Here is a 72,089-nt window from a genome sequence, read left to right as displayed (position 1 = left end):
CACTTCTCCTGTGGCTTTACTTGTGCTAAAATAAGTCTTACACTTTCCCTTGTCTTTATAAGAGCATTCAGTCTCTTCCCTAGCTACTCAAACATCTCAACAATCATACATTAAATACTATATCTTATATTAATCTTTTTGGCTGTAATATTAGTGCTAATTGAAAAAACATTAGGATATCTGCTATATTCTACCAATTAGTCATCAGATGATCCTTTTATGGATGATGTAGTCTTACTTATATATGTTGAGCAGCTTTGTGTTATGCAGAATGAAAGAGAGCAACTATTATATGAATGCATGCTATTATGCTAATGACAAATGTAGTTAGTTTGAAATTCCCAATTGTACAAACTGATTTTTAGCGTTTTAATTTTAAATTTAAGTCATGCTGGATATGTTAGTTAAGGGTCAAAATCACACAACTGCAATACTTAAGGGTCAAAATCGCACAATTGCAATATTTTGAGGGTCAAAATTACAATTAAACCTAAAGTTTAACTATAAATTGTTTTCAGGGGGATACAACTTGAAACACAAATTACTAGCTGTCATCTACCTATAGTGGAAGCTATGAAGAAACGACTTAATAAATAGAGTGGTCGAAATTTATCATTTGGCGGAAGAGCTACACTCATTAATTCGGTACTCTCTAGTCTCCCATTATATTTTTTCTCTTTTTTCAAGGTACCGGTGTGTGTGTTACAAGAATTGATTAGTATCCAAAGGAGATTTCTTTGGGGAGGATGTTCTGATATTAAGAAGATTTGTTGGGTTAGTTGGGACACAATTTGCCTCCCAAAAGATAAAGATGGTTTGGGTATAAAGAATCTAAATTATTTCAACCAAGCTTTACTTTGTAAATAGAAGTGGAGAGGTTTGTGTGATCATAATACTTTATGGACCAAACTTTTAGAGCATAGATATGGGAGTTTGGCTGATAATTTTTTGCACTCTAATCTTAGCAATGTCAAAGGTCAATCTTTGTGGTGGCGTGATATTATGAAGATTGGCGTGATATTATCTCATGTGCTCTTTAATTGCTCTTTTTCTCAAAAGTTGTGGAAGCGGATTTTTAAATGAATGAATGTGGATTTCATCTTTTTTGATGACGGGTGGAAACATTTTTCCTCTTTTGGAGCTTTATTGAAAAATAAGAAATATGAAAAAGCTCGCCACGTTATTTGGTTGGCCACCACTTGGTGTATATGGCGTGCGCGTAACAATGTGGTTTTTAGAGGAGAAGCTATTAATTGGAAAGCCTTAGAAGACAAGATTATTTATATTTCATGGTTTTGGTTTATAGGTAAAATAGCTAGTAAGTCTTCTTGTGTTTTTTCAGATTGGTGTAAGGATCCATTAAAATGCATTATTAGCATGTAATGGTTGCTATAAGAATTGTAAGGGTTGAGTACTCTTGTACTCCTTATAATTCAATTTTTGTTTATCAAAAAAAAAAAAAAACTAGCTGTCATCTACTTTCTTTCTTTTTTTTAGTATTCAACGGTGCCGAAGCCCAAAAAAGAAATTACAAAGTAACTAGTCGGGGTAGAAACAACCCTACAATCATCAACATAAACATGAGCCACCTGTGGAGGAGGGGACACAAAGAAAACAACACCATTGTGACCTTCACTATCCATATTTGCAAGCACGTCGCACATCAATTAGCTTCTCTAAACACATGTATAATTCTAACCTCCCAATTCAAATCTAGCAAGCTTCTAACTCTCTACAAAATTGCAGTCCACACTATTCCTTTTGTTTGCAGTTTTCAAATTATGAACCATAACCTGAGAATAAATTTGAATCTCAACCTTCTCTACTTGTCTTCTCCTTGCTAGTTGTAGCCCTTCATATACCCCCCATAATTCTGTCATATATGCAGAGGTATGTCCTATGAACTTCGCAAATCCTTCAATCCAATTACCCTCCACATCCCGCTTGCTGCGTACCAGACTTTGCTGCACCATCAGTGTTAAGTGCACACCATCCATACGGCGGAGCTTTCCACGCCACCAGCACTTGAGTCTTCCTCCCCCGCTGCACCTGGTTCTCTAACACAGTACTATCTTCATATGCTTTAACATACTCCAGCACTACCACCCATGGTTTCATTGGACTCACAAAATTGTCATCATGAATTCGCTTATCTCGCCAACCGCTGCCTGGTTAAAAGCCTTGCCTGCTTCATTCTTTCTTTTTTTGAATCTACTTTTTTACTATCAGAATGAAACCCATTGTTAGACAAGACAATACGATAATAGATTCAAAACAGAATATGCTTACAAGTTGGTATAATATTTTCGAATCTCATCACACATTCAAAATAGAAATTAAATGTGTTTTACAAACAAGCATACTCTAATGTATACAAGTATGGCTATTCTAAATGAGATGTCTTTCTTCTTCCACTTTGCTTGTTGTCTAGGCATAACACAACAATAGAAGACATTCTGCCGTACCAAGCAGTCGAGGAGAATATGTTTCTGCAGAACAGTTCACATAATAAGCTTGTGCACTAAGAAATAAGTGTAAACCAGAAGGCTTCAATAATCATTACTAGAACTGGATAGTTCCCACGATGAGCTTATGCCTTAAGCAATAGCAGTGCACACCAAAAGGCTTTGATAATTAGTACTAGAATTTGATGATATATATGTCTGTTAAAATAAGTCTACTACAGCTTGTGAAACCAACACCAAGATACCGCAATGAGTGATCCATCCTGCAAATTTGAATTAAAAACTAGCAGCTCCCAATGCTAAATCACTTATACTACAAAATCAACAATTAGACAAGCTTTAAAGAGATAATGTTCCAACAAATTTAAGTAACAGCGGAAGGATACCACAGTAATAGAACATTCCAACAAATTTATGGAGCCCCACCACAAGCACCTGTTAATACATCTATACAAGCAATGCAGGCCCCGTTTGTTACAGATTTTTTTTCAAAAAAATCACTTTTTTTTTATTTTACGTGTTTGTTTCAGATTTTTCAAAAATCATTTTTTCTTCAAAATGAAAAGTTATAACTTTCTTCAAAATCTATTTTTTTAAAACCAATTTCTAAAAAAATAGATTTTTGTTATCGTAAACAAACGAAAAATAACTTTAGATTTTTGAAAAATCCGTAAAAAAAAATCATTTTTTTAAAGCTTAAACAAACATGCCCGCAATCACCCCTATAAGTCAAAATTCAAAAAATAAATAGAGGTTACCGTGTTGAAATTCTAAAGAAATGCACCTAAGATTTGATATGTCATGTTAAAAACATTAGTAATATCCAAAATTATTTATAAACGCTGCCACTCAGCAAGACCTTTCACGATAAGAGTTTGATTTTGAGTGAAATGTTTCGTTTTGGTGATGATGAGATGGGATATTGGGAAAAAAGCGATTGGGATTTGATGAGATGGAACTGTTCGTGAGTCACAGCAGAGACGGTTGACTTCTTCTTCGAAGTTTTGAGTCATTTCCGTTGGTGTCGTCGACAACATGCTTTGTCGTCGACATTACATTATATATATATATATATATATATATATATATATATATATATATATATATATATATATGAGGATGAATCAAATTACACCGGTGTACCATTTGAGTAATATTACACCGCTCAGTAACGCTTCAACGAATACAAATTTTACAAAATCCACCGTCAGATTGAAAGTTTATATCATGTATATCATCTATGCTAAGTTTTATAGAAATTTAAAATCGTTGGATTTTGTAAAATATGTATTCGTTAATATATATATATATATGGGAGGGATCAAATTATACCGGTGTAACATTTGAGTAATGTTACACCGCTCAATAACGCTTTAACGAATATAAATTTTACAAAATCCATCGTTGGATTGAAATTTTATATCATTTAGATCATCCATGACCAATTTTACAAAAATCTAAAATCGTTTGATATGTTATTGAGACCGATCAAGATTAACGCTTTAATTTATGTGTTTTTATTGAATACCGTTAAGTTTGATCAATCTCAATAACATATCAAATGATTTTAGATTTTTATAGAATTGAACATGAATGATCTATATGATATAAACTTTCAATCCAACGATGGATTTTGTGAAATTTGTATTCGTTGAAGCGTTATTAAGCAGTGTAACACTACTCAAATGTTACACCGGTGTAATTTGATCCCTCCCCATATATATATATATATATATATATATATATATATATATATATATATATATATATATATATATATATATATATATATATATATATATATATAGGGTCAGGGGTTCAACCCCAATCATCTCACTTATTCACCTTAAGGATAGAGTTTCTAGCCCAAAGACTACTTGACAAAATAATAAATAATAATAACCAGACATTTTTTGTTTACATCTTTACATGAAACTTATTTTAAAAAAAACACAAAAATATATATAAATTAAATTCAATACAAAAAGTCATACTTCAAATTATTATATTTTATTTTTCCTAATAAACTTATTTTACTTTTTTTTTTGTTATTACGTTATGGTCATATGGTTTAACAAGTGTGATTGGGTATTGTTTGGTGGTTAAAGTGTTATTTTGGATAATTTTGACCCTATCGTATGGTCATTTTGGTTAGAAATAGGTTGCGAGATTACTCAAGTTTATAAACAAGGACAATTCTCTAACCTTATAAGCCGTTTTTATATAGTTGAATTAAGCATAAAGGCTGAATTGGAAAAAGTCGACCTTCGGTTACCTTCTCTTCACATCATAATTCACTAAAATTAGTTGATAAACAAAAATAAAGGATAACAGATTAAAAGTGTGATAAAAATTAACCGTTGAATTAATTTATAGGTTAGCTTATTGTGGTTGTCAATCAGGCCCTATACTAGCAAGCAGTGGATTTCTCACCATAACTATAATGGTCACTGGCGTGATGCAGAAAGACACCAAAAGAGTAATAGTAATAATAAAAGGACCAAAAGAAAGAAAGAAAGAAAGAAAGAAAGAAAGAAAGAAAGAAAGAAAGAAAGAAAATCTCACTAATTAAGCTAAAAATGAAAAAGTAGATTCCAAAGGTAATAATGTTACAGTTAAAATGGCCCAACCATGCACTCAAGGATTCCTTATGTTTATATACTGTTGTCCTCCAACAAGGCAACAACACCACATCCAACGTGTCTTCTAAGTTGTCTGAATTGGATTACCTATGTGGCCAGAAAACATAGCATTCCACATCTTAAACTCACACACCAAGCATAACTCCACACTTCTCTTGTTGCTTTACTTGTGCTAAAACATGTCTTATACTTTCCCTTGTCTTTATATAAAGAGCACTGAGTCTCTTCCTAAGATACTCAAACATCTCAACAATCATACATTAATTACTATATATCTTAAATATAATTAATTCTTCTCTGCTAGAAACAATATTTGGCTCTTAAAAAAATGTCATTTGTTTCAAGAGTTATTGCTTCATGGTGCCAGAAGCATGGAAATGATGAAGGTGCTGTTTTGTATGACTATCCTCTTGCAGTTTGCAATGAAGGAGACGACGACGATGATGGTGGTTATGATTATGCTCCAGCAGCATAAACTCATTATCTGTCTGATTGATTTTGGCTACTACTTCAACTAGCTAATTAGTCTACTACACTTAACTAGTTAATGACTCTCTTCTTGTTTTTGGTTGTAACAATATTAGTGCTAATTGAAAAAACATTAGGATATCTGCTATACTCTAATAGCCTATTAGTCATCGGATGATCCTTTTATGGATGATGTAGTCTTACTTATATATGTTGCGCAGCTTTGTGTTATGCAGAATGAAAGAGCAACTATATATGAATAATGCATGCTATTATGCTAATAACAAATGTAGTTAGTTTGAAATTCCCAAGTAATGATTTCATTTGCTCTCACGTGTATAAACTGATTTTTAGTGTTTTATTTTAAATAAAAGTCATGCTGGATATGTTAGTTAAGCGCCGATTTAATAGTTATAATACCTGAGGAATATTGGAAAATCTATCACACCACAAAAGAAAAAACATAAAGGGTCAAAATTGCAATACCTGAGGGTTAAAATCAAACCTAAAGTTTAACATAAATTGTTTTCAGGGGTAAACACAAATTACTAGCAGTCATCTACTTTCTTTTTTTCTTTTTTTTTTGGTTTTCAACGGAGCCAAAGCCCAAAAAAGAAATTACACAAAGTAACGTTGGGGGTAGAAACACCCCCTACAATCATCAACATAAACTCGAGCCACCTGTGGAGGAGAGGGACTCGAAGAAAACAATACTACCATTGTGACCTTGACTACCCATATTAGTAAGCACGTCCGCACATCGATTAGCTTCTCTTAACACATGTATAATTCTAACCTACCAATTCAAATCTAGCAAGCTTCTAACTCTCTTCAAAATTGCACAGTCCACACTATTCCTTTTGTTTGCACTTTTCAAATTATGAACCAGAACCTGAGAATCAATTTGAATCTCAACCTTCTCTACTTGTCTTCTCCTTGCTAGTTGTAGCCATTCATATACCCACATAATTCTGTCATATATGCAGAGGTATGTCCTATGAACTTCGCAAATCCTTCAATCCAATTACCCTCCGCATCCTGCTTGCTGCGTACCAGACTTTGCTGCACCATCAGTGTTAAGTGCACACCATCCATACGGCGGAGCTTTCCACGCCACAAGCACTTGAGTCTTCCTCCCCGCTGCACCTGGTGCTCTAACACAGTACTATCTTCATATGCTTTAACATACTCCAGCACTACCACCCATGGTTTCGTTGGACTGACAAAATTGTCATCACTATTCCCAGCCAACCTCACTATTCCGACCCAACTGATCAGAAGATAACATGCTGTTGACTAAATAGCTTCCCAGCCAACCTCACTATTCCGACCCAACTGAGAAGATAAATTCAAGCCAATCCATTCTTTAAGTTGAGTATTGAAAAACTTATCTCTTGCATTAATATGAAGATGCTGCCACGTATGTACTGCAATCGGGCAATCTCTGATCACATGAAGGATTGACTCTTCAAATTGATAACAATTATCACAATAAGGTTCTCCAAGCTTCAATCTCGCCAGCCACTGCCTGGTTAGAAGCCTTGCGTGCTTCATTCTTTCTTTTTTTGAATCTACTTTCTTACTATCAGAATGAAACACATTGTTAGACTAGACAATATGATAATAGATTCAAAATATAACATGCTTACAAGTTAGTATAATATTTTCGAATCTCATCGCACATTCAAAATAGAAATCACTACTACAAAAACGAGTTTTAATAGCGCCCATTTAATAGCGCTTTATTAAAAGGCGCTATTAAAACTTAATCCGGAGCCCTTATGATAGCGCTTTTACAAAAAGCGTTATTAAAGCCTTGAACCAAAGTACACTATAATAGCGCTTTGCTGCAAACCGCTATTAAAGCCACAAAGGCGGAACTCAATAGTAGCGCTTTTGAAATTACGCTATTAAAGCTTATAGCCTATAATAGCACTTTTTACAAAAACGTTATAGTAAAGGAAATTAATAAATAAAAACCTGTGGTGGGCGGGTATCGAACCTTTGACCTGCTTATAATAATAAAAGTAAAAATAAATGAATAAAAACAGAGAAAATTTCACACGCTTCCTGCAATTTCAAAACCACTTCCCAACAAAGGTTGAACTCAAACCCTAGAAACGAAATCAATCTTCTTCTAGCTTCTTCAAACAATTCCCAGTAAACATTGAACTCAACCCCTAGAATTGAAATCGATCGTCTTCTAGCTTCAAACCCAAAGGAATCGAACTTAGAGAGAAATCGTTCCTCTGTAATCAAACTCACAACAAACAGAACTCGAAGTTAGAGCAATCGTTCCTCTTCTCCAATCACAATTGTTTCGGGCAATAGATATCCTTCTCACATTACTGTCAATCCTAGCTAATATCCAAGAACCCAGAAACCACTGTGAACCCTAACCCATAACCCATAAATCTCTTCTCTCCAAGAACTTTAATCCAATTACCCACTACTTTCACTGTCAGAAGTTGTACTCGTTCGTCACCGTTCATCGCTGTCCGTCGCCATGCTCTCACAACTCAAACTGTCGTCATTAAGGTATGCTTAGGGATAAGTTACAGTATATGTTGCACTATAGCTCATATTATAGAAGTTTGAAAAAATTGAATTTGCAAAATTGATTTAAATTAGAAGGCTATATCATCTATTTATCAAGGATACAACAGAGTATAAGAGAATGGTCAAGCTACAGGCAAAGCAGTACCCCTTATTCTCTAGTACTACTATCAGCTTAATTAAGAAACTATTCTTAGTGTGGTAGATGTTTGCTGGTTCCTTCTGTTGTTTTTGATTTATAGGTGAGAATGGAATAGGGATTAGAGAGCTTGTAGGATCCTGTTTTTAGTGAAGATGCTAAATATTACTTACAACATTTGATATCTAAGCTATCTCCATTATGAAATCATGAAATCTGCTATTTTGTTGTTAACCATTGCAGCTTTTCTTTTGTGTTAGAGTTATTTAATGGTGTCTTATTCTCATAATAATTATACTTGGCAGTTTAATGTGGCTTGATCTTTAACATTTCTAATATTTAAGATGATATAGGGCCAAGAATGGACTTTTGTGCAGGCTAAATCTGAAACTGTGCAGAATGTGTGTGACATAGTCAAGAAACAATTGTCCCTGCTAGAATATTCAAATGTTACCGGAGAGTCTAAATTTACTACACTTGTGAATTTAGTTATCTACTGGTATTTCATTATCTCATTTTTCTAATGTTCTGAATATTATTATCTCCTTTAAAATGAACTAAAATGTAGTTATTAGTATGAAAAAAGGGAATAGTCTCCTATATATATTTGACAAAAGTGAAGTTACTTATCTCTTGATAAATTCATGTGCTTGCAGTACCCTTTAAATCATATTTAATAATTTTTATTTTTTTAAATTCTTCTACTTTAAGTATGTCCTTATATTCAGTATTATCTTATTATCAAATATTTTGAGGGTTTCTGGAAAGAATGGATTGATACAAAACCAAGGGCATAGTGACTATGACAGAGTGCAGTTTGGAAGTTTGAAGCCTAATCATATGTCTTCTTTAGACACTACAAAAAAAAAATTACTGGCCGGAACAAATTGTCACATGAAGTCTTTTAATTCTGTTCTTCAATTCTATATAATGATCATTGTTCTCCACTGCTCGTTCTAATGAAGCAACGACATAAACACAAGACATGATGCTAACAAATAGAATCACAAATACCATATTAGTAACAATTTGAGAAAACAAAAGTGATTGAATGTAACCATATATGTCGGTGTCAAACAGCGACATGTCATACACTAGACATACCTTCAATAAAAAGTGTCCATGCTACATTACTTAATGTATAAACCATTGTAAAAAGACATAAAAATAACATTTGATCCGTTTACCTACACTTTTTGTACATTTTTTGAAACAAATATGCTATAACATGTTTCTTTTCATTCATGTACTAATATTTCCATTCCATTTCTTTTATATTCTAAGAGGTTAAGTCAAATCTTACATAAGGGGTTTGTTGGAGCACAGGGACTAAATGTGTATTGGCTAATCTTTTAGCTACTTGATATTTGAACTAGACATACACATATCTTGATGATCCTGTTATTTTTGTTTCTCTTTCTCTCATTTTAAATTGGAGCTAGAACTTATTTCTCTCTGTATGACATACATTTCTTGAACTTGGAGAATCGTTCATTATGTTTGATACAACAGCTGCACTGGATGCATTCAAAACTGTAAGGGGCTAAAAACTTACCATTTCCTGGTCTTTTATGGTTAGCAAATATTATCCTTTTGAAATTTAAGAAAACACTTCATTGTTCAAGTTCTAGAATCTTTGTTGTAATCTAGATTTTGTAAATCTGATGCAGGCTCATACTCTTTTAAGAAAGGAGGTCAGGAAGTCCCAATTGAATTACTCAATAATATTGGTGTCTTGAGTCTTAATAGCAAGAATTTGAGGTTTGTACTACTATTTCACACGCAATATTCCTTATGTTATGTCCCTTTCTCAGCTCACTTACCATAGTTAGGTTTCTTATGCAGTAAAGTGAGGAAAGCTTACCATATTCGATTGTAGAAATATCTATGGAAGAATTAGCTCCTCTTTTTATGTATGTGACATTGTGACTCAAAGTTCAGTATTGCATTTGAATTTTAAACTATTAATTATCTTTGCATTCCTTACTATAATTCTCACATTATTTGTAGTCACAATCTTCTACTAAGAGTGGTCTATTTAACAAAATATATTACTACAATCTTCTACAAATTTTATTAGTGCCAAAATTGTCATGTTATAATGTGGGGTGTTTTTGTAGTATTAAGTATCTAACTATTATGGTTGCTATTTGAAATTTTTAGCCCTTACAACTAAATTTGTGATCTCAGATGCAACATCAGCTAGAGACACTTCTTTTTTTTTGGAACTGAGCTGGAGATACTTCTAGTTGACAAAGCTCTCTTTTAGCTAATGAGAACGAGACATACTTTGCATATGAGATTATAAGCATAATTTAAGAGAATGATCTTTCAGCTAGAGACACTTCTTTTTTTTTGGAACTGAGCTGGAGATACTTCTAGTTGACAAAGCTCTCTTTTAGCTAATGAGAACGAGACATACTTTGCATTATGAGATTATAAGCATAATTTAAGAGAATGATCTTGATACAATGCACAACCAGCTGGAGATACTTCCATTTTTCATTTCTAGTTTTCTGCTTTTTTCAGTACAGAGGTTCGGTATTCTTCCTGAGCTATTTGCGTTATGTGCTTGAAGTTAGCTTGCTGTCACGCTTGGAACTGTGGACTGATGCTTTTGTAGTGTTTCTTGTTCCCTGCTCTTTTGTAGTCTATTGGTATACATCATAGGTTTGGTAGGTGTTTGTGGAATGTTGGTTTGTTTATTCGAGTTACACTACTAGACAAGTGTTATTGGGGTGCTTTTTCTAATTTTGGGGTAGATTGTTAATTAGTGGGGGGCCAAGTAGTGTTCTCGATCTGTTGGTTGTGTTCTCAGATTTGTCTTGTACTCGGATCAATTTTGTTTATGAAATGAATTAATGTATTACAAGAGCTTTTGTTTATATTATAGAGTATGTATAATGGAACAACACTAAATTAATAATTAATAATATTATATATTTTGAAAGTCTAAAATAAAATTACAATTACGGTAAAAAAAAAAAAGAGTATTAAGTTGAAAAAAAAAAACATACAAGGACTTATAATAGCGTTTTTAGGCACGGGCGCTATTAAAAGTTGACATATAATAGCCTTTTTAGGCTCGGGCGCTATTAAAGGTTGACATATAACAGCGTTTTCAGCATAAAGCGCTATAAAACACCCGTTTCTATAGGCCCTACTGGTCACGCCAGTTTACATATGACAGCGGTTGTTTCCTGAAGCGCTATTAAATATCGATATTTGATAGCGCTTTAAAAACGCTATTATAGGCAGCGAACTTATAATAGCGGTATCAGTAATAGCGCTTTAAAGCGCTATTAAAAGCCAAAATAAGCGCTATTAAAGGCCTTCATTTGTTGTAGTGAATTACATACATGTGTGTAAAAAACAAGCATTATCTAATGTATACAAGTATGGCTATTCTAAATGAGATATCGTTCTTCTTCCACTTTGCTTGTCGTCTAGGCATAACACAACAATAGAGGACATTCTGCTGTACCAAGCAGTCAAGGAGAATATTCTTCTGCAGAACAGTTCACATGATAAGCTTGTGCACTAAGAAGATTCCAAAAGCTGCCCCTAAATAATAATGTTACAGTTAAAATGGCCCAACCGTGCACTCAAGGATTCCTTATGTTTATATACTGGATTTATCCTCCAACAAGGCAACAACACCAATATGTGCTGAATTATTCCTAAATATTCTGGATTTGAAGCTGGCCATATATACAAATCCAACGTGTCTACTGAGTTGTCTGAATTGGATTACCTATGTGGCCAGAAAACATAGCATTCCACATCTTAAACTCACACACCAACCATAATTCCACACTTCTCTTGTTGCTTTACTTGTGCTAAAACATGTCTTATACTTTCCCTTGTCTTTATATAAAGAGCATTGAGTCTCTTCCTAAGCTACTCAAACATCTCAACAATCATACATTAATTACTATATATCTTAAATATAATTCTTCTTTGCTAGAAACAATATTTTGCTCTTAAAAAAAATGTCATTTCTTTCAAGAGTTGTTGCTTCATGGTGCCAGAAGCATGGAAATGATGAAGGTGCTGTTTTGTATGACAATTCTCTTGCAGTTTGCAATGAAGGAGACGACGACGATGATGGTGGTTATGATTATGCTCCAGCAGCATAAACTCATTATCTGTCTGATTGATTTTGGCTACTACTTCAACTAGCTAATTAGTCTACTACACTTAACTAGTTAATGACTCTCTTCTTGTTTTTGGTTGTAACAATATTAGTGCTAATTGAAAAAACATTAGGATATCATCTATATTCTACCTATTAGTTATCAGATGATCCTTTTATGTATGATGTAGTCTTACTTATATATGTTGAGCAGCTTTGTGTTATGCAGAATGAAAGACAAATATGTGTGTATATATAGGGGATGTTTCAAGTGAGAGGAATTCTCATAATGAGAGATGAGAGGATTAAATGCTATCCATATGATTAAAATGAACGGTTCTGATGATTTTACAATTAAAAACCTCACATGACTTCAATTTTTATTTATCTTTCTATTCGCACTAAGAACTGTAACTCAACTTTACGGAAATAGCTGTTGAGTCGTCGCCGGTGATAGTTTTTGCGGTGTCAGTCGTCAATGTAGATAGTGGATACAGCGAAGGTCGTCAAAGATATTGTATTCTAGTTGGTTAAATATCATTTCTTCATTTATGGACAAATTTTCGGAAAAAATGCAGAAAAATGAGATAATAAGGGCGAAGTAAAGGAAGAAACAAGGATAACACAAGATAGCAAATCTAAAAAAAGAAAATTGTAGCAACAAAACAAGTTAAAGAAAAGAAAATTGCAATTTTGCTATCTCAATAAAACAAAATAAAACATTAAAATAAAGAGGGAAACAACAAAAATAATTCATACTTCGGAGGATAGGTCAGAATGTATTACCAACGCGTATGAGACTTAACAGCCGCGGAGTGCAATGTCCGGTAAACTTTTTGATGTGCAATGACAGGAATGAGGACAATAATAATGTGCTGTTCCTGTGTACTGTGTACTGTCACTCCATAGAACCATATCGATAATCATAGAGGAAACATAGTGATAAACATTAGGACTCTGATCTATATCCATGTAAGATAGTATCAAAGATAGCACCCAAATGACTCAAACAAAACTTAGATAGTTTTCCAAGATAGTTTGTGAATAACCCAATCCTAACTACTAAAAGTTAGCAAATTTAAAAGTTAAAATTTATGTGACTAATGAGATTCATGTCATGAAAATTCAATGAGCATGGGCAAGAAACAAGTGCTTAACTTAATCAATTGATGTCTTTTTGAAATAATAACAAGCACATAGTTCAAAAGAGGCAAAGAAAGACACACAGCAGTCACATATGAGTTCCAATGAATGATTAAGACTAAACTATAGTAACAAATGATAGTAACAGTTAAAAACCACTTAATCAACACTCAAGTTTCAAGATAGCAGCAGCCTTATGTTAAGAGAAAAAGGTCCACAAGAGTTTACCATGTTGAGCTTGAGAGATTCCAAACACAAGAGTCAATTGTGGTTAAACGAAAACTCAAAAAGGATTAACACATGAACGAGCTAGATATTTGATCTTTCAGAACAATTTTCACTAACCACAAAAGCACAACCTGAACTTATATGATATTAAACACAAAATAGTCATGATGGTTCAACATAAATGTTTTCTAAAATAACCTTCATTAAGTCCATAAAATTCTAATCCAAAGAGAGATCAAGTCCAGATTACTCTACAGCCCTTAGTTATTCAAATGAACCAATTCACTGTAATGCCTATTTGAATCAAGTGAATGTCTCGTAAACCCCTAATTCACATCCAATGCCCTAAACATCAATCTTTTCCAACTCAACAAAGAAATTTGCACAATTGAACACTGAGAAAAGGAAAGCATGTAAACTCAGAATTAAAAGAATATTGGGACAGAAATTTCATACCTCTTCTTGATTAAAAAATGAATGTGGAAAAATTAGCTTTCTTAAAGTTGCAAATTGAATACCAATGAAATGAAGTGATAAATTTGTGAGGTGTGGTGATTTGAAAGTTTTAAGGTGAAAGAATGTGAGAATGTTCACAGAAAGTAGAGTAATTCTGTCAAATTCGCTTAGCCAAGAAAATCTCGCTTAGCGAATTCATGAAAACTATCAAAAAATGCAGAATTTTCACATCAGATAAAATGGTTCTGTTTTGCCTCATTTTCAAAACATGCTTAAGGGTCTGTTTGGTTCAAAATAGGGGGAGGGGAGGTGAGGTATTTTTATAGAGGGGAGGGGAGGTGAGGGGAGGGGAGGGAAATTTTTTAATTACATATGTGTTTGGTTCAAAAGAGGGGAGAGGAGGGGAGGTGAGGTATTTTAATTAAATATATGTTTGGTTCACAAGGGGAGGGGAGGTATTTTAAAATCAATTTACTTTTTTACCCGTAAATTGCAGAATTTAAATAGTATCGATAGAAAATTGGGTTGCCTCCCAACAAGTGCTTTATATATATATATATATATATATATATATATATATATATATATATATATATATATATATATATATATATATATATATATATATATATAGAAAATAATAAGTAAATACTGTTGTGTTGTGTATTATTCCTCAGCTCAAGGCTGGTTTAAATAGGAAGAGTACAAACATAAAAGGAAATAATAGATAAGCTTAGAATCTCCTAGAAATAACAAACTAGGAAACTAAATATTTTCCAACACCCCCCCCTCAAGTTGGTGCATAGATATCTATCATGCCCAACTTGCCGATCAAATGCTCAAAGGTGGGTCTTGCTAAGCTTTTGGTCAAGATATCTGCAGTTTGCTGACTCGAAGTTACAAAAGGTAGACATATGATTCCGGCATCTAACTTCTCTTTTATGAAATGTCGATCGATCTCAATATGCTTGGTTCTGTCATGTTGAACTGGGTTATGAGCTATGCTAATAGCGGCTTTACTGTCAGAGTATAATTTCAATGGAAGCTCAATTTTCATCTTAAGCTCTTCTAGGACTCTGTGGATCCATAATCCTTCACAAATACCTTGAGTCATAGCTCTAAACTCAGCTTCTGCACTACTTCTTGCTACAACTCCTTGTTTCTTGCTCCTCCATGTCACAAGATTACCCCAAACATAGGTACAATATCCGGAGGTTGATCTTCTGTCAGTGACTGAACCTGCCCAATCAGCATCGGTAAAGATAGACACATTTCTTTCATTAGTCTTCTTAAAAAATAATCCCTTTCCAGGATTTGCTTTCAAATATCGCAGTATCCTATAGACTGCCTCAAGATGTTCCTCAAAAGGAGAATGCATAAACTGACTTACTACACTAACCGAGAAAGCAATGTCAGGTCTAGTGTGTGACAAATAAATCAGTTTCCCAACCAATCTCTGGTACCTTCCAGTATCAACAGGAACACTACCTTCTTCCCAAAGTTTTGCATTAGGATCCATGGGAGTATCTGTTGGTCGACATCCACTCATTCCTGTTTCTTTCAATAAATCTAGAATGTATTTTTGCTGGGAAACTACAACACCATCTTTTGATCGAGCAACCTCCATACCAAGAAAATATCTCATGGATCCCAAGTCCTTGATTTCAAAGTCTAATGCTAATTTCTCCTTTACTCTTGCCATTTCAACTATATCATCTCCAGTAAAGACGATATCATCAACATAAACAATTAGGACAGCAATTTTTCCATCTTGGGAGAACTTTGTGAACAAGGTGTGGTCAGCTTGTCCTTGAATGTATCCTTGTTTCTTCATGGAATAAGTGAACTTTTCAAACCAAGCTCTAGGAGACTGCTTTAATCCATACAAAGACTTATTTAGCTTGCATACATTTGATCCAAACTTGTCTTCAAAGCCAGGAGGAATGTCCATATATACTTCTTCTTCTAAATCACCATTGAGAAAAGCATTCTTAACATCCAACTGATGTAGGGGCCAATCTAAGTTAGCAGCAAGAGACAAGAGAATTCTGACAGTGTTCAATTTTGCAACAGGAGCAAAAGTCTCTGAGTAGTCTATACCATAGGTTTGAGTAAAACCCTTAGCCACCAATCGAGCCTTGTACCTTTCGATTGACCCATCTGAATTATACTTCACAGTAAAAACCCATTTGCATCCAACCGTCTTCTTGCCATCCGGTAGTGTCATAACACTCCAGGTTTTGTTCTTTTCAAGAGCTTTCATCTCCTCAAGTACAGCTTCCCTCCACTTTGGAACTTCTAGAGCAACCTGTACATTTTTTGGAATCTCTACACTAGACAATTTTGAGGTAAAGGCAGAAAAAGATGAAGACAAATTTGAATATGATATAAAATTGGACAATGGGTATTTAGTGCAAGATCTAACAGGTTTTCTAACAGCCACAGGATCATCGATATCAGGATACAAAATACGACTCTCAGAAACAGAGATAGACTTACCTTTTCTTTTTTTAGGAAGTTGATCATCCCCCAGTTCAGATTCATGACAGTGTTGAGATGTGGACTCATCACTTTCTTTGTGATTCTTTCTCACAAAAACATTTCCTTTCCAAGTCTTGTTTCCTGCTTCAAACCTATTATCTTTATATGACTCATTATTTTGTGGCATTTCAATTAGATCATCATTATCATTGTTTTCAAGATTCTCATTGTTTTCTTCATGAGAAAATGTAGGCTCGGATTCACCAAGCTCACTACTCATAACAGGAGTAGGATTAGATAAAAAATCATGGCCATTTTTCGTTGGTGCAGAAGTATAAGTCTTAGAACTTTGTGATACCGGCAAAGATAAATTATTAAAAAAACTCATGTCCTCAGTTTGAAACGAGTTAAAAAAAACTCATGTCCTCAATTTGAGACGAATCTTCATTTAAATTTCCCCCCTGAAGATGCGTGTCAAAAAAAGGTTTGTTTTCAAAGAATGTAACATCCATGGTGACAAACATTTTCTGGTTTTTTGGATCAAAACATTTATATCCCTTCTGGGTTGGAGAATACCCAACAAAAACACATTTTATAGCACGCGGTTCGAGTTTGCTAATATTCTTATGTTCATGAACAAATGCAGTGCAACCAAAGATTTTTAAGGTCAAATCGTTTGAAACACGATCATTAGGAAAACATTCTTTGAAAATATGAATTGGAGTTTTAAAATTAAGAACTTTGGAGGGCACTCTGTTAATTAAGTATGCAGCAGTTAAAACTGCTTCACCTCACAAATAATTTGGTACTTTACTTGCGAAAAGTAAAGCTCTAGCCACCTCCAACAAGTGCCTATTTTTTCTTTCTGCAACTCCATTTTGTTGGGGAGTGTTAGGACATGAACTTTGATGCACAATTTCATTTTCACGAAAAAAATCATTCAACATTGTGTTAAAATATTCTTTGCCGTTATCACTTCTAAATACTTGAATATTTGTTTGAAATTGATTTTGCACCATTTTAACAAAATCTTTTACGGCCTGACAAACGTCAGATTTCCCTTTTAACAAGTACACCCAACTAACTCTTGAGTGATCATCTATAAATGTGATAAACCATTTTTTATGAGAAAGTGTACTCGTTCGGTTAGGGCCCCAAACATCACTGTGAATAACAGAAAAAGGTTTTGATGGTTTGTAGGGCTGTAATGGAAAATGAGAACGATGATGTTTTGCAAATTCACATGCTTCACATTTAAACAAAGATAAATCCTTATTACGAAATAACTCAGGAAATAAGTGTTTTAAATAAGGAAAACTAGGATGACCTAATCGTGAATGCCATAACATAACATCATCATTATTATTATTCAAAACTAAAAAAGATTCAAAGCATGAACTTATTGGTTTGGAAGGTAGTTGTGATTCAGGTTCAATGTCGAAGTAGTAGAGTCCTCCACTCTCCTTAGCACTACCAATCATCTTCCCCGAGTTCAAATCCTGAAAAACACAATGAGTACGGAAAAAATTAGTTTGACAATTTCTATCTTGGGCTAATTTACTGACAGACATGAGACTACAAGATAGATTTGGGACATGAAGAACATCTTTAAGGGTTAGACTTGGAGACAACACAACCGAACCTTTACCCGCAATGGCTGAAAAGGATCCATCCGCAATTTTTATTTTATGGTTACCTGCACATGGACTATAAGAAGAAAACAGAGTAGAATCACCAGTCATGTGATCACTTGCACCCGAATCTACTATCCAAGCACGACCGGGACTGACACTAAAAAGGGCAGAAGTACCTTTGGGGGCAACAGAGCCAGAAAGAGTGTTAGATTCAAGAATTTTGTACCGTCTGTCTAGTTGTTCCATCGTGAATGAAAGCTGAATTGAAGAAGACTGATGCTCTTGATCAGAATTACTGGCTTGGAATGTATGACCCTCACCTCCACCTTTGTTCTTCTGATTTGACGGTCGCGGAAGACCATGTAATTTCCAACATTGAAAAATAGTATGTCCCAAACGATGACAATATTTGCATTCACGACGGTATTTGAAAGTGGATGATCGTCGTCGAGAATAAAAAAACGTCATAATTAATAATCTTAGCCAAGGAGTACCGGAAGCAGCAAAGAAAAGTAACGCTGGTGAACAGTACTCGTGAACAGTAATCACGTGAACAGTACGTATGAACAGTGCTTCCGATGAACAGTATTTAAATGAACAGTGGCGCGTGAACAGTACCACGGGTGAACAGTGCCGCACACAAAATCAGTCGTCGTGGTCAGATTGTAAACACGACGGCGGCTAGGGTTTTGCGGAAGCGAGACCCCCAAAATCGGGAGCTCTCGATACCATGTAGAAAATAATAAGTAAATACTGTTGTGTATTATTCCTCAGCTCAAGGCTGGTTTAAATAGGAAGAGTACAAACATAAAAGGAAATAATAGATAAGCTTAGAATCTCCTAGAAATAACAAACTAGGAAACTAAATATTTTCCAACAATATATATATATATATATATATATATATATATATATATATATACAACTTATAGCTTGACAGTCAATATATACATGGATACATGACATGTTCTTGCTTACACACAGGTTTCATGCCAATTATCAAGTGGCATTGTTTGTTCTGCATTTCTCATGCCAATAGCTATGTCCGATAATGAAAAGATATAAAATCATATGATGTAATCACTCATGTACACATAAGGTAGAAATCATATGCTTCAAATTTCCTGTATTATCAATTTTTTTGCTGGCTACTTAGTTTTAAGCTGTCCTTGAAATTCTAGTAGTGGTTAAGAGCTTCATCAATTGTCTGATCAACCTATATGGTTAGTTTTATGCAGCTCTATCTAGAAACCATAAACACAAATGATGAAGCTGTTACAGAGTAATAGAATTTCATCAACAATCTTTTAACTTGTAGTAACTAAAGAAAGCTTGAAACCTCCATTAGATAAATCAACCATATCACCTATTCTACAACCACTAGCTCTGCAGCACATATTTTTACTAATTCATAGTGGCCACTTTATGTGACATAGAAAAGTGTGCAATGAATATACACTATGATGAATAGAATATCAAAAAATTACTGAAAAGATTCAAAATATTCCTCAAACTAGTACCTGCCACTGATTTGAAAGTGCTGCACTTGTATAAGTATAGTAGTGTCCAGCATTCCACTGCTATGAACAAAAACACAGCAAATAGAATTGTAGTTGGTGCTTCCTGATAGAATTAAATATATGAACATATTGATTCTCAAAATCAATACTTAAACTAGCTAATGTAGCTCTTGATCATGACAGATCAAAATCAGAAATACAAAATTTGGCATATGAAATTGTAGATGAAAACTAAATGTATGTAAAGTAAACCTACTTCCTCCCCCACTTTGTTTATCCACTCAAGCTAAATGAACTTAGAAATGAAAAGCAACACACTGCAGATTTACTAAAATGGTACATAATCATAGCCACTATGTATAGAATAGGTCTTAATAGGTCCAAAGATAATAGCTATTTCATTGGCAAAGATTAAAAAATATATCTGCATAAATTAAATGCAGTAAGCATGTTGAATTAAGTTTCCATCTGACGTTCCAATCAAGATTCAAGTACTCATTAGCAATAAGACAAACCATAACAATAAAAACATCAATTCTGGTAGGCAAAAACACTTCAAGTATCCAAACCTAGTCGCTACACATGAGAAAATGTATTCATGGTCGAATCCGTGCAGCAACAAATATAAACTTGACCAATTATAAAAGAACAGAACCAAAACAGAAGCAAATCCCATCTATTGCCCCAACATATAAAAATGTTAGGCTGTTAAATTATAAGAATATGCAGCTCCAAGAGCACGAGGAATTTACGTGTCATGGATCAAACTAAATTTTGCAGTGTAACAGTATATCTACTTTCATTTTCCATTATCAAGTTCATTGGAAAAACACAGATTAGTAAATTCTTGCAGAGTGGAAACTACACTCTAACAAGCTAACTAATTAGAAAAATTCTGATAAATCAATAGTATAAATCCCTTATAAGAATATCAAACTCATACTACAAGAAAAATATTCCACGGTTTTTCTTTAAATTACTCGCATTCTAATGCATTGAAGTACAAAATATAATTTCCTTGAAGGAAAATAACATCAACCATGGAAAAACCTACATTGATAGTGACCATAGTCTGAAGTGTGACCATTTCATAAAAAAATAAAACAAATAACATCATTGTTGAGTCACCTAACATTACAAATAATACCATCAATTTCACTTTAAGGTATTGGCTGCACATTATCATCAAGAACACAGTAGTAAGGTATTCTCTCTTGAAGGGATGAAATTTACTATTTTTCAGGCAATTTTTGGACCTTCCATATCCAATTGGTATGCAAAAATTCATAAACATAAAATAAGAGAGCTAGGCATGATTCTCCTTATAGTTCAAGAGTGCACTTAATTCTGATATAGGAATTAAAGGTGAAAAGCTAAAATCACCTTGAATCACTGAAAATATAGTGATTTTTTTCGTGAAAATGGAATTGTGCATCAAAGTTCATGTCCTAACACTCCCCAACAAAATTGAGTTGCAGAAAGAAAAAATAGGCACTTGTTGGAGGTGGCTAGTTTTAACTGCTGCATACTTAATTAACAGAGTGCCCTCCAAAGTTCTTAATTTTAAAACTCCAATTCATATTTTCAAAGAATGTTTTCCTAATGATCGTGTTTCAAACGATTTGACCTTAAAAATCTTTGGTTGCACTGCATTTGTTCATGAACATAACAATATTAGCAAACTCGAACCGCGTGCTATAAAATGTGTTTTTGTTGGGTATTCTCCAACCCAGAAGAGATATAAATGTTTTGATCCAAAAAACCAGAAAATGTTTGTCACCATGGATGTTACATTCTTTGAAAACAAACCTTTTTTTGACACGCATCTTCAGGGGGGAAATTTAAATGAAGATTCGTCTCAAACTGAGGACATGAGTTTTTTTAACTCGTTTCAAACTGAGGACATGAGTTTTTTTAATAATTTATCTTTGCCGGTATCACAAAGTTCTAAGACTTATACTTCTGCACCAACGAAAAATGGCCATGATTCTTTATCTAATCCTACTCCTGTTATGAGTAGTGAGCTTGGTGAATCCGAGCCTACATTTTCTCATGAAGAAAACAATGAGAATCTTGAAAACAATAATAATGATGATCTAATTGAAATGCCACAAAATAATGAGTCATATAAAGATAATAGGTTTGAAGCAGGAAACAAGACTTGGAAAGGAAAGGTTTTTGTGAGAAAGAATCACAAAGAAAGTGATGAGTCCACATCTCAACACTGTCATGAATCTGAACCGGGGGATGATCAACTTCCTAAAAAAAGAAAAGGTAAGTCTATCTCTGTTTCTGAGAGTCGTATTTTGTATCCTGATATCGATGATCCTGTCGCTGTTAGAAAACCTGTTAGATCTTGCACTAAATACCCATTGTTCAATTTTATATCATATTCAAATTTGTCTTCGTCTTTTTCTGCCTTTACCTCAAAATTGTCTAGTGTAGAGATTCCAAAAAATGTACAGGTTGCTCTAGAAGTTCCAAAGTGGAGGGAAGCTGTACTTGAGGAGATGAAAGCTCTTGAAAAGAACAAAACCTGGAGTGTTATGACACTACCGGATGGCAAGAAGACGGTTGGATGCAAATGGGTGTTTACTGTTAAGTATAATTCAGATGGGTCAATCGAAAGGTACAAGGCTCGATTGGTGGCTAAGGGTTTTACTCAAACCTATGGTATAGACTACTCAGAGACTTTTGCTCCTGTTGCAAAATTAAACACTGTCAGAATTCTTTTGTCTCTTGCTGCTAACTTAGATTGGCCCCTACATCAGTTGGATGTTAAGAATGCTTTTCTCAATGATGATTTAGAAGAAGAAGTATATATGGACATTCCTCCTGGCTTTGAAGACAAGTTTGGATCAAATGTATGCAAACTAAATAAGTCTTTGTATGGATTAAAGAAGTCTCCTAGAGCTTGGTTTGAAAAGTTCACTTATTCCATGAAGAAACAAGGGTACATTCAAGGACAAGCTGACCACACCTTGTTCACAAAGTTCTCCCAAGATGGAAAAATTGTTGTCCTAATTGTTTATGTTGATGATATCGTCCTTACTGGAGATGATATAGTTGAAATGGCAAGAGTAAAAGAGAAATTAGCATTAGACTTTGAAATCAAGGAGTTGGGATCCATGAGATATTTTCTTGGTATGGAGGTTGCTCGATCAAAAGATGGTATTGTAGTTTCCCAGCAAAAATACATTCTAGATTTATTGAAAGAAACAGGAATGAGTAGATGTCGACCAGCAGATACTCCCATGGATCCTAATGCTAAACTTTGGGAAGAAGGTAGTGTTCCTGTTGATACTTGAAGGTACCAGAGATTGGTTGGGAAACTGATTTATTTGTCACACACTAGACCTGACATTGCTTTCTCGGTTAGTGTAGTAAGTCAGTTTATGCATTCTCCTTTTGAGGAACATCTTGAGGCATTCTATAGGATACTGCGATATTTGAAAGCAAATCCTGGGAAAGGATTATTTTTTAAGAAGACTAGTGAAAGAAATGTGTCTATCTTTACCGATGCTGATTGGGCAGGTTCAGTCACTGACAGAAGATCAACCTCCGGATATTGTACCTATGTTTGGGGTAATCTTGTGACATGGAGGAGCAAGAAACAAGGAGTTGTAGCAAGAAGTAGTGCAGAAGCTGAGTTTAGAGCTATGGCTCAAGGTATTTGTGAAGGATTATGGATCCACAGAGTCCTAGAAGAGCTTAAGATGAAAATTGAGCTTCCATTGAAATTATACTATGACAGTAGAGTCGCTATTAGCATAGCTCATAACCCAGTTCAACATGACAGAACCAAGCATATTGAGATCGATCGACATTTCATAAAAGAGAAGCTAGATGCCGGAATCATATGTCTACCTTTTGTAACTTCGAGTCAGCAAACTGCAGATATCTTGACCAAAAGCTTAGCAAGACCCACCTTTGAGCATTTGATCGGCAAGTTGGGCATGATAGATATCTATGCACCAACTTGAGGGGGGTGTTGGAAAATATTTAGTTTCCTAGTTTGTTATTTTTAGGAGATAGGAGATTCTAAGCTAATCTATTATTTCCTTTTATGTTTGTACTCTTCCTATTTAAACCAGCCTTGAGATAAGGAATAACATACAACAGTATTCACTTATTATTTTCTACATATAGTATGAGCCCCCCATGAAAGAGTTGGTCAAGTAATGTGTTGCTAGTGTTTAACATGAGAAAATTTACGATAAAAAAGGCCAATAAGCCCTAAGACTGCAACAGGATACTAATTTACGAGAAAAAACAGCCAATGAGCCATAGATTCACCGACAAAAATTAATTTGTGTTAAACGGCGGTGGAAACTATGTACCTAGAGACTTCGGTACAAATTGTGCCATAGCAACATAGTTTATGGCTGAATAGATTGGCAGCAGCCAAAATAAACTACATTTAGCACCAAATCTGTCAAATACATCACATCACATAGGTGTTAAATTTGATTAGTACGAACCTAAATAATAAAAGACATATATCATTTTTTATTAATCATTAGAAAACACAGTGGATAACTCTAACACTGTGAAGATTTCCATGTATGAGCAATAATGATCTGGACTTTGGAAAAAAGTGTATACACAATGATTGCATTAGCCCAAATCAGCCTGCATAACTGAAATTTTACCTTACCTTAGCTATAGATCACTAGAGAATCTCATCTGATCAAGCAAAAATAAACTACAAGCAACAGATTGCACATTGTACACTGAGACTCGGATTTATAATTGTTGTGTAAGATCATATAACCATTTAACTTATTAGAGAATATCAAACAAGATAGGATATCAATTTTTTTTTAAAAAAAAAAAAAAAACACTTGGATAGGGACAATTTCCAGGTCCAAGATATGCAGACAATCTTGACATTGTGATTTAGAAGAAGGATTAACATACACCTCTATCTTTGTAAATACTGTCATCAAAATGAGTTAATATGATCTGCATAATCTAAAGGCTGCACCACCTACATGATTAATTCATCAATTGCAATATTTGTACCCACTTATAAGAGCTCACATGCATGGTTGTTAGACTCGGGAGTAGACTCGTAAGAGTCTACGAGTATAGGAGGCAAAAACGAATGGAATCGCTCATAGAATCGTTTTCCTTGTAAACTCGTACATACTCGTATGGACTCGAGTCTATGACAAGTTTAGGAATCACTTAATTTTTTTGAAAAAAAAAAAAACACGGCCTAAACTCAAACTCAACAAAAACCGTAAAAATCCTAAAGAACATGCCAACTAAGACTGTGCATGGTTCGGTTTACAGATAAAACTGAACCGAACCAAACCGAGCTGTCACAACAGTTCTATATAACTGAACCGAACTATCAATAATTTGTCACAAAACTGTCAATAATTTGTCACGAACTGCTGAACTGTTTTAACAGTTAAGTGAACCGGTTCAGTACTTTTGAACCGAACCGAACCAAAACTGAAAAATTGAACCAAGGTTGACTGTGGAAAACTGGGAAACCGAAAATAGTGGAAAATTGAAAAGAGCCACATTATTTCTAGAAGCATAGGAATTGAACTGTCATAAGATTCATAATAGTTCTATAAATTTAAATTAAGTACCTCAATTTATATTTGGAAGCATAGGAATATATGAAAGATCCACTATTTCAGTTTTCCCTGCTTATAGCTAATGCGTTTTTGCCAACAAATCACACCATAGGAATGGAAGGTAGAAGCTGTATATGGTATACTTAATTACAACCGAACCCTTTCTATTTTTCGTTTTCCATTTCAGGTACCGTGTAATGAATTCAGATCTTTGAGCCTTCAAAGTTGGGCCTTCACTTTCCATCTTTGAGCCTTCAACTACACATAACTAGTTCTGAACTTATGGTGGTTCGTGAAGACTCTTCGCTGAACAAGTGATCATCAGATCAGATGCTTGTTAATTGCTGGAGAAGAGAACTAAACTGTGATTTACTTATTTTGGGTTTGTGAACTAGTTCTTTAGAAAACTTGGGTAATTTTAACATTTTCCATGGTCATATCAGGAATTTGGAAATGCTGCACCAATAGGTGCAGTTGTAACAACTCTTGAGATTACAAAGATTCTGAAATATACCTACTATTTTAGCACATGTACGGGATTGGCTGTTCTGAATGCAATTGAGAAGGATAAATTTCAGCAAAATGCATATGCTGTTGGATCATATTTAAAGGAGAATCTAAATTCACTAATGGAAAAGCACGAGAGTAAGCTTCTTATTCTTTCTCATACATCTCGAATCTGCCAAGTCAATTTGCTAAACAAGCAGAATGCCATTCACCAACAAACATATGGTTCAGTTATAGTTCCAAAATAAAACCAAAATTTATGTGACACAAAACATCATAATTATAGAAGCAAAATTCAGCCAAGCAGCACCGAGGAATGCACTGTCAATCCATAGAACCAGATTGATAAACCAAGGGGAACACATAAATACTGTACTTGAGGATCATGAAGCAACACTTTACCATCCTATTTATACTTTGTGAATAAATAATTCACATTGCAATTTCATCTAGGTCCAGGGTCATTGATGACTCAACCATACCATCTGTCATCAAGGCTAGTTTTAACCATTCTTGTTATGTCCTCAAACTAAAACCCATATATTGACAGTAAAACATGAGTTCTACTTTATTGCAAGCTATTAAAGGAATAGCTGACTCAAGCTTATGGAATACTTGTAACTAACAAATTGCGGTGTGGTAAGAATTGTGTTTCTACAAAAAGTTTTCAGAAAGCTGGCACACTTTGCATTTGGGGTCATCAAAGAACAAAAACAATATCTTCCATAAATATAAATTTATTTTGAAATTGCACTTAACTCTTGCAACCAGCTTTTGCAATATGAATAAAGGGTTCATATTTCAGTTTCCTTAAGGATTATTAAGACATCTCATTCCTTACAAGAATCAAGGAACAAAGTATCCATCTTGGAGTCAGATTTGGGGTTATTAGGCTCATAATTAACACCCGTCAAATGACGAAGAAAAAAAATCCCAGAATTGCAAAACAAATGCAGTAAGCATGGCTGCACATTGTCATCAAGAATACAGTAGTACATCATTATTCTCTCATTTCATGGAATTTTACTTTTTTCAGCAAAATTTTGGACCTTCCATATCCAGTTGGTATGCAAAAATTCATAAAAATAAGATAAAAGAGCTAGGCATGATACTCCTTATAGTTCAAGAGTGCACTTATATCTGATTTAGGAATTAAAGGTTAAATGCTAAATTCACCTTGAAAATAGAATGAACACAAGTTTTTTATTTCCATCCAATGAAAAACTAAGAACACAGATACAAGATTGATGCTACTTCAGAATTAAGAGTTGACGAATAAGATCAGGAAGAGAACTAAAACTCATGGTCAGGCACTTAGGCAACGCTGCACAAGAGTATGTGACAGGGACACCAACATATCGGAAAAGGATGCTTCTTCAAAAATGATGAAGCCAACCCAGAAAATGTGACACTGACACCAACATTAAGACTTCCAGAAGCAAAACCAAAAAATATGCCAAACAACACCCTGTACTGTCACTCCAAAACACCAAATTGATAAACTACTATAGTAATTGAAGTTTGAGCTTTTTGCATCTCCATAATATTTGCAAGCTCTTTTTTCTTTTTTACTTCATTTATAGGCAAATTTATCATGTGCCCATCAAATAGGCCAAATCGTTAATAAACCAGTGTTTACCCCCCCTCCCTTTTGATCATATGATAAATAAGGAAAACCTGGAAAGATTGAACTGTGATCAATCACCTCACCAATAGTATGAAACTAAAGACTAAAAATCCAATCCCGCCACAAACCTTAGAAGCAAAGTTGCTTGTGATTTCTATTTTTCATCATAATTAACTCAAAGCTCAAATTATACCATCTCAATTTTTGGAATTATATCTATCAAAGGAGATGAAATCACTTACTTGATTTATCATCATAATCCCCACTCTGTAGTTTGCAGTGTACTTTCTTTAGCATCAACTCTTACTAGATATCAAAATCTTAATATTTCACGGCTTATTCTGAAAAGGATTGTTATTTGGCTCCATTGATTGCACCATATCTTCTGCTCACTTTGCACTTTACCATGAAGTACTTGCTTAAGCAGTTGGATAGAGCAGAAGAATTCACATTGCAATAGCATCAAGTTAACTAGTTCCATGGTCATCTTACAATTTATATAGTCATCAAGGCAACATATAACGATCTACGAATTTATATAGTCCAATAAAAAATGGACTTAAGGGTCATCGAAGCAACATATATCCATCACATAAACTATATAGCCAATAGAAATTGGACTTAATCAAGGCAACATTTATCCACATATTGGGGCAATCAAGGGTCATCAAGGCAACATATAACCATCTAAGTATTTATTTAGTCCAACCAAAATTGGACTTAAGGGTCATCGAAGCAACATATATCCATCACATAATTTATATAGCCAATCAAAATTGGACTTAATTGAGGCAACATTTATCCGCATATTGAGGCAAGGGTCATCTAAGAATTTATATAGTCCAAAAAAATGGACTTAAGGCCATCGAAGCCACATATATCCATCACATAATTTTATATAGCCAATCGAAATTGGACTTAATTGAGGCAGCATTTATCCACATATTGAGGCAAGGGTCATCTAAGAATTTATATAATCCAATAAAAATGGACTTAAGGGTCATCGAAGCAACATATATCCATCACATAATTTATATAGCCAATAGAAATTGAACTTAATCAAGGCAACATTTATCCACATATTTAGGCAAGGGTCATCTAATAATTTATTAAGTCCAATAAAAAATGGACTTAAGGGCCATCAAAACAACATATATCCATTGCATAATTTATATAGCCAATCCAAATTGGACTTAACCGAGGCAACATTTATCCGCATATTGAGGCAAGGGTCATCTAAGAATTTATATAATCCAATAAAAATGGACTTAAGGGTCATCGAAGCAACATATATCCATCACATAATTTATATAGCCAATAGAAATTGAACTTAATCAAGGCAACATTTATCCACATATTTAGGCAAGGGTCATCTAATAATTTATTAAGTCCAATAAAAAATGGACTTAAGGGCCATCAAAACAACATATATCCATTGCATAATTTATATAGCCAATCCAAATTGGACTTAACCGAGGCAACATTTATCCGCATATTGAGGCAAGCATCATCTAAGACTTCATATAGTCCAATAAAAAATGGACTTAAGGGCCATCGAAGTAACATATATCCATCACATAATTTATATAGCCAATCAAAATTGTACTTAATCGAGGCAACATTTATCCACATATTGAGGCAAGGGTCATCTAAGAATTTATATAATCCAATAAAAATGGACTTAAGGGCCATCGAAGCAACATATATCCATCACATAATTTATATAGCCAATCAAAATTGTACTTAATCGAGGCAACATTTATCCACATATTGAGGCAAGGGTCATCTAAGAATTTATATAATCCAATAAAAATGGACTTAAGGGCCATCGAAGCAACATATATCCATCACATAATTTATATAGCCAATCGAAATTGGACTTAATTGAGGCAACATTTATCCACGTATTGAGGCAAGGGTCATCTAAGAATTTATATAATCCAATAAAAATGGACTTAAGGGTCATCGAAGCAACATATATCCATCACATAATTTATATAGAAACTGGGCTTTAATTGAGGCAAGGCAACATTTATCCACATATTGAGGCAAGGGTTATCAGGGCAACATATAACCATAACCATCATTTATACAACCAACAATTGGACTTAAGGGTCATTGAGTAAAATGTTAACCATCTCATAATTTATATAGAGTCATCAATAGCTTAAAGATACCATTTCAAAATTCCAGTAATGAATAATAACTGGATGTAAGAGTCGAACAGACATTTAACCATTTTGATCCGAATTTACATCATAAAAAACTTTTAGCAAGCTAGCACATTTCTTAAGATTGCATTTGGGTCATCAAAGAATAAATTATAAATTATACCTCCCAATATTTATGAATAGAAATTTATAATTAAAAATGCATTTAGCTCACCTAACCAACTTGGTTTTTCTTTTCAAGTAGAAGATTAGATGTTCTATAATAATCAAGAATGAAAGGATGGGTATCGGAACAAGGTATCAATCATAAATAAACAAACCAGTGTGCTGCAATGAAAAAATCCAGTATACTTGCTTTCACTATATTAGTACCAAAAAGAGTCTTGGGACCGATCACATTTCTTTCATGCAGAAGATTGAATATTCAACCTGTGGAACCGTTTTTTGTCACGAAATTGATCTTATGAAAAAAATCATCTTTCAAAACATTGGTGTTAAACAGAGTTTTGGGACATAGCATGTTTCTTCAATTAAAGTGTTTTCTTTTTTCTTGCAGAAGATTGAACAGTTTTTAATCATCAAGAATGTGAAAAATGGAACCTTTTTCATGCCCGCAAAAACTGTAAAGCACTAATTACAAAAGTGAATAATAGGACATGATCTGGACACCAAAACAGAACTGATAGTAATATCAAAAAAGAAACTTGGATATAATAGGATGTAAAAAACGGTACCTTTTGTTTCTTTGAGAAATTGTCGCTTTTTCTTTGATCATTGTCGACACATAAGACGTTTGATCAAATCAATGATTTCTTGACAACCAACATTCGAGAAATTGATCTTACTCAGTGGTTGGTTACCGACAAACATAAGAACCCAATTCAGAAGTATTAGAATCAACAATTTCTTCACTCTTTGAGACACTCTTTGATTCTAATAGGATTTGAAGCAACCGGTGAAGTGGGTTTGGGATTAGGGTACCAACAAACGCGTGTTTCGTTCTTGAAGACACAAAGCTGTGTAACGGTAATGACAGAAGGCGCGTCGTTATAAATCTATCCCATGGGCTTTTCTGTTTTACTGGGCCAACTTCATCGGCCCAGTCATGTAATTAGGTTTTTAAATTTATTCTCCATATTTAAATCTAGAAACTTTTAAACAAAGATTAAATAAATAAATTTTTTGTCTAAAAAATATAGTGAATTTTGCTTTTAGCCGCTGAAAAAAAAATTAAGTTTGCCCTTTTTTATGTTCAAGATGTTCCTATGTTATATCTATATATTATTTCAAACTTAGTATTCCGGTAACGAGATCTCGGCTTCATCATCTCCATTGTTCAACAACTCCAAAAACAAAAAGTTCGTCGTCTCGTGGCTTCTTCTTCGGAACAATCCTCCATGGCCAAAGTTCAAGCTTTATTGTCTAGTGTTTTTTGGCATCTTCTGGTTCTTCTCTTACACCTTCTATTTTAATTAACTCCTTCAATTCATTTTCATCAATCAGATCCTCCCTTCATTTTTACATTGCAGCACACCTCACCATAAAATATTCCTTATCGCTTCTTTCTCACCAACCACCCTTTAAATCGAATCACGGTTTGTGCTTGAAATTAGAATTGCATATTGGCCATAGATCATTGTTGAATAAATTGCAAACTGGATTTTGGGTGTGGTTGAGACATGACTCACTTTGGTTACCGGAATACTTTATCTAACTATTCTGGTATGCAAATTTTTTACCGGAATACTTTATGTTTGTTCAGAATTTTTTTTACCGGAATACTTCATGTATTACTTTGATTAAATGTAAGGGTGAAATGAAATAATAAAAGGGTAAAATAGGAATATTAGGTTCTTTGTAGGGGTAAAGAGTTAAATGTTGGGGTGGAAAAAAAAATTTCCTATTGGGGTTGAAATGGTTAAATATAAGTCCAAAATCATTCGGTGGATGAAGATAAAATCCTCTTTAGACCCTTCAATATGCTCTATGGTCCGTCAACATGCCCTTCAAATAATTTTAATTTTGTATATTTATTTATTACGACATAAAAATTGAATCTTAACTTATATATACTTCTCGGCTCTTTTATCTCATATGTGAAAACATCCTTATAATTATAATATCCCAATACATCATGTGTTCCACAAGCAAGATTACTATATATGACAAATTTAAATTAAAAAAAATTGAATAATATGTTCATAGGAAAATTCACTATAAAACACTCAATTTTTAAAAATTAAATATCGTAAAAGTCATAATCTTAATTTATAAATATTAGCTCACACAAACTCATCAAATAAGATTTTGGAAATAAAAATATCTGGATTTGACATAACATGCCAACCTTGCTTCACTAACATGGTGAGATTAAAAGCGTGAAGGCTTTTAAAGCCCATTCCACCATAATTCTTATGTATAGAAAGTCTATCTCATGACATCCAATGTATCGTATATAAAATAAAAACATAAAGTATTCAAATATAGATAACATTTATATGAATGAATTCAAAGATAAACTATTCTACATTTCACTCACTTCTAATCAAAATCAATTTTATAGAGTCAATTTTGGCTTGTTCAAGAAAAAAAATTATAAAGTCAACTCATTAAACATCAAGTTTCATCACCATACAACCAAAAACACTTGCATTGTTATCAATCGTTAGTTGATTCAGTGGTGATTGACGCTGAACTTGGTAAGGAGGACCGTGATTCGATCCCCCGCAACTGTGATCGGGAGGGGGCTGAAACCACTTGATGCCAAAACTGACCCTCGAACCAGATTCAACTGGTGGTGAAAACAAAAAAAACAAAAAAATTGCATTTTTTGGTTGAGTGGTGGGAAACCACCCAGGCGTATTTAGAGCTCATCAATTGCGATTTTTAGAAGCTTCACTATGTAGCTTTTGGCATGATACTATGTAGCTTTTGGCATGATAGTCAGAATCACGATCGAAGATGTAGGATGGTTCAATTATGCGATGTTGCAAACCTTGAGCATTTTGTGCAAGCTAAAAGGCTTAAATAGATAAGACATTGTTGCAAACCGCTGTGCAGAGCCATTGAATCGTAAGATTGTGCAACTATGCCGCTCCAAGAAAATATTTATGCATTGTCGGGTTCACAAGTGGGTTTGCGACCCAGCAGTTTAAACCACGCAACTATGTTGTGACCCTTCCTATTTTACACACCCTCTATTGTGCCAGCTTTTTCACTTGTGGGAGTCTTTTAATTTTACACTGTGCCTTCTCTTCTTTCTTTCCTTGGTCTGTGTTGACACAACACTGCTCTGTTTTGCCACTATGTGCTATTTGCTATTGTTCTATATCCTAGACATTTATTTGGAGATTTTAAGTTGTGCCATTTATGACTGTTAGTATGATTCTGAACTGGTGTTTGATTAAGTATGATCCTATAATTTTATCTAATTATTGGTGGATTTAGACATTCCAAACTTTTATGTATCTACTGTTGTATCTCTCTCCAAATAAAACCCTCCGGCTATTGCTGCACATCGAAGACATTCCAAACTTTGATGAATAAACCAACAGTTAACATTCCAACAATTTTATGATTTATACGCAAGTGCGTATAATATCGACATTTGATTTATTTGTTTACTTTACCGTAGAAAATGAGGGCAGGGTGAATTACTCATCTAGAGGATCTAAGGTGGTAGTCATGAAAGTTGGAAATGCAAACTCAAATTCATAATCATACAAAAAATACAGATTTAAAACTTTACTTTGAATTTGATGATCTCTCATCACTGAATGTAGCATCTTTGGGAGCACAGCAGGGAGGAAGATTTTAACCCCGAAAGTGCATGTAAATTCTACATGCAAGATTATACAACACCTAGTTTTCATGTTCACCTATATTACCATAACCAAAAAAATACTTAAATACAGCTCCTGCAGCTACTTCCAAGCTCCTAGCCTGAAAAATTACGAAGAATGATCAACGGGCATAAATCTCATTAATATTGTCTAACAATGATGAGATTTATTAGCTAGGCTATAAAACAGAAAGATTATTAAAAATACAAAGACAGTATTGTCATATGTAACACAAATATGTAGGAATAGGTCTACGGTAACAAGATTCGTGTATGGCATAATAGATTAAGTCACCTAGAAGGAAGGATTAAGTTAAGATAGTTCCGAATTATTTATTACTGTAGCTATTGACACTTGGTTTTTTTTTGGGGGGGGAAATGATTAATATTTTACAAGTCAACAAATGTTTTTCTTTTTTGTATAAACTAGGTATCTTCAACACGCAATTGCAAAGATTAAGCATACGAGCGAAATAGGACCACATGGACGGAAAACTCTCCCTCGAAGAATATTAACGTTGTCTTCATTTCCATGGCTCGGATTAAAGCCCAAGACCATTGGTTAGTAGTGCCTAATTCATTCTGCTAACAGAAGGAAATCTTTTTTCTTTTTGCCTATTGCATATATACACTTGAATTCCTAGAAGTAACAGAACAACTAAAAATTGGGTGTTCTTCATTTAAGGAACGTACATTTACCTATTTTTGAAGAACTTCTTTGTGTGCTTTAAATGAGAGAATAACATTCCACACCAAAGAAACAACATTAGCAGCAAGGACCTGAAATTATTTACATATATTTTAAACTTGGCAGCATTAAGAAAATGGAGGTAAATCATAGAACATTGAAGAAAACTATAGATGATAAGGTCAATGAAATATAGAAAATATGCAAGTTAAAGGGAAAAAATCCTTCTGCAACTGTCACCTAGCATAACCATATTATCTATACCTCCATTTCAGACATTTGAGAACTTTTCAGTGAATTATTCAAAGATCTGGAGCAATTATCTAAGTACACCTGAAGTATGAATGCATGTACATGTTTGGTTTGAATAAAAATAAATAAATGAAAGTTGAAACGATGAACTGAGAACCCCTGTGATGCCCCATACCACTTGGACAATGCCAAGTGGTTGTCTTAATTTCTTGTGCAGGGTAAATGTATACACTCAACATAGAAAACAAGCAAAGTAAGCATAAACATAGTTCCATTTCATGCATCCGAAATCTTCTTAACGAACTTCGAAAAATCAGAAACAATTATCTGAGTCCACCTAATATATAAAGTCTAAATGCATGTGCTTTTTCAGTTTGAATAAAAAACCAACACAATGAACTGAGTACCCTTGTGATGCCCCATTGCCCACATAGAAAATGACAAACGGTCATCCAAATTTCATGCTAATAATCGAAAGGAAAAAAAAAAAAGTTACATCCCAAAGATCCAACTTCCAAGTATGACATGACTCAAGATGAAGAAATAATAGAAAATGCCTTCCTTGTTTCCAACTGTTACTACTTATTACGCCAAGGAAAACAGAAGTTGTGTTTGTGTGTTTATTGACCCGTCAATAGAATATTCCTCTTTAAAAAAAATAAATAAATCATATTCCATTATAAGCGATTGACTATAGTATATATTGAGAGATTAAGTAAGCTCAAATGAATTTGAAGAATGAAAATTAGCCGCTATCTGCTATATTAAACCCCCTCCCCAACAATAAGTTTCAGAGTGAACAGATTATGCATAAGGTCAAGTCAAATTTCCAATGTTGCTTATACAGTCTGCTGTATGACTGTCTAACCTGAAATTGTTGCGGAACAAATCTAAAGTTGAGGAATTGAAAAGGTATCCATAATTGCCAGTTTGCTAGAACAGCAGAAAACCACTCCTGCGAAATGAAATTTCTGGATGAGTAAGCACTATTAAACATAACAACAAAATACCATTGATTATAATATTTTACAAGCAACAACAAGTCAGATAAATCTATTAATGTCACCTGTTTAAGCTTAGGTACAGCTTGTGATGGCCTTCCCTCTAGTGTCACCAATGAGGATAAGAAAACTCCAATGAATATGGGAGCAAATAAGAACTGTAATCAATATTTCATCACTCAAAATTAGAATATCAAACAAGCAACATGCAAATAATAATCGATATGAAGTGGCACTATCACTGTGACAGTAATTGGGTCAAGGTCAAGCGACGAACAGAACGGCCCTACCTGATCAATTACAAGCCGCAAAAGTGCACCTGATGTTCCGGAAAGTGTAACCAATTTACTCAGATACAAATACCTATAAATTCAAAGTAAATGTCAAAAACGACACCGGATTGACAATTGCCTGAATTCATCAACACTCTAGTGACTAAGCTAAGTATATGCGGGAAGTCTTTTAAACTTGGCACCGAGAATATCATACATAAATTAATCATCCGACTCCAAAAATATTCAACGGGGGAAAGAATAAAAATATATGCAATGTTGTTGCAACAAAAGAACAGCACAAGGATTATAACTTATAACATAACCGCATGTATTGTTATAGGCATTGATATTTCTTATAAGTAATATTGTTTAAAACATTATAAAAAATCAATAGACTAAAAATAGAACTAACTTTCAGGAATACCAACATAGATTCTAGGGTATTACCAGAAATGCAATGTAGGACCAACTAGCACGATACCAAGCAGGGTAAAGAGGAATGTCCTCTTCAAGTCCGGTGTCTGCACTTTGTCTATCACAAGCTGCAGAAAGTAAAAAGAGTAAATTTCAAATCTTCATATTTGCAAATGCAAATGAATGCAATGACATACAATAGTTTAAAAAGTAAAGTAAATAATATTGACATTATCTATTCACTAAAACAATTCAAATGCTATGATGTGTCAAGCTTGATACCAAAATTAAAGAGGGTTGACAAGAAGATGCACCAATTTCCCACTAATCAATAGCAAAGAGAACTGAAAATCAATAGGGCATAGGCTTAAAGGAGGGTGTCTGGTTAAACCCAACTCTTGTTGAAATCAGAGTTCAATATATTGTGCATCAATGAGATAAAAGTAAAAAAATGAGACAGTGAATAGAAAAAGTTCATTCCAAAGAAATGGTAGAGAGACTTGTAATAAATTGACTTCTGATAAGGACATTGGATTTAAAAAAATAAAAAATTTGAAGCAACATTGGATTTTAAATAATTATCAGTTATAAATACATTTATTTTCTTAATAGTTGCTGCTTAAACACGGTGTTCAAATTTCTGTTTAACTAACATTTTCAGCTTTTGGTTGAATTATCTCAAATCTTCTTCTAAATAAGTGAAGATAATCTGACTCTATTTAGCATTCTTTAAATATCCATTTAGCAATCCTATTCATATAACCATATTCTCATTCCATAGGTTTGATTCCTTGAGAGGTTGAGCATAACTATTCTTCCTTGGTGCCTTTATATTCCTGGGAAGCCTTACATAATTGACACCTTTGTCCACACCTATGAAGCACAGACACGGACACCGGACATGACATGGACACTATTAATAATTAGAGAAAATGCCATATCTTAGTGTAATCATATGTGTCACGCCTAATCCGAGAAGTGTTTGTGCTTCATAGGTCCACACACCACGAGATGTGCAGAGCACTTAAGCCATGCCCAAGTGGCTAGAAAAAAGTATTTAATTTACATGAAATTTATCCATTTGTATCTCATACATCTTGAAACGTTCACAAGGATCTAACACAATGCACAACATTTGACAAAACATTGAAAGAGAAGAAGTCAGAAAACAACTGTAATACCTGGCAAATCAAATCACCAATTAGTGTCAAAATCGCAGATGTTAAAGCCTTTACAGCAACAGGGTATTTTGCGAGAAGAGCCAAATACCTGTAGTAAAGTCATGCTACATTTCAGAAAGCAGGTTCAATGAGCAGATAACCAATTTCTTGATGCGTATGGCTGTTTTACAAAACTATTTTTTTGATATTTAAATCAAGGCTTGTCTGCGGGCTAAAACGAAGCACAACTCATAACATTAAAAATTATTTCAAATGCTTTAAAAAAAATTATGAAAAATGTATACTTAAAAACTAGTTATGTCAATTATCACAGACACCATGCAATGTGTTACAAAAATTATGAATTTACGAACATGGGAAAATAAAAAATAGTATTACTGTTAACTGCTCATGCTCTTACTTGTATGTCTACTATATACCGTTGCAAATTAAAATTACTAACATTTATCACGGATATAAGAGGTGTTGCAAATTACAGTTACTTGTTTATCATATAAGCGCTGATGTCTAAGCTGCGAGCCTGTGTGAATTGACTTATTTGAGCTTATCTACTAACATAAGTTTTGTGAGATTGTTTGGCAAAACTTATAAAAACACCTTATGACATTTTTCATGAGTTTTTTTTTTTTAGCTTATTTTTATAAGTTCTTAGGTACCGTTTGGCCTAGCTTTTTTTCCTCTTCTTTTTCCTTAGAAGTAAGAAGCTAGGTCAAACAACAATTTTTAAAAGTTCTAATAAGAAAAAACTAGCTTCTATATTTTAAGAAAAATTATAATATATTATCAAACATATCTTTTAATCCTATTATAATAATTAAAAAAAAAAAAAAACAACTTTTAACCTTTTTTTATAAAAAAAGTAAGATTTACCAAACAACTTTAATTTTAGTTTTAAAACTATTATTTCTAAGCCACTATGTTTGGTCTAGTGGTGAGGGGTTTGGGTAGTATGTTATAAGTCCCGGGTTCGATCCCCAACTCATTGTAAACCAAAAAAAAAAAACTATTATTTCTAGGTTTATGATTAAAATAGCTTCTGCACTTAAAAAAAAAAAAGCTAGGTCAAACGGTACCTGGGATAGCTTATGAAAACAGCTTATAGCATATACAAAAACAATTTTATTTTATTTTATCTGATGCTATAAAAATAGCTTATGTATGCTTATACATAAGCACTTATCATGATAAGAACTTGTGATATAAGCTGCAAATAAGTTGTTGATCCAAACACAGCCTATATCATTGCAGACATTCTTCCAAATTCCAAACACACCCTAACTAATTACCTTGAACTAAATTAAAGCAACAACAAAAAAAAAATAGATTAAAAAAAAAAAGCAATCTTTAATTTACCATGACAAGAAAGACCATTTTCCCCCTCCATCATCGGATTCATTGTCACCGGAATTCCATCCACCAGAGCCACCATCACCACCAGTACCACCAGAACCGTCGTCAGATAAAGCGGAGAGACGAGAATGACGGAAGCGCAATTGGTTGAAGGGAAGTGGAGAGCGGATAGGAGAGAGCAGAAGAGAAGATGGTGATTGAAATTGAAGGGCAGTAGGTTGAGGGGAAAGGGTGACGGAGCGGGATAACAGAAGGTGGTTATTGGTTAGTGCATTACAACATGCACTGGACATCATCATTTTCGATTCTAGAGAAGAGGGTTTTACAAAGTTTTCTGTACTTTCAGGGGTTTATGATTTTATCTTCATTTCTCAAACAAAAATGATTTTGGGGGAAAAGTTGTTTTATTCGCAGAGAAAAAGTGGGAAAAACTTCTCATAAATTACTTGTAAATAATTTTTTATTTTTCAAATAGTTTTAGTGACTAGAAAATTCATTTTAAGACGAAGAAGTTGAGTGTTTGGAGTTCAAACCTCGACTCCTACACACATAATGTAATGATGTTTTTGCCAATTGACTTATGTTCACGGGAACTATTTGTAAACTAGTCCCACACCCGTGCGATGCACAGGTGTTATGTCGTATTTTATATTATAATGTTGAAAAATTATTCGTATAAATTGTAACAATAAGTATTATAAAATGAAAATAATAATAATAATAATAATAATAATAATAATAATAATAATAATATAAAAGTGATGTACTTATCACTTCCTCCAACCAATATATATACCTATATGTATAGAGAATGAGTACGGACCATCAAAATTGAATGAATTTTTTTTTGTGGGGTGCGCCAGCCAATGCAATAGTGCAACGCATAGGCGACACACTAAAATGGAATGAAATATGATAATGATAATGGTTATTATATATTTCAATCTCATAACCTAACTTTTTGCATAACCTTCACTCTTCTCTAAAATTATAATGTAATTAAGTCAATAATGTATACACTCTTCGTATTTTTTTGTGTGACTAAATTATAAACTCTTTGTTGTTTCTATGAAAACGGTTGACATTTAAATGGGATAAATGTTGAAAGAGAATCCAACTATGTTCATCTTCATTGTCACTAAGAAATGTTATAATAATGTAGAAAAGTGTAACATATTGTGACATCAATTTTTGGATAATTGGAGAGGTATAATTCAATAATAATGTAGAAAATTGTAACATCTTGTGACATCAATTTTTGGATAATTGGAGAAACATAATTCTTTATTATTTATTATGAGATTGATATAATATAAAAAAAAAAAAATAGAGATGAAAATGATATAATATAAGGAAGTGATGTGGCATTATTGTGTGATTTAATTGGATGTAAGTGGGTGATGTGGATTAGGGTTAAGATGGATAGTAGGAGAACTATCTAGGAATTATATATATAGATTATGAGATTGATATAATATAAAAAAAAAAAATAGAGATGAAAATGATATAATATAAGGAAGTGATGTGGCATTATTGTGTGATTTAATTGGATGTAAGTGGGTGATGTGACATTATTGTGTGATTTAATTGGATGTAAGTGGGTGATGTGGATTAGGGTTAAGATGGATAGTAGGAGAACTATCTAGGAATTATATATATAGATTATGAGATTGATATAATATAAAAAAAAATAGAGATGAAAATGATATAATATAAGGAAGTGATGTGGCATTATTGTGTGATTTAATTGGATGTAAGTGGGTGATGTGGATTAGGGTTAAGATGGATAGTAGGAGAACTATCTAGGAATTATATATATAGATATTCTATGAAATACATTATGTCTGTTTGAAAACATTTAAGTTTTTAGTTTTTAAAATGTATTTTATAAAATGTTTTAGAAAATTCTTTTTTTTTAAAAAAAAAAAAACTTGGTATGCGACTCTAACACCAACTAATTCAAGAAGACCAATTTATGGCCCACTTGTGAGGGTCATTTAAAACTAGAGTTTTTTTCTCTGTATTACAAAACTATTTTTAAGAGGAGAAAACAAAAACTTCTTGAATCACTTTTACTTTTTTTTTTGTTTTAAAAACTCAAACAAAAAACAGTTTTTGAAAACACTTTTGTAAAATTGAATTTCTAATAAAAAAATTTTGTTTTAAATTTTTAAAAACTAACTGTTTTTGAGAAGTAATCAAACATGCCCCCTATATGTTCATCAAACAGTTTTCTTTTTGGTTTTCATTTGTCTTTGTTTCAAAGTCCTGCAAACATTTTTAGGAAAGTAATGTTAGAAAAATAATCAGTATAATACTGTATTCACTAAAAAATAGTTAAATATATTTTTAGGCACTTTAAATATACAAAGTTTCAGTTTTAGCACCTCAAAATTTCTTAGAATTTTATTTCTTTAAATTTGTAGTTTTCAATTTTAGCATCTATTTTTTTTAAAAAAAAAAAGTTCATGTATTTTGCTTTTAATGACTTTTTAAAATATCATTAGTTTGATTATTTAATTATTAGTTTAACAATTTAATCTTTTAGTATTGTCAAAAAAACAATTTAATCTTTTAGTTTGAAGTTATTGATAAATTAATATAAATTAAAAATTAAATAGGTAAATTATTAAATCAACTGTATTTTAAGATCTAAATAGAGTAAGTTTTAAAGAAAACAAAAGTCAGTTGGAATACGCAAACTTTTGAAAAAACAAGCAGATTTAAAATTGAAAACCGAAAAATTTCAAATACTAAAATTCGAAGAAATTTTTTTTTAGTTTTTATATTTATTTTATATTCTTTTTATATATATTTTTTGGTGTTTATCTTATATTCTTTCTATATTTTTTTAGAGAATTTTATATATATATATATATATATATATATATATATATATATATATATATATATAAAGGCTAGCGCAGTTTTTTTTAATAAAATTACAATAAAGAATATAAAATTTATAATGTGATTAAGAGTAATAAGGATAAATTAGTAACTTTGGTGATAATTGATTTTAATATATTATTAGTAGTAGGAAAACACTATAACTGAAGTTGTCGGTCTCTTATTATTTATTTTTTTTTAGCGGATCAAAAGCACCCCAATAATTTAACAAACACATTTGTAAGATAGACATTCTCGATAATAGGATTACTAAGAAAGCTATTCTGCATATTGTTTTTGTAAAAAACAAAAAATAACCACTGCTGTACAGAAAATTGTTTTTGTAATTACCTTATAAGTACAAATTATGGGGGAGACCCTCACAACGGCCTCCAATATATACAAATACCCCATCATAAACTTAAGAATATTCAAAAGCTAAATTACCTTTATGAAAACTAAAATCCTAACGAAAGGGTGAGGCATTTCCTTTTTCTACTTATATACCAACATTTAGTGGCAGAGCCAGAAAATTTATAAAGTCTCGGCAAAATCACAGTTTTAAATAAAAATATCAGTACTGTGCTGAAAAAATCTCATTTTTGAACAAAAAAATCTCAGTTTGACCCTATACTAACCCCTAAAATACCAATTTTTTTTACCAAAGCCTGGGCAAGTGCCTAGGCTGTAGATCCGCCCACTAGTCAGCAGATTAGCAAATGTTCTGGTTCTCTCCACCATCAAGCGGATACTACACCTCAGTGTTGGGAAGTCTTTATCAGCGAAATATCAAACCAATGCATTGCGTCTTTGGATGTTAAATTTGCAGAGTGGGCAAGTTGCTTTTGTCCGAAGCCAACGGCTAATGCATGCACAATGGAAATGGTGGGAACAGGGAAGCCGATACAGTTCTGTTCCATCAACATATGGACATAGGCAGATACAGCATTCCTACAGCAAAATCAGAAATGGTTAGCCTAACTTTAAGTAGTTATCTCTCTTTCAGTGGTTTCATTATGAATGGTCCCTATACAACGTGCCTATATAAAGTTTAGCCGTTAGATAACATGACGTGGCACTTTTTTTTCCCCCCCCCCCGCTAAGCAAAGAGCATCTAAATATCAGGGGATAAAGAAGACTTCACCAATTATGAGAATATCAAATTAGTTAATGATGAGAATATCAAGCATTCAATCATCCAATGATGAGAATATCAAATTAGTCCGAAAAATCAGTCACAAGGACTAATTTGGATAATAAGCAGCACTGACACAGAACCCAAACCCTTGAAACCTGCAGACTTCAGCAAATCTGGAAACATTAGGGATCCAAGAAGTGAGAGCACGAATCGATACCTTTTCAATCCTTTGGAGAACACCCAAGGATTTCTTCAACACAAAAACAACTGATCATTCTGAGCATAGCAAGCATAACAGCCCTTTCGAGTCAAAAATCCGTCGTCAAACCAAAGGAGAGACGTGGATAAAAACCGCGCAAAGGCGAGACCACCACCGCAACCAGATCCAGATCAAAAGATCTAGATTTACATAGAACCAGAGAATCGTAACCCAACATCAACAACCCAACCAGGCTTATCAAAAAAAAAAAAAAAAAAAAACCCAACCAGGCTTCCTCCATGAATGAATTCTGTCGTGTATGAGAGGGAGGCAGCGAAGAATCAGAAAACTCAAATTTGTGGATCCACAACAACACTTTCACAAACCCATAGAATAGACGACCAAACGCCAGCGGCAGAGGTACCATGACGGCGCAAGGTTGAGGACAACCCCAGAACGGCAGCGGTCACCACAGGGTTTGAAGGTGGTGATGCCAAAGACCGGCACACGGACACCGCCTAACCAATCGCTACATCGCGTTAGAAGGATTTGGATATGAGCGGTGGTGGTGGTTAAATGAAGATGTGGCAGTCCATGTGGACTCCACATCACTGCCACGTTTCCGCGATGAAATTGTTATAATTTTGGTGTAAAACCAAGGAGTTACTTTCACTTTAAAATTTAGGAAATGAAAAGTAATTCTTAGGCTTTTACGAAACAAAACTATACAGTCAAACTTGTCGCTTAAGACGTGGCGGTGATGTGAATTGTCATATCTTCATTCAATGCGCCATGTGATTCTGTCTAATGATTCAGCTAAATAGAGGGACTGTTTTGAGTGTTGTGTTACAGTTTCAGAGACAAAATTGCTAATTCGTAAAAGTCAGGGTTGAAATTAACCGGTGGTTACAATTTCAAGGACAAAATTGCCTATTCAATCTAATGTATCTCATGACTGTATGACATGCAGAAAAAGAATCGCGGGAAACAATTTTCAGGTCATTACACATTCGCATTCACCCCCTCTTTAAAAAATTGCTTAAGTATAATGATATGAATATGAGGAGGGATCCGTTGACTCCAAATCTTAACCATTAATTTTAATAATAATTAATGGATGTGATTAATTAGAACTAATTCCTAGGGTAAGAATTTTATATTCTCCTACAAATAACCGATGAAATTGCACGGGTGAGACGAAAATCTGCAAACTGCCACCTCTATGAATAAAATGAAAGCAAACAAATCAAGGATGACTTGAGGATTGCAACAATTACTCAATCCATTATCCATCTAGTCCAACCATATACAGATCCAATCCATACATACAGTTATTTACAAGTTACAACACACAAAAATGATATTAAAACTAAATAATTATGGAATTAGAGCTAAAAGAAGACACAGTTTGTACTTACAGAATCATCTGGATGAAGAGATAGTTCACTGATATGGCTTTGATTGTATGAACCGGTTCTTGCTTTAACAGATTGCTTCTTGTTGTCATCAACCATAACCATTACATTTGACTGACTAAACGTATACATAGGAAGTGACCTGATATCATCTTCTGAAGAACCTTCCCTGATTCTTAACCTATACATAGGAAGTGACCTGATATCATCTTCTGAAGCACCTTCCCTGATTCTTAAAGCATAAGCTATTATTGGGTAGATGCAGAACGCTATACATATCATCCCGATGTAAAAGATAGTGAAATATTGGAGAAGGATTGGAAAGATTGTAAAAAATTCAAGGATTGGAACGATCAGTGTCAAGCTGCAAGAATGTGATAATAACATCATTAAGTGTTTTATACATCTAATAATTGTTATATATAACATAATCTTGAATAATTAAGTCAAATAAGAGCATTTTATATTAGATGAATTTGAGCTAAGGGTTAGAGGAGTTAGGACCAGGGTTCAAACCCTGACGAAGAAGACAAATAATAACATTAACAACTGACCTACGAACATTTTCCTATCAAAAAACAAATAATGAATTAGTAAACTAATAACAAATTATATTATCTATTATGGATTTAGCTCAGTCTTTTGAGCCTCAGTTTGAAGTTCAGACTATGAACCACTAAAGCTAAACAAGGGGAAGAATTCCGATCAAATCAAGCCAAGCTTAAGCAGTTGGACAGGTCTTGTTTGAAGGAGTCCCAGTAACCACAATTTCACTAGAGCCTACTGCAAAAGACAACTCTGATCATTTTCAACAGGACTTTCATATGGACCATTACCATATCATGGAAAAGGCAACTCTGAATTTTGAGTCCAAGTTTTTTTATGAAGAATTGAGTCCAAGTTTTAGATTATAAGATCTCAATATATGAAGCTTATTAGTCCTAAGTCCTAACGAAGGGTCAAACTATTCAACAAAGTTCTTCAGTTAAACCAATAGGGATTATGTATTTCATAAAGTTGAGAGAATTGAGAAATGATCACAATTTCTTGAAGAAGAATAAAAGGAAGTTGCACAACTTCACCTCAATTCACAGCACAACAATTGAAAGAAATTAAGGGCAACACGATACTAAAGCTTCTATCATGGCAAGGTCTGGGGAAGGGTCAGACCTCAATCAAACCATCTAAAAACAACACATCAACAACAACTAATTAAGGGTGGACGCGTAACAATGTCAATGGCAAAACATTCTACAATTATCCCTTTTTCAACTTATCTACTCTCTTCGTACTTTGCTCAGTGAAGGAACTGTGGAGTAGTTGCAATTCTCCGCTCTTTTTTTAAACTGTTGTGTGAAATTAAAACGAAGGTGTTTATCAGTATCATAAATCTGCACTACTTTGACTAAGCTTTATTGGCATTCATGACAACATTTATTATCTTCCCAACCATCCTGCAAAGAAATAAAAAGCGAAAACACATATCCAAACTAAGGTTATTATTACCAGTAGAGAAAAAGAGCAGCTTCGAGAAGTTTTTGACCACCGACAGCAATGCAATAAAATCCAAACACCCACCAAACAGGTGATGCTAAAGTATTCATAGGCTCTAACTTTTTTGCAATGCTGAAAACAATAAAGAATAAAGTAAGACAAAAGCTCAATAATCCACCAACATAGAGTTCTATCAACAAAACCACAATCATACATTAGAAAACCATCATGCATCTCATATAACACCCTGAACATCAATCACCCTGTCCTCAACACATGAAAAGAACCAAAAACAATTGTTAATGTAAAAATGTTAAGGATCCTCACATTTCTCTAGTCATAAAAACTTCGTTCACCACACCAATCAATCGCTCACATTAAAATGTGTTTTCTATATCCAAATCAAGCCTTGTCTTCTCGCTAAAATGAAGGACAACTCATAACATAAAAAATTATTTCAAATGCTTTAAAAAGATTTATGAAAAATGTATACTTAAAAACTAGTTATGTCACTTATCACTGACACCATGCTATAAAAATAGCTTATACATAAGCGCTTATCATAATCAGCACGTGTGCTATAATAAGCTGCAAATAAGTTGTTTATCCAAACACAGCATATATTATTGCAGATACTCTTCCAAAGTCCAAACACACCCTAACTAACTATCTGAACTAAATTAAAGCAAAAGAAAAAAACAAAGATTAAATAACAAAACTATGATTATTTTACCATGACAAGAAGGACAAGTTTCCCCCTCCATCATCGGATTCATTGTCACCGGAATTCCATCCACCATCACCAGCATCACCGCCAGTTCCACCAGAAGCGGAATTCCATCCACCATCACCAGCATCACCGCTAGTTCCACCAGTAGCGCCGGAACCGTCGTCGGATAAAGCAGAGAGACGAGAATGACGGAGGCGCAATTGGTTGAAGGGAGGTGGAGAGCGGATAAGAGGGAGACGTAGAGAAGATGGTGATTGAAATCGAAGGGCAGTGGGTTGAGGGGAAAGGGCGATGGAGCGGGATAACGGAAAGTGGTTATGGGTTAGTGCTCTACAGCATGCACTGAACATCGTCATTTTCGATTCTAGAGAAGAGAGGGTTTACAGTTACACTGAGAAAAAGTTCCATAAAATATATTGAGGCTGATCAAACATTTTTGGGAAGGTGATGTTAGAAAAACAATATTCCGTATAATATTTGTATTTACTCATAAAAAAAAATAGAAATATAATAATTTTATATTTGGTGCAAATTTTGTGTCAACTACCAAACAACTTTAACTTTTTTCTAGAAAGCTATTATTTTCATTTTTAGCTTTCAGATAGCTTAAAAAATCTAAAAAAGTCGGGGCAAACGGACCTAAGAAAGTAATTTTTTATGAAACAAATGCACTCTATTAAATAAAGTTATTCTTCGGAATAAATCTTAGTAAGAAAAATATTAGCATTACAATCTCTAACACACTTTTCAACTCATTATCTTTTATTTGTTAATGTTTTACACTTTACAATGAATTGAGGGATTTTTCAAGCTACATTATTGCTAATATTTGAAGAATTTTGTGCCGCTTGGGCTTGGCACTAGTGCAGATTTCTCATCTCCATTTTTACATGATTTTGTTGCTTTTTGCTTCAATCTATGCTAATGCCTATTGCCTTGTTTTATACAAACCCTGACTTTACCAAACCCAGAAAAATCCCCAAGTTAAATACAAAGAGAGAGGGATTGTTCAGTTGCAGTGCATGTGATTGCAGAACTTTCAATTTCCAATCATAAAAAAATTAAATACAAATGATCCCTTTTAATTTTTAAATTCCTACAATCCCAGCACAACATGACTCTTGGAAAAAGGTGAGCTTGTTGATCTTGTAATCAGCTACTTGGATTCAAATTCCAAAATCAGCAAACTGTGTTCGAAAAAGATATTGATGAATCTTTTCTAATGCCAAACATTTGCTAGATTGGAGATTTTATTGTCTTAGTGGAAGGCCAAGTCTTTCTCTAGTTCGGCGAGCTTGAACCTCATCCATTCCAATCACCGACTCTTCCTCTATCTCTCTTGTTACTGTCGCTCGTGTCGTCAGATCAGGATCTTCACTTGTCCCTCTACATCAAGCAAAATCAAGTGTAAGAGGATAAAGAAAATACAAAATAATAATAATAATATGAAAAAGAAGAGATAGAGATAAATTAGGTGACGGGAGAGTTGAAGAGAAACAATATGCGGAAAGTCCACCGTAATTTCCTGCGGAATTCCTAATCAAACAATCAAATATAGTAATGGAAGAGAAGCAAACAGATCTTCTGTCTCTGATTGATCAACTATTTTTATACAATGTTACTGGCTGCTGCAGTAATAATATATTTTCAATAAATTAAAGTCTTCGGAATTTAAGAATCTATGCTATGTATTCTTCCAACCAACATGATGAAGAACTCTATCTCTGTGAAAAATACACTGATTAGCTTTCTCAGATATGTAGTAATCATGAGTAATTTTCAAGACATGTTGCATTGGATTGTGTGGTCTATGAAAATTATCATCATGTATTTCCTTGTGCCACATCCAAACACGATGACACATCGTCGCCCAAAACTCCTTCCATCTAACCCCATTGTTCGTTCCAAACACCATTGTAATTAATATTGAACTTAATCCAATTCTGTAACTCCACATTGAAAAATCTAGCACGTGCCTCTAAAGGAATTGCATTTAACCAAATATTCATGACAAGAGGACAGTCCCTGAGAACGTGTATTGTAGTTTCCTCAATATCGCGGCAATACAAACACATAGCATGGCCTAATCCCATCTTATTCTTATTCACATTGGTAAGCAATCTGTCATGAGTAGCTATCCAAATAAAGTGTCTAACTCTCCCTGGCACATTTAATTTCCAGACTTTTGACCAAAACATGTCACTCCTTTCATCTTCGAAATTACACAGTAACACATACATTTCCGCCACTGAAACCTGTCCGCTTTAGCTCCAACTCCCAGTTGTTCATCTGGACCGTTCTCATCATTTGGAGGTAATATAGGCATATAGCAGCTAATTTCTGCATGACAGAATTCGGCAGCCACTGATACAGCTCCTGCCAGTTCCATTTGCCATTTGAATCCAACAAGTCGCACACTTTCATAAACTTGTCTGGAATGATCACATTCTGATCTGTAATTCGCAAACCAGTATCAATCCAGCAGCAATTCCACGCATTGATGCTTCTGCCATTCCCAACAGTCCATAATCTGAAGTTCTGAAGATTAGGTGACAGCTTTACAAGAAGCGCCTTCCAAAGACTAGAATCAGATGCTCGAACCTGCACAAACTCCCTCAAATTATTACTACCGTATTTTCCTCGCATGACCTCACACCAGAACTCCTTCACTCCGGAATAAAGTTGCCATCCTAGTTTGAGAAGACAAGCTTCATTCATACTATCTAATCTTCTCAAACCAAGACCTCCCAAGTATTTTGGCTTAGTCATCATCTCCCAACCAACGGCATGATATATTCTTCCATTCTCTGTGTCTCCCCAAATAAAATTCAGTTGCATTTTTTGAATTTCATCAATACAATTCTTAGGAATTTTATTTGTCATCATAGGATAAATAGGGATTGCCTTAATAACGCTCTTCGCCAACGTCACCCTACCCGCAAAGGACAAGTGATTAGCCTGTCACGCCGTAAGTTTCAAACTAACTTGGTCAATGATATATTGGAAATCTGACTTCTTTGGGGCTCGCCCAGTGAGAGGCACTCCAAGATATTTACCAAGATTCAAAGTTTCGCGAAAACCAGACATATGGACCAGTCTGTCACGCATGGTTCTAGCCACATTTTTAGAAAAAAGTACACTAGTCTTTCTTGACTTACCTCTTGACCAGACATGCTACAATTTTTTTTAAGGATTTCCATAACACACCTCATTTGTAATGATGACAATTTTATAGTAGTGATATTAACAACCCAAATAGCTCCAAAAATAACATTCACATAAATGAAGATAGTTGTGTCAATATTCATGTTTATAGCATATTAAAAGGCAAGCCACTGGTTGATCCAATTTTAAGTTAACACTAAATATAGCTCTCAAAGTAAAAGTGAACATATTAAGATCCGACCCATTTAGAATTACAATATTTTTTTGGACCAAATCACAAACCAGCAGATACATTAAGCCTAGTTTTTGTGATAGAAGCAGCAGATAGAAACAGAAAAATGTTAATATTCAAGCTAAGACAAGTATTAAAGGATGCATTAACTAGCAGCAGTAACATGTACAGAAAAAATTATGGCAAAGGATCAAGTTCTCAAGCAACCAAATAACAATGCAACGAATGATTAAGAACCAATAACAGCTCTGAAACATAATGACTTCAAAACAATGCAAATAATGATTAAAAGTGAAACACAACAAGAAGCAGATTGCATGAAAAAACAAAAGGTTTACTTGCACAGTCGTGTTCTTACTTCTTAGGACTACAAAACTGTATTAGGATACTCCAAAAAATGCTTACCACGATATATGTTTAAAGAAATAAAGAAATATTAAGGATCAACTGCTAATATGGAGGTTGGGTTAGGTCTGAAGATCAGAAGAACAATATAGATCACACCACTTCCATTTCTGATTTTCAGTTTACTAACGACAGAGCAAGCACAGGTTCAAAGAAAATTGCAGCACTGACAAGGTACATTCTCGGATAAAACAGAAGGCATAATGACACTAAATTCTATGAGTTTATACTCCTTTTATTGAGGCCAAAAATATGTACCTCTTTAAATCTAACGATATTTGGATGCTTCGAAGACCTGTAATTTATCTGCCTTTGCAATTGCTCGTCAATCTATAAAACATTATAGATTGAGCACAATCCAAAGTTCATAAAATTATAAAAACAACATAAAAGATCCTAAAGACTAACACATATGTAGCCTATTGGATATCCTATAATGGCAATAATTATTCAAGCACAAAACTAAAGAAACTAAAGACTAACACAGAATATGTAACCTATTTGATAACCAAGTGTCACATATATCCTATCAATAACTTATTTTGGACTAATTTTTCACTCTCAATGATTCCAGAATCTTCCACCGATTAAGATTCATTGAAAACAACACAACAGTACACATAATGCTGAAACCTAACAAGAAATTAATAATAGTGCAGTTCTACTTCTAACATGTTAGCATTGTTAGGCATTGCAAAACCTAATACTTAAAATAAATAAAGAATTTCAGGATCTTTCAGCCGTGCAAGTAAGTCCCAAAAATTGTATGCAATTCAAAATTAGCACCAAAATTTCATTCAATGCCATAAAGCAACCACTAGTCCACTACAAGTCTACAACTATGAGTAGGAGTCCAGTCAAGGGTTCAAAAATTAATAGCCTTAAACCTATCAAAATACTGAATTTTATTAGCTGTTTAACAAACAACTTATGCATTTGAATCAATCACACGAATCTAGTCTGACCTAATGACAAGTCTAGGTTGTATTGGACATTCATGTTCATGGGAAGTTATGGCATACTATTTGGACACACGTTAACAAATATTCATGATAGTGGTTCTTTGGTGCCATTAGGATTATTTTGAGTCATAAATAACAGCCAAATCTAACCACAAATTGTTGAATTGGCTGAAAAAAATGAAACTACCTACTTGTATTCATACTTGACTATTGCTCCTGATTGTGTGTTTTCTATTGATGAGATAGTACTTGTCGTGTTAACAACCAAAACACTAATCAGCAAACTCTCCAAACAGGCTGCTTCTGCTACCTTCACAATATCATGGGGATCAATTCTTCTCAGAACTCTCCAAGAATGGAATCGCCCAATCACCATCTCTTTTACCATTCCCATCTACTTCACATACTACATTATTGCTCTCTTCCTTAAATTCATCACAAGCTAACAATTGTTTGGTTTTCCTACGCCCTAATAACACAAGTTCCAACATATTCCTACGAACTGCATACACCGGATTAGGCTCAACCAACCCTCCTTTTTCATAAGCCTCCCTAAGAAAAACAGTTTGAGCATTTCCCTTTGTAGATATATAAAATATCCCCGGATACCTTAGCAGTAGCTCGCGCATATTAACTTCAATAGCAAAATCCCTTCGAAAATGAGCCAATTGATCAACCTCAACCATTTTCTCCACAGTCAAACTCAAAAGTTCATGAATAACAGCAACAGCCCTCTTCTCATATCGTTGTGCCCCGCCACATTTGACATCTTTTCTTTCATAAGGCTTTGTATAAGAAAGCCTTTGCCAAGTCTTCAACTTTTCCCTAAACCCTCTCTCAATCTTAAACCCAGTTGGAAAATTTATAGGAAATGCAAACTTGGTCTCAAATTCACTCAACCATTTCTCTCTATACTCTCTCTCCCTCCATTTCTCAACATGAGCTATTCCTAATTCATCATCCCAACCAACCAAAGCCACAGTCTCTAAATCAACCAACCTAAACTCATCACTATATTTCCCAAAAACGGATTCTCTAAAATCACAAGGAAGACCCAATTCTCTTCTAATCAACCTCAACGCATGCACATGAAGAGTACCATTCAAAGACATCATAAGCAACTTCTTCACTCTTTTAACAACCTCAATCTCATGTTGTTTCATAACAACATCTTCCAACAATATCAACTCCTTCATCTTCCTAGTGATTCTACAGCACATGTTCCTCCTAAAAGGGTGAACAAACAAATCAAAAACATGAGGATACTTTTGAAGAAATGAAGTAACAGTAACATTGAGTCCAATGATGTTTCTCCAACGGGACATTAACTGAAGAGAAACAAAAGAACCTCGTTTTCGATTTGACATGAGATTATGGATTTTGAGAACAAGATTGAGTTTTTTGAAGTGGGTTGTTAATTTGTCGAAGTGGGTGTCTCTTACTCGATCCTCCAAACGGGTTTGAGCTGAAATGGTGGGTTTTTTCCATCGTTTTTGGTTGAAGAGGAAAAAGGGTGAGAATGAGATTGTTGTTGATTGGAAGATTGTGTGTCTGAAGGTTGATAATGGGTTCATGTCATTGATGAAATGAGGTGCTGGTGTTGTCGGTTTCGAAGGGAAAAGAAGGGTTTGTTTGTTACAGGGTTTATGGGTTAGTGTACAAATTCTCCATAATCATTTTCGATTACAAAGGGGTTTACAAGTTTGTTTTTTCGGCAAGAATGAATGGAGACACAGTAACAGAGAGATAAAGAGATGGGTTTGGCGATGGAGAGATGGAGTCAGCGACGGAGAGGAAGAAATGTGAAAGGAAGAAGTGAGGATCTCGTTGAAGAAGAAGATGAATAGTTTCTCAATCTGATTTTCATTTTTAATCTAAACCGTTGATTAGTATTTTCTCCACATGCCATTCATCTAACTAATAAAAAATATTTTGACAGTCACTCTCGAGCCTAGCTCGGTTGGTAGAGACATCACACTATGTTCGGGTTCAAACCCGGGACACTCTACTTATTCACTCTAAGATGGATTTTGTAGCCACTAGATTACTAGATGAAATGGTAAGAGCTCTTTTTTAACTTAACCAAAGATTTTGAGTTCAAATGAGAATGCATCGGTGTTAAATTCTTTTGACAAAAAGATTTCTCACAATATATATAAATTAGTTTGTTATAATAAATTGGAAAATCAACAAAATTATCTTGAAAGACATTGGTTACTATTAATGTTGAAATATCTATCTATAATGTCAACTTAAAATAGTAATGTAAAATTATCAATGTAAATGTCAACTTGCAATAGTAAATCTAAGTTAATGTATTCATAATTTTAGTAGTATAAATACCACCCTTTGGATCATGTAAAAGACACCCTTGAGAGCAATAAGTAATCTCATCCAAAATTCTCCATTCTCTTCATTCTCATAATTAGTATAATATATATTTATAGTATTATAACTACATTAGTAATTTATATCATTATATTAGTCCTTAAAGGATACTTAAATATTTGATTTTCTCAACACGTTATCAGCACGATCGTTTCTATCGGAAGTGATTTACCACCACTAGGTATATATCATCTATCCTTATTACTTTAATCTTATGATAATTATAATTATTATTCGCCCCGTTATAGAGAACTGGCAATTTGTCAAGTGATTTATAACTAGAGTGGCTATTATTATTATTATTACTACTACTTTACCCACTTATTATAGAAAACTCACAACTTGTCAAGAACTTTATAATAAGTGTGAATATTATTTAAGTTTTGTGTGGAGGTCTAAAATCCCCATAATATCACAAAAGATAATTTTTGATTAATAATACTAATTTCCATGGAGGTGTTCAAAACTCCATCTATATTACTAACTTTCATACTTAATGGAGGATTAAAACCCCATATCTATGACTAACTTTTATACTTAATGGAGGTATTCAAAACCCCATCTATATTACTAACTTTCATACTTAATGGAGGATTAAAACCCCATATCTATGACTAACTTTTATACTTAATGGAGGTATTCAAAACCCCATCTATATTACTAACTTTCATACTTAATGGAGGATTAAAACCCCATACCTATGACTAACCTTTATACTTAATGGAGGTATTCAAAACCCCATCTATATTACTAACTTTCATACTTAATGGAGGATTAAAACCCCATATGTATGACTAACTTTTATACTTAATGGAGGTGTCCAAAAACCCCATCTATAATACTAATCTTCATATTAAATGGAAGACTAAAATCCACATCTATAATATTGCTAACTTTAATTGTTAATGGAAGACTAAAATCTCAGTCAATAATATTATTTCACGAGAGACTCATAATTAAGATTTTGAAATTTGATATTATTTAAAGTTATTATCATATAACTTTACATGTTGTTCTCTCCATTTGTGCATCTTAAGAGCTAGATGATTTTTAACACACTTAGAATATTTTTACTCATTCCCAACGGTAACAAACAATAAAATTTAACACTTTTCTCATATCCCCTAACGGCCACATAACGGCCATGAACAGTAAAAGCTTACATTTTTCCACTATCTCCCAACGGCCACAAACCCAACGGTAACGTAACGGACACTTCATAAAATTCACCTATAAATACTTCACCTTCACTCATAAGTTTTCATACCATTCTCAAAACTTTTACTCATATTTCCAAAATGTTTAAATTTTTTCTTATGCTTATCACTCTACTTGTCTTTATGTTTTTCATCTTCTGGATCACCAAATATGAAGAATTAGGAGAACCTTTTATAATAGTAACAATATTTGTTGTTTTACCATTACTAGTATTAGCCTGGTTTATTAGCTGATAGAATCATGGTTTTTGTAATCATAGCTATTGAATAAAATAATTTATTTTTTTTGTCATAGTTTATACATTAAAAATTGATTCTGTTCTTTTGTATTTTAGATATAAACATATCAAACGTTAAGCATCATTTCAAAATTCTAAACATAACCGGAGATAATTACATAACATGGAACAACAACTTAACTGAGTACCTTGCATGTGAGGGGCTCGATAAAATTCTAGAAGGAGATAATGCAGAGGTGCAAACAGCTGACTCACAAGAATTAGCAATGAAAAAATCGAAAGTAAATCGGATAATTAAACACCACCTTGATGATGGATTACAAACTGAATATTCAAATGCCAAGGATCCCAAAATACTATGGGACAAACTTAAGGCAAGATTTGGACATCAGAGGAAAGTCCTGTTACCTTCATTAATGGATCAGTGGAACAAATTAAGGTTCCAAGATTATAAAAGTGTTGTTGCATATAACTCTGCCATGCACCAAATTATTGCACAATTAGAATTTTGCGGTGTGGCTATAACTGAAGAACAGAAATTGGAAAAAACATTTTCAACTTTCCATGCATCCCAAGTATTGTTGCAACAACAATATAGAATGAGGGGATTTACTGAGTACTCTGATTTGGTCGCAGCTCTTTTGGTGGCAGAACAAAACAATGAGCTCTTGATAAAAAACCACCAGACACGTCCCACAGGAACAATAGCATACCCCGAAATAAATGCAACAACATTTAATCGTGGGCGTGGTGGCCATAATCGTCATAAAGGACGAGGGGGTAAAGCTCATTTTGATGGTCGAGGCAGAAATCACGGTCGAAACCACTTTCGTGGTAGAGGTCGTGGACGAGGATATGTGAATAATTATAGGCCTCCTAAATATGACCAAAATAATAAGAATCATCAAGGTAAAGGTAAATATATCCAAGAAGGTCCCTCAAGGAACCGTGATGATATCTGTTTTAGATGCGGAAAGAATGGACATTGGTCTAAGACGTGTAGGACACCAGAACACCTGTGTAAAAAATACAGGGCATCTGTTGAAGAAAAGGGAAAGGAAGTAAATTTTAATGAAGTTGAACCCAATAATGATACTACCTACCTTGAGGCTGCTGATTTTGTTGAAGAAGAAAACGAAATGAATATGAATTAAGTAACTAATTAATTAAGTATTTGAATAATGTGTGGTGTGCTTGTATTACTTAATAATATGTGTGACTTGTGTGGTGTGCTTGTATTACTTAATAATATGTGTGACTTGTGTGGTGTGCTTGTATTACTTAATAATATGTGTGACTTGTGTGGTGTGCTTGAATTACTTAATAATATGTATGACTTATGTGGTGGGCATTGTGTAATATTTGGTTATTGAATAATAATGTTGAATGTATTATATTGATTTATTGTTTTCCTATCTTTAATCTTGATTTTATTTTAAGAAGGTCAGACATGGAACATGTCAAAGACATTTGCATCCCGGACAGTGGAACTACCCACACGATCCTCAAAAGTAAGAAATATTTCAATGATTTAAATTCTACTAAAGGTGTGATAAATACTATCTCAGGACCTGCTGATTTAATAGAAGGGACAGGTAATGCTATGTTCATGTTACCAAATGGAACAAAATTTGTCATTAATGATGCTTTATATTCTCCTAAATCAAAGAGAAATTTGTTGAGTTTTAATGACATATATCGTCAAGGGTTTGACACTGAAACTGTAACTGAAGGCAATATGAAATATATTAATATTACTACTAATGTTTCTGGAAAGAAGAAAACCTTAGAAAAGCTACCAAAATTGCCTTCGGGATTACATTATACATATATACATAAAATTGAATGTAATTTGGTAGTAAAAGAAGACCCCAAAACTATGATTTTATGGCATGACCGTTTAGGTCACCCTGGCTCAACAATGATGCGAAAAATAATTGAAAGTACTCATGGTCATCCTTTGAAAGGTTTAAAGTTTACAAAAGAGGATAAACCATGTGAAGCCTGCTCTCTTGGAAAACTAATAACAAAACATTCATCAGGCAAAATTCATACAGAATCACCTGCATTTCTTGAAAGGATTCAAGGTGATATATGTGGACCTATCCATCCACTGTCTGGACCATTCAGATATTTTATGGTATTAATTGATGCATCTAGTAGATAGTCGTATGTTTGTTTATTGTCAAGTCGTGATATGGCATTTGCAAAATTTCTTGCACAAATAATTAAATTAAGAGCACAATTTCCTGATTATACTATAAAGAAAATTAGACTTGACAATGCTGGTGAATTTACATCAGAATCATTCAATAATTATTGCATGTCAGTAGGAATCACTGTTGAACATCCTGTTCCTCATGTGCATACACAAAATGGCTTAGCTGAGTCATTAATAAAACGTCTTCAATATATAGCTAGACCATTAATAATGAGAACTAAGCTACCAGTTACTGTTTGGGGTCATGCAATTTTACATGCTGCAGCACTCATCCGTCTAAGGCCGAGTGCTGATCATAAACACACCCCTTATCAGCTTGCAATTGGTAAGGAACCAAATATTTCCCATTTAAAAATTTTTGGTTGTGCAGTATATGTCCCAATAGCTCCACCACAAAGAACAAAAATGGGACCTCAAAGGAGATTGGGAATATATGTAGGGTATGAATCACCGTCTATTATTAGATATCTTGAACCTTTAACAGGTGATGTTTTTCAGGCAAGATTTGCTGATTGTCATTTTGATGAAACAAAATTTCCAACACTAGGGGGAGAAAATAAACACATAGAAAATGAAATAACATGGTATGTACCATCTTTATTACATTTGGACCCATATAATAAATCATGGGAAGAAAATGTAAAGAAAATAGTACACTTACAAGATTTAGCAAACCAACTGCCAGATTCATTCACTGATTTGAAAAGAGTGACAAAGTCACATGTACCAGCTATAAATGTCCCAGCTAGAATTGATATTTCAAAAACAAATGATGTAGCAAGTACATCCAAGGCACGCTTGAAGCGTGGCCGACCTATGGGATCCAAAGACAAAAATCCCCGAAAAAGAAAAGAAACAGAAAAGGTGAATATGATTGAAAGTGATCCTGAAAAGACACTAGATAACAACAAATCCATGATTGAAAATTGTGCTCTCGAAGAAGCACAAAATGATGACAATGAGATCATTAATAATGAAGCTGATAACAAGAATGATCTCGAGATTTCAATAAATTATGTTAATACAGGAAATCTGTGGAGCCGAAAAGGTATGAACATTGATGAAATATTTTCGTTCTCAATTGCATGTGAAATCATAAACGAAAATGATGATCCTGAACCCAAAACTGTGAATGAATGTCAAAATAGACATGATTGGAAAAATTGGAAAGATGCGATAAATACTGAGTTAAACTCTCTTAAAAATCGAAAAGTATTTGGACCCATTGTGGATATACCTGAAGGTGTGAAACCTGTTGGGTATAAGTGGGTCTTTGTAAGAAAACGAAATGAGAAAAATGAGATTGTAAGATACAAGGCTCGTCTTGTTGCACAAGGTTTTTCCCAAAGACCAGGAATTGATTATGAGGTAACATATTCTCCTGTTATGGATGCCATTACTTTTCGTTATTTAATTGGTTTATCAGTGTTTAACAAATTGGACATGTATCTCATGGATGTTGTTACTGCTTACTTGTATGGATCACTTGATAGTAACATATATATGAAAATCCCGGAAGGATTTAAGATGCCTGAAAACTCAAAACCCAGAGAGACGTATGCAATAAAGTTGCAGAGGTCATTATACGGGTTAAAGCAGTCAGGACGCATGTGGTATAACAGACTGAGTGAATATTTATTTAAAGAAGGTTATGTAAATAATCCTATTTGCCCTTGTGTCTTTATAAGAAAAACAATATCTGGTTTTGTAATAATCGCTGTCTATGTTGATGATTTAAATATCATTGGTACCAATAAAGAAATTAAAGAAGCAAGAGATTACTTAAAGAAAGAATTTGAAATGAAAGATTTGGGGAAAACCAAATTCTGCCTTGGTTTGCAAATTGAATATACTAAAAATGGTATATTGGTACATCAATCAAACTATACAGAAAGGGTATTGAAAAGATTCAACATGGACAAAGCCAACCCTTTGAGTACCCCAATGATGGGCAGAACATTAAATGTTGAAAAGGATCCGTTTAGACCTAAGGAAGAAAATGAAACAGATCTTGGCTCTGAAGTACCATACCTCAGTGCCATTGGGGCACTCATGTACCTTGCCAACTGTACAAGGCCTGATATAGCCTTTGCAGTGAATTTACTAGCAAGATTCAGTTCATGTCCTACAAAGAGACATTGGAAAGGAATAAAACATATTTTTCGATATCTCCGAGGTACTTCTGATTTTGGTTTGTTTTATTCTAACAATACAAAACCAGTTTTACTTGGTTATGCAGATGCAGGATATTTGTCAGATCCACATAATGCTAAATCACAGACTGGATATGTGTTTACATATGGTGACACCGCAATATCATGGAGATCTCAAAAGCAAACACTTGTAGCAACTTCTTCAAATCATGCTGAAGTAATTGCCCTCCATGAAGCTAGCAAAGAATGTAGATGGTTGAGATCAGTAACTCAACATATCCAAGGAACGTCTGGTTTACCAACTGATAAGAATCCAACAATTTTGTATGAAGACAATGCTGCATGTGTTACTCAGATGAAAGAAGGTTACGTCAAAAGTGATAGAACCAAACACATCCCTCCAAAATTCTTCTCATTCACACAAGAGCTAGAAAGAAACAAAGAGGTTGATATTCAATACATTCGTTCGAGTGAAAATGTGGCCGATCTCTTTACAAAGGCACTTTCTACATCAGTCTTCAAGAAACACGTACGAAGTATTGGAATGCGTCACCTTCGAGACCTTTGAAGAAGAATTACCTAGGCTTGGTTAAGGGGGAGCATAATGTTGTACTCTTTTTCCCTTATTGAGGTTTTTATCCCAATGGGTTTTTCCTAATAAGGTTTTTAACGAGGCAGCACATGTTCCCATCACAATCTCCTCGACCAAGCTTCAATAAAGCACCATGATAGATATTTCAAAGGGGGAGTGTTATAATAAATTGGAAAATCAACAAAATTATCTTGAAAGACATTGGTTACTATTAATGTTGAAATATCTATCTATAATGTCAACTTAAAATAGTAATGTAAAATTATCAATGTAAATGTCAACTTGCAATAGTAAATCTAAGTTAATGTATTCATAATTTTAGTAGTATAAATACCACCCTTTGGATCATGTAAAAGACACCCTTGAGAGCAATAAGTAATCTCATCCAAAATTCTCCATTCTCTTCATTCTCATAATTAGTATAATATATGTTTATAGTATTATAACTACATTAGTAATTTATATCATTATATTAGTCCTTAAAGGATACTTAAATATTTGATTTTCTCAACATAGTTTATATAGTTGTGTGAATGTCTTCGGTAGTGATTGTTGTTACAGAATATAAGGGTAATTTAGTCCTTTCTAATATCTAGTTTATATACTCTATTGTAACTATTGTTTCATTCTAATCGTTTAATCTGCTAAAAAATAAGAGATTGGACATGACAATTTCTGTTGTACTATGTTTGATTTTAAACTTGTTCCTGGTACTGGAAAAACTGGGGGCCAAGGGAGAGGACAAAACTTGAAATTCTTGTCCCCCACAAAACCACAAGACAACTTTTTGTCCTCAACACAAGTTGTCTAAAATATCAAAATAACATTTTGTCCACCAAACATCGTACACCACAAAGTTTGTTCAATATCTTAAACGTTTGTCTGGTGCTGTTCTGTACTATTCTGTCATGTATTTATATTTTGCAGATCAAACAGATATGTTTTTGGACACCTTATCATTTGAGCTAACTTTTGGGATGAGATTCAAATTCATTTAATAATTGTCGGTCACTTGCAATTCCAGACACCATTAACTCCAATTTTTTAGATTAAAACATAACCAATTAACGTTATACCATCGACCAAGAAAGAGAAAGCTTCTCCACCAGTTTAATCTGGTTCGAGTTCAGTTCTAGCATCAAGTGATTCTAGACCCTTCTCGATCTCAATTGCGGGAGATCTAATCATTGTCTTATCTACCAAGTTTGACGTCAATTAACCTGAATCAAGATTTTGTTAAACTCTTACAACTAAATTAACATGTCCTTACAATTACAACTAAAAGTTAAGGCAAACTATTTCAACAAAAATACAATAAAAACCTAAATATAGTTGAACAAAGCGGGAAAATATTATAATTTTCATTAATCAGTGATGAATCGATTTTGTTTCTAAGCTAAAACCCTACTCTTCTTCTTCTTCTTCTTCTCAATTCTAAACTCTATCAATGGCTTCTTTCCCTCCTCCTGGTTCACTCACCCTCTGCGAACTCAACCGCGACCTAAGTAAGTACTCTCTCTCTCTCTCTCTCTCTCTCTCTCTCTCTCTCTCTCTCTCTCCATTCCCTCTCTCTAATCTCTAACTACTCATTTCTATGCAGTCACCGTTGACGCCCTCTCCGACGATCGTGCCAACCAAACCTACGGAAAGCTTCTCGTAACCAATCACATCATCTCAATTCAATTCAATTTAATCCAATTCAGATTTATTTTATTTTATTTTTCAATTAATTCTGATTCTTAATTAGGGATTGGTATTCAGCCCCGTGCCGTTTCAATCACTGCCACCACCTCTTGAGAACGACGTTCCAGAACAGGAAGGAACTACACCAACAACCGCCATTGCCGGGGAAACTGTTTCGAGAAAAGGTCCTGTGGCACTTTTGCAAGGCATTGTAAATGATTGTCTCAGACGCCTCTTTTATCCTAATGATGTATGATTAATTGATCTTAATGCTTAAATTGTAAGTAGCTAATTTAGAATTTGTTGTTATGTAAACTTTATTTTTGTGTGTGCAGGTTCATTTGTTGCCTGAGGTTAATCTTCAAGGAGTCAGTTGGCACCTTAATAAGCATATAATTGCTTTTATTCCTGGGCCGAACCAAGTTTTAGTTCGTGATTATGAAGATCCAGGTACTTAAACTTGTTGTCATAATGAGAATTATGTTATGTTGTTAATAGCTTATTGATTTAGTTAAGGAAAATGCAAAAGTGTATGAATTGTTTTTGCATATTGAATGAGTTATTATTATGTTATTGATTTGGTTTATGCAAATTGCTGTAAATGTTTCAAAACGATCACCATATATGGCACCCAATCGCTGGTTGGATTTTGTTTGTGGCAAGTAGCAATGCTCTCTAGTTAATGTCATTGTTGAGTTATGGACAGTGTTTGCTTTGATGTTGGTACTGATGTTTCACGCTTTCAATAGATGGGAAGGACTCGATTCTTTTGACAAATGAGTCTCAGAGAGATGTTAAAGTGCTAGAGTGGAGGCCTAATGGTGGGAGGATGCTTGCTGTGGGTTGCAAGTGAGGTTCTGTCTTTGTGCATGGTTGTACGGTGTCAATTGCTGGGTCATTGTGCTTTTTGTTTAATGGACTTATGTTTACTGGTGCAGGAGTGGAATTTGCATTTGGTCTGCTTCATATCCTGGAAATGCAGCATCTGCTAGATCTGGCACTATTTCTTTTGTAGGAAGTTTATCTAGAGGCTCTGGAATTCGGTATCTCTTGGTCGATTTTCTTCGAAGTCAAAATGATGAACATGTTAGCGCCCTTACATGGAGTCCGGATGGAAGATATCCTTATAAATGTCAAATAGACCTTTTTATTTTGCCATTTGTTTCTCAAATATGACTATCATACATACTTTCTTTTGCAAAAGATGTTTGTGTATGGCGGTACATTTTGCTCCACAATATTTATACACAGTATTAACTGTCAGTGTTGGTCAAACTTGAGTTTGATGCTCTTTTATTTTAACCCTTTTTTCTTAACCTATTTTCACATACTTAGCTTCTGCTTCATATGAGAGCTCTTCATTCACTGTGTGGGATGTTGCTCAAGGTACGATGTAGATCCTTGCCTCACAAGTAGCTGAATTTACTTTTAATAATTCTTTTTTGCCTATTGATACTAATACGATGAATAAGCCTAAAACTCCCACTTCTCATTCTGATTAAGTAGTTGAATTTATACTTTTAATAATCCTTTTTTGCCCACTGATATTGATATGCTGAATAAGCTTAAAACTCGTTACTCATTCTGAACTTGTCTTTTTTGTTTTCCACCTGAATTGTTTATCCCAAATTTGAAAAGATACTGAATGTATCCTAGCTGTATATGTTTACAACCAATTAGTAATTTAGCATACTGAAGATATGACCTGACGGACCATAACATATCCAACTATTTGCTGTGAGTTTAGAGAAATAAATCCTTTGCCAGTCATATTGGATTTACTTGCATGACTAGTGATGTGATATCTACCAATAATTTCCTTTGCACCAAAAGAACTTATTTTAAATTTTTTTCTGGGATTCCAGTACAACAAAAATGTGTCTAAATGTTTCTTATGTGCTTTGTCATAATAGTCACACAATAGACGAATTTACTCTGTCAAGAGAAAGTGAGGTCATTGTTTATAGTCAAACTTATTGTGATTAGTTAATTATAAGAACTGGATCATTAGTCTTCACATGTTCCATATCAGTGCTTTTGAAAAGCTCACTACTGGATTGGATTATATTATTTGAAAATTTGAGTGTTCGAACAAAGTTATAGATTTGAACTTGATCAAAGTTTCAAATGAAGGTTAGCTTAATTGGTAAGATTGCATTGCATCCACTCATTGGTCTTCAATTTGATATTTTGTAATAGTCATTCATTGATAGGTGGTACGTCAATTTTAGTATCAATGTAAGACCTTGTCGAGACACCAGGCATCTCTTACCTCGTCCTTTTTTTTGTACAAAAGGAACAGGTGATAAAGGGGGGGGGGGGGGGGGGGGGTGAAGGGGAGGATTGTGTTGTGTGCTAGTATATATTTAGATTTCCATCTCATCAGTCATCTCAATAGAAAAATATTGAGTACAGATGTTTGTCTCTGCTTTCTGAATATCTGGTTATTTTATGTTATCTGTAGGTGTGGGGACACCCATTCGACGAGGATTAGCAGGCATATCAATGCTAAAGTGGTCACCCACTGGAGATTACTTTTTTGCTTCAAAATTGTAATGCAGCATGCTAAATTTGGCTTAATGAAATATGAAGTGTTTATTGAACATGAATCGCTTATGACTCATAAATCATAGCCTTATTATTATTACACTCTTTTACAGTGATGGAACGTTTTATCTTTGGGAGACAAACACATGGACATCAGAACAATGGTCGTCGTCTAGTGGTTTTGTCAAGGTATGTGAGGTGTACATTCTTGTTTTGGTGCTCTATGGTTACATATTTACTGTGAGATGACATTTGTTTTTAATATTTGCATGAGTATTTAGGATTTGTTTCTTAAGGGAAAACATAAAAACTAGACTCATTTCAAGCTGAGACTGGGAGTTAACTAGATTATATAGAGTATAAGAAGATACAATGACAAAGATTTGCAAATTGTACTGTCTGATGGCTGTGACAATGTTATTAATTAAATGGTTTCTAATTTCAATGATGTCTGCTTAGTGTGCAACATGGGATCCAGATGGACGTATGATACTGCTTGCGTTTTCCAAATCATCAACTTTGGGTTCTGTTCACTTTGCATCAAAGCCTCCCTTGTTAGGTATTGGAGCTTTTCTTTCAAGGATCTTATGGTTCTGTTTGGTAAAAAATGGCGGATAGCTGATAAGCTAGCTTATAGCGGATGAGCTTATAAGCTAGCTTTTAGCTTATAGCGAATAAGCTAGCTGATTGAATTTGTAGTGTTTGGTAAAATTAGCGGTTGAACTAGCTTATTAAGTATGAAATGACATAAAAAAATATGTTAATTAATATTTAATTTTTTTCAAGTAAGATGATAGGGCTAAAATTGGAAGAAAAGATGATAAGCTATAAGCTAGTAAAATAAACTATAAGCTCTTTTTTAAAAACTGTTACCAAACAGAGCTTTTAGCTTATGCTAAAAGCTCTAAGCTATAAGCTAGCTTATTGGCCTTCCCAAACAGAGCCTATTTTGATTTGTTTACTGTTCCCGTATCTTGCTATACTAATAATTGATAAAAGGAAACATATATTATGAAAGTGAATGATTGTCATACAAAGCATTGACATCTGTACAAAAATCATGTCTTTGAAAAACACATGCCCTCTACTTTCATTGCATTACAGCTACAAGTAATGTCTTATCTTAACTAAAAAACTTTTGCCAAACACATGCCGATCTTTCAACAGGTACCATTTGTTAATTGGATTGAATTAGTAGATGGTTGATATTAAATTAAACATGGATTTATAATAAAATTTGCATGGCTCTCTGAGTCTAGTATTAGGAGTGAAAACACTAAAAAATAGCACTGATAAGTTACAGCTTTGCTAAAGAAGGAATTTTTTTTAATCGGCTCATGCTCCACCACTTAAAATGGCCCTATTCAGGATATAATCATGTCTTGTTCTTGCCTCAATCCATGCTTGGCTCGTCTATTTATTTTTAATGTAAGTACGTGATACATTGATAATTACTCATTGTTGATTTTTCCAGATGCACATCTGTTACCTGTCGACTTGCCAGAGATATTATCATTGACAGGCAGGTAAAGAGACGAGTTTATGTTTTTGTGTTAAATAATTTTTTTAATTACTGTAATTTGGTGTTTTGTGGTCTTATCATTTAACAAATTCTGTATTAACCAGTTCTTAGGACTGGGAAAAAGACTGTGGTAACTGACTGTTGCCTTTTGCATCATCAGCTATTTTAATTATTTAGCCCTTTATCCTCATGTTTTGTTGTATGGTATATTTTATTTGGATGATGCTTGAATTAAGTTTGGTTGCTGATATTTTTGGCATTTGATTTGTAAGATTACTGATCATGGAAATTGAAACTGTTTTTGGGATTTTTCAGGCGAAGTTGATGTTTGTTGTTTTCATGTTCTCATTTTTACTAAAAACAGAACAAAAATGTATTTGGCTGGTTAATTTTTTATTTGGCAAAATATGGCCAAGTCTGAATATGACGACATTTTTTTTTCTTTCATTGTTTCCTTCTCTAAATTTCAGATACAGGACATGCAAAATTAAAATGTGGTGCCAACTTTTTAACTTAAAAAAAAATCATTTCCTTCTCTAAATTTCAGAAACAGGACATGGCAAGTTTAAAATGCAGTGGCAACCTTTAATATTAATTAAAAAAAATCAGTCATAGTAGTTTTTTATAAAATTAATAATTTCCTTGAACGATATAGTTCCATTTTCTTTTCTTCCATACTGTTTGTTCTTATAGAGTGACCTCGAGATTGATTGACCCAGTGCTAAGCTATTTGACAGAAAGCAAATTAATTTGTTGTATTGTTCCAGTGAAGTATACTTTTACAGAAGAGTTCTTGGATGTTCTTATGTGATGCCAGTGATGGACTATAATTTACACATGCTCTGTAGTCACCTAGACGTGGTTAAAATTTTGTTTCCACAAATTGATGCTTCTTTTGTGTTGGGTTTTTGTTTAGGTTCTTTATCTCCCTTTTTCTGTATCATATAGTTATCATGTTATTGTTAGAGACTACGTGGTTATTTGTTATCTAATATCATTTTATTCAGTCAGGGAATTGAAAAAATAGCATGGGATAATTCAGGAGAACGATTGGCTGTGTCTTTTAAAGGCGGAGATGATGTATACGGCGGTCTGATTGCCATCTATGATACAAGAAGGATTCCTCTGATATCTACATCATTAATGTGAGTTTTTTGTTGAAAATGGTTCAATCACTAGTATTATTTTACGTCATTTCTTTCTCAATTATTTAAATGTCATAGTTATCTATCTTAAATATTATTTGCTCTGCCAATTATTTCTAAACATACTAGACATTTGCAATAATATATTTTTCAATATGTTTCAGTGGATTTATAAGAGGGCCTGGAGACAATCCAAAACCAATCTCATTTTCATTTCACGGGAAGTTTAAGCAGGGACCATTGCTCTCTGTGGTAAGTGTAAATTGAGTTTCACTTGTTCTGCTTTCTTTATTTCTGAAACTATTTTTTCCTTAATATATTTAATGTAATTATTTGAGGGTGCATTGGTGAATATGCTTGTGATAGCATTATTATGAATGTCCTACCTAAATTTTTCCACCGGCCCTGAAAAATATGAAAATTTATTTTGGATAGTAAGAATCTTCATAAGATAATGCCGCTTATTGATTACACATCTTAGTCATGCTCCATTTTGTTATTGGTTCTTATTTCAAACATTTTGAAGCTTTTCATATATATGTACTTTTTATTTTGCAGTGTTGGAGCAGTGGATTTTGTTGCACTTACCCACTGTTATTCCGATCTCATTAGCTTCTACAATGAGGATTGCTGCAAAATTTTGTTGGCTGAGCACAATTTGGAGCGAGCAAACTTTGATGTTAGCATCTTATGTTCTCTGTTTTGAAATTATTTTATTTTTTAGGATGAAATTTCTTTATCTCGTGTATTTAAATATTGGCCTTGACAAAAGAACAGTTATGTATTTGTTTGGAAACCAGGTTAAGTAAACGGATCAACAAGATCATGCCATATGAGAAAAAAAAATGAAACAGCTGCGCGTTTTTGAAAAAGAAAAAAAAAAGATTTTTTATTAATATTATGTTGGTCTTCTTATTATGGCAGTTCTGGACAGTTACGAGTAGTTATGTCAGTTATTGTTTAATTTAGAAATAATTACAGAAAGTAAAGAATGAAGGTCACCATGAGATAGCTTTTGAATGGTTATGGGAGGGAGAGAACAAACTCTGTAATTCTTAGATGGAGAGAGAAATACTCTCCAATTTCTTAGATAGGAATTGTCTTGTATTATATACTATTTATTTGATTAATATTAGACGGTCTAGATTTTAGCTTAAATTTTAATTTTATATTTAAAAACAATTAAAATTTGAATCGCCTAATATTAATCGGATTTGACAACGCAAAATCCAATTTCGTATTGCAATACATGCAGCAAATCTGGTCATGAAATAAATACTGAGGTATGTGGAAGAGGATAATTGGAGGAGAATTTCCTTTATTCTCGAGTATAAAATTAAGTGTTATTTCAATTTGGGTTCATCATGCATTACATTTGGATTCCGTGGATTTTTAGTTAGATTCTAAGGTTGTTGACATTACTGAATTTGATGATGTTATGCAAAATTGTCGAGATTTGTTATCTATTCACCGTGTAGTTTTGCAAAAAAAAATAAAATGTTATAAGTGAATTTAATGTTTTTTTTTATATATATATTTACGATGGAGCTAGGATCGAAGTCAAATCTCTAGTATATTATCCTAACTTGTCACTACTAAATCCAACCTAATAGCTTGTCCAAATTAAATGGATATCAGTATAACATTTTTTTTCCTTGTCATATTGCTTTATTTTGTCTCATGCAAATAATTTGATTTTTCATAAGAACAATTTTTTATCAGATTTTACTTATCTCATATTCGAATTCTGATTACCGAACTGATTTTTTTGGAATAAGAGGATTAACACAAAAGAAAAATGTATTCATATTTTTTTTATAATTAAATATTTATTCACTAATATTTAGAATATTTGATTTTGTGCATCAAAATAATGAACAAATTTCGGTATAAACAATTTTTGTTGAAATTAAAACAAAATATAAGTCATTAGGTTTGGTCTAGTAGTGAGGGGTTTGGGTAGTACGTCATAGATTTTGGGTTCGATCACAACTCATTGTAAACAAAAAAAAAATAACATCATGATCAAAATGGAAAAAAAAATACTGTGACAAAAAAAAAATCACAAATTAGTCCCCGTGAGCATAACGTTGGTAGGAACATTACATTTAATATGTAGGACCGAATTCGAATCTTGATACTTTCATTTATTCACTTTAAAAGGTGAAATTAATCACTATATTTTTTTTTGAAAAAAAATGACAAATTATATTTGGTAGAATATTTAAACTGTTTTTTTCTTCTTTCAATCAGTCTTAATGTTCTAATCCAATCCCTAATATCTAACCATGAGGAAAAACAAAAAATTACAGTATAATTTCCAAAGCGACAGTGGTGTGGTTGAAACCAAACATGTTGTGCCTTCTTATCCATAAACCAATTCTAATCTTTCTCAAATTCTTCAATTGAACACAACACAACACAAACACTAACTATGGCACTTCTCTGTTTCAATTCCTTCACACTCACCCCTTCTTCTTCCTCCTCCATTTTTCCACTTCCTTCAACAATACCTAGTAAGTAAACCATCACTTCTTGTTCCTTATTTTCTCCAAAATACATTCCCATCTTTTTATTGTTATTAACTTATTATTATTGTTGTTGTTTCTTTTATCTTAATTTTCTCGAACTATGTTATTGTGTGTCAGTTTCAAGAGTGCAAGTTGGTTTGCACACAAACTGTTTGAAAGGAGTTCAAATCTCGACACCCTTTGTTGTGAAAAAGAGGAAAAATGCAATTTTTATTGCATCTGCTACTGCTGATTCTAATGTTGTAGATGGAGCAGAAGAAAGTGAAAGCAAGAAAGAGGGTGATGTTGTTTCTGTAGATAAGCTTCCTTTAGAATCAAAATTGAAGGAGAGGGAGGAACAAAGGTTGAAGATGAAGCTTGCTAAGAAGATAAGGTTGAAGAGAAAAAGGCTTCTTAGAAAGAGGAGGTTGAGGAAGAAGGGTAGTTGGCCACCTTCTAAGATGAGGAAATTGAAGAATGTTTGATATATGTTTGCAGGTTTTTTAATCACTTATTGTCAACAATTTAGTTTTAATTATAATGTTATGTTGTTTTTTCACCCATCCACAATGTGTCATGTATTACAATTTGTTAATTTTCAATCAAGAATTTTAATTTATGTATTGTAGATGCCATGCCTTCCATTTAGTTAATATTGAAACTGGGTTTTTATATGGAATCTATATACATAGCACCGACACTTCTCATTAAAGGTGTGTGTCCGGTCACGGTGTTCGAATGTGTCAATGTTAGACATCGACATGATACCAACACATGTGGTTATATTCAACTATTCTATTTTCTCAGATGACTACGGGTGTAAACATGTTAGTGTCGTGTCTGTGTTTGTAGTGTCTATGTTTGTATTAGTGCTTTGTAGTTTGGAATCCGTGTCATGATTGATGTGTTTGGAGGAAGCAGATACTCTCGATAACACTCTCTCGACTTTCTACTTAGTTCAATCTCAGCTACTATATTAATCTAATAGATGAGAAGTTAAAAGCAAAAGAAAGTAGGTGACTGATTTCCAATATTTGGTCATTGAAAAATGATTTGTTTTTGCCCTCGGTTAAAGTAGCCTCTCCGTTGGTGTGTGATGATCACAATGTGAGCTGTACGAAGAAGGTAAAGTCAAGGCAAAAGAATAAAATTGATACCCAAGGAGACCTGATTATTACAAAGGAAGGACTGCTATTATGAGGAGAAGAACAGTCTGTCAAAAGAGGAGGCGAAAAACCCTAACAACTTGCTAGATGTGTTTTTCGGCAATGGTACGGATGCTGCGGCGTTCGACGGGCATTGCAGCAATGTCGGATTTACAATTGGGTGCTTCCAGTGGGTGCTACCTAAAATCCCTAAATAAAAGACTAGAACAACTCTGGAGAAGCTTAAATTGGATGCAACGGGCACTGCAGGCTGCAGCATGGAATCAATTGATTTGTTGTAATTTCCTCATTTCCTACATGCTCTATGAAGCACGAACGCTCCTCAGATTAGGGGTGTCCCAGTACGACACCGACAGATATACTTTGAATTCTGCCATTTTCTCAAAACATGCCATTGTTTGACTGGAGCAGCTTTTTTATGGCTGATGCAGTTTTTCCGGATTCTGGCTTCTTGTGCAGTGTTGTTTTAGCGTGATCCTGCTACTTTGGGGTTTTTAGGCTACTGCTATGCTTTTTGTCTTTGTTTAGTGCTACTATGCTTATATTGTATTCAAGTGTTCTTACTAACATGAGTGTATTCTTTGCCCTGCTACTAGGTACTTCTTATGCTCTAGTTCAAGTGTTTCATATAATACCATTTTAATAAATAAAAAAACATCTGTCTCGTTGTTCCGGCGTTGTCTGTTCTATTTGTATACATTTTGACTGTTGAAGCATACTTTGATCTTTCACTTACCGATTGTCCAAACCAATGCCTAAATTGGAGGAAACACTAAGAAATGCCTAAGTTGGAGGAAACAATACAACTTATACAAGAACAAGCCTTACTTACGAGGCAAGCCGAAAAAGACAAAAAGAAACAACCAATTCAAGATGCAATGTCACAAAAGGAGCCTAAAAATCAGTTAATGATGCCAAGACTAAAGCAAAAACGCAGAAGTCTTGTAGCCAACACTAGAACAACAACCACAAACTACTAAATAGAGAGGTTGATCATAGCACCCGGCATAAACAAAGGCAGCAACATGATCAAACCACCGAGTAGCAGTACACCAGCAACCTTAACACACAACAGGCAAAAAGCACAGCCATAACCTTATATCATCTTTCCAAGCAATTACATGGGTCCCATGTCGATTCATAAAACAAGCATGATGCAATCTTCAACCTTTCATTGCTCCATCTCCAAGTCAACACTTTAACTTCGTCTACAAGTTCAATTGGATTCTTAATAACATTATTAAAAATATTGTTGTTCCTTGCTTTCCAAAATACCCACAACGTTGTGTGCCACACCGGCAGAAAGCCC

At 33.8% G+C, this 72,089-nt stretch overlaps 5 protein-coding genes across 8 annotated transcripts; 2 read left to right on the top strand and 3 right to left on the bottom strand.

Moving 5' to 3' along the window:
* Positions 1-33,495: 33,495 nt before the first annotated feature.
* LOC123888226 (protein sym-1) lies at positions 33,496-39,173 on the bottom strand. 2 transcript variants are annotated; one of them, XM_045937200.1, is made up of 8 exons: positions 38,772-39,173; positions 37,419-37,506; positions 36,271-36,365; positions 35,839-35,911; positions 35,614-35,706; positions 35,416-35,502; positions 34,301-34,387; positions 33,496-33,708 (listed from the first exon to the last, which is right to left on the bottom strand). In XM_045937200.1, the coding sequence occupies exons 1-7, from the start codon at positions 39,065-39,067 to the stop codon at positions 34,307-34,309; spliced, it is 813 nt and encodes a 270-aa protein (XP_045793156.1). In that variant the 5' UTR covers positions 39,068-39,173; the 3' UTR covers positions 33,496-33,708; positions 34,301-34,306. The 2 variants fall into 2 exon arrangements, with proteins under 2 accessions (XP_045793156.1, XP_045793155.1); XM_045937199.1 differs by having other exon boundaries at positions 34,307-34,387.
* Positions 39,174-41,924: 2,751 nt separating this feature from the next.
* On the bottom strand, positions 41,925-47,066 carry LOC123888225 (E3 ubiquitin-protein ligase At4g11680-like). Its single transcript, XM_045937198.1, has 4 exons — positions 46,637-47,066; positions 45,916-46,035; positions 44,413-44,773; positions 41,925-42,608 (listed from the first exon to the last, which is right to left on the bottom strand). The coding sequence occupies exons 1-4, from the start codon at positions 46,987-46,989 to the stop codon at positions 42,447-42,449; spliced, it is 996 nt and encodes a 331-aa protein (XP_045793154.1). The 5' UTR covers positions 46,990-47,066; the 3' UTR covers positions 41,925-42,446.
* Positions 47,067-47,343: 277 nt separating this feature from the next.
* LOC123888223 (protein ROOT PRIMORDIUM DEFECTIVE 1) lies at positions 47,344-53,288 on the bottom strand. Of its 2 annotated transcripts, none has more exons than XM_045937197.1 (2): positions 51,589-53,288; positions 47,344-48,019 (listed from the first exon to the last, which is right to left on the bottom strand). In XM_045937197.1, the coding sequence occupies exon 1, from the start codon at positions 52,969-52,971 to the stop codon at positions 51,727-51,729; it is 1,245 nt and encodes a 414-aa protein (XP_045793153.1). In that variant the 5' UTR covers positions 52,972-53,288; the 3' UTR covers positions 47,344-48,019; positions 51,589-51,726. The 2 variants fall into 2 exon arrangements, with proteins under 2 accessions (XP_045793153.1, XP_045793152.1); XM_045937196.1 differs by having other exon boundaries at positions 47,355-48,019; positions 51,601-53,274.
* Positions 53,289-61,537: 8,249 nt separating this feature from the next.
* Positions 61,538-67,976, top strand: LOC123888222 (aladin). 2 transcript variants are annotated; one of them, XM_045937195.1, is made up of 14 exons: positions 61,544-61,712; positions 61,808-61,863; positions 61,955-62,140; positions 62,226-62,340; positions 62,640-62,739; positions 62,829-63,008; positions 63,218-63,276; positions 64,355-64,442; positions 64,551-64,626; positions 64,897-64,996; positions 65,912-65,963; positions 66,967-67,104; positions 67,269-67,356; positions 67,663-67,976. In XM_045937195.1, the coding sequence occupies exons 1-14, from the start codon at positions 61,655-61,657 to the stop codon at positions 67,714-67,716; spliced, it is 1,350 nt and encodes a 449-aa protein (XP_045793151.1). In that variant the 5' UTR covers positions 61,544-61,654; the 3' UTR covers positions 67,717-67,976. The 2 variants fall into 2 exon arrangements, 1 of the variants encoding a protein (XP_045793151.1); XR_006802024.1 differs by lacking the exon at positions 67,663-67,976 and having other exon boundaries at positions 61,538-61,712; positions 66,971-67,104.
* A 1,441-nt stretch (positions 67,977-69,417) lies between these two features.
* Positions 69,418-70,242, top strand: LOC123888221 (50S ribosomal protein 5, chloroplastic). Its single transcript, XM_045937194.1, has 2 exons — positions 69,418-69,620; positions 69,753-70,242. The coding sequence occupies exons 1-2, from the start codon at positions 69,539-69,541 to the stop codon at positions 70,097-70,099; spliced, it is 429 nt and encodes a 142-aa protein (XP_045793150.1). The 5' UTR covers positions 69,418-69,538; the 3' UTR covers positions 70,100-70,242.
* The last annotated feature ends 1,847 nt before the right edge of the window (positions 70,243-72,089 follow it).

Source organism: Trifolium pratense, linkage group LG6 (genome assembly GCF_020283565.1).
Source record: "Trifolium pratense cultivar HEN17-A07 linkage group LG6, ARS_RC_1.1, whole genome shotgun sequence".
NCBI lineage: Eukaryota > Viridiplantae > Streptophyta > Magnoliopsida > Fabales > Fabaceae > Trifolium > Trifolium pratense.
Note: the sequence above shows the minus strand (reverse complement) of the source record. Positions and strands in the feature narration are given on the sequence as shown.

Bases quoted from the DNA above. Each gene is read 5' to 3' on its own strand.
- LOC123888226 (XM_045937200.1), bottom strand. From the start codon at position 39,067: ATGATGATGTCCAGTGCATGTTGTAATGCACTAACCAATAACCACCTT. The intron at 37,507-38,771 runs GTAAATTAAAGA...ACTTTACTACAG, and splicing joins AAATGGTCTTTCTTGTCATG to GTATTTGGCTCTTCTCGCAA. The intron at 36,366-37,418 runs GTATTACAGTTG...TACTTTCTGCAG, and splicing joins TTGGTGATTTGATTTGCCAG to CTTGTGATAGACAAAGTGCA.
- LOC123888225 (XM_045937198.1), bottom strand. From the start codon at position 46,989: ATGACGATGTTCAGTGCATGCTGTAGAGCACTAACCCATAACCACTTT. The intron at 44,774-45,915 runs GTAATAATAACC...ACATTCTTGCAG, and splicing joins GCTGCTCTTTTTCTCTACTG to CTTGACACTGATCGTTCCAA. The intron at 42,609-44,412 runs GTAAGTACAAAC...ATTTTGCTGTAG, and splicing joins CTCTTCATCCAGATGATTCT to GAATGCTGTATCTGCCTATG.
- LOC123888223 (XM_045937197.1), bottom strand. From the start codon at position 52,971: ATGAACCCATTATCAACCTTCAGACACACAATCTTCCAATCAACAACA.
- LOC123888222 (XM_045937195.1), top strand. From the start codon at position 61,655: ATGGCTTCTTTCCCTCCTCCTGGTTCACTCACCCTCTGCGAACTCAAC. The intron at 63,009-63,217 runs ATATCCTTATAA...ACCTATTTTCAC, and splicing joins ACATGGAGTCCGGATGGAAG to ATACTTAGCTTCTGCTTCAT. The intron at 64,997-65,911 runs GTATTGGAGCTT...TGATTTTTCCAG, and splicing joins ATCAAAGCCTCCCTTGTTAG to ATGCACATCTGTTACCTGTC.
- LOC123888221 (XM_045937194.1), top strand. From the start codon at position 69,539: ATGGCACTTCTCTGTTTCAATTCCTTCACACTCACCCCTTCTTCTTCC. The intron at 69,621-69,752 runs GTAAGTAAACCA...ATTGTGTGTCAG, and splicing joins ACTTCCTTCAACAATACCTA to TTTCAAGAGTGCAAGTTGGT.